At 44.4% G+C, this 72,089-nt stretch overlaps 2 protein-coding genes and 1 pseudogene across 2 annotated transcripts; 2 read left to right on the forward strand and 1 right to left on the reverse strand.

Annotated features, from left to right (window-relative positions):
* On the reverse strand, positions 19,837-20,917 carry LOC110430461 (annotated as a pseudogene).
* LOC8062710 (NRR repressor homolog 1) lies at positions 26,893-27,483 on the forward strand. The gene has a single exon (XM_002439627.1). It carries the CDS (start codon positions 26,893-26,895, stop codon positions 27,481-27,483), a length of 591 nt encoding a protein of 196 aa, XP_002439672.1.
* On the forward strand, positions 30,554-47,151 carry LOC8062711 (protein FAR1-RELATED SEQUENCE 5). Its single transcript, XM_002439628.2, has 4 exons — positions 30,554-31,783; positions 45,413-45,490; positions 45,833-45,967; positions 47,029-47,151. The coding sequence occupies exons 1-4, from the start codon at positions 30,554-30,556 to the stop codon at positions 47,149-47,151; spliced, it is 1,566 nt and encodes a 521-aa protein (XP_002439673.2).

Raw genomic sequence — 72,089 nt, forward strand, 5'->3', positions numbered from 1 at the left:
TTGTTTTTCTATGTTTATATTTTTATACAGGGTATATCAGGATTGACTTTGGGTACATTAAACTCTTCATCATCAGAACCAAAGCAATCAAGAGAAGAAGAAGCTAGCTACCAATTGCTGAAGCTATGGCACAAAAGACCTTGCAAGAATTCTCTGCTGCAAGTCTTGAGAACATTCCAACTGGTCCAAGATTTGCAGTAGAAGAAGGAGTACCTGAGTTTGAGCTCAAGTCAAGCCTCATCAATTTGGTACAAGCTACACAATTCAGTGGAAAGGCACATGAAGATGCTAGTGCACACTTGTAGAATTTTTTAGAGATTGAAAGCACAATCCACATCAATGGAGTTGACAAAGACGTCATACTACTTTGCCTTTTTCCATTCTCACTAGAAGGAAAAGCGAGGAAGTGGTACTACACTCATCAAGATAACATCAACAACTGGACGAACTTGTCAGATGCCTTTCTATCAAAGTTTTTCCCTATAGGCAAAACAACTGCCTTAAGAGGAAATATTGTCAGTTTCCAACAGTAGAAGACAGAAGCCATTTCAGAAGCATGAGAGCGTTTTCAAAGATACATTTTAGATTGTCCTCACCATGGAATGGCCACATGGTTACTTATGCAGACCTTCTACCATGGATTAACCCAGAAGGCTCGTGAGTGCCTAGATGCATCTGCTAAAGGATCATTCTTGGAGCTTACAACTGGAAAAGCAGAGATACTTTTGGATAAGATAGCAGAAAATCAAAGCTGGTTCCAAGATAAAGCTCAACAATGTCATCAAACTAAGGAAATACCAGAAGAAGTAAATGCATTATCAACTAAGATGGAAAATCTGCTCCATTGGATTGACCAGAGGGCCAAGTTCAAAGAAGATCAAAGGGCCATTGAGACAGCATACAAATATCAACCAACTTCGAGTCAACCCAATAGCAAAGGTATGAATTCAGGTAATACTTTCAAGCAACTTTCATTAAAAGAGATAATTGTTCAACAAACCAAAATTAATGATGAAGTTAAACAAAGGCTAGATACAAATGAATCATCTCTAAAAGATATACACAATAAAATGGATTTTCTATTAATTGCCTTTGATGAGCAAAACGCTCTTAATAAAAGGGTAGAGCTTAAATTAATAAAGTTAGCTGCTGCACTGCCTGTTGCTACTAACATTGAGCAGGTAAAGAATATAACTACTAGAGGAGGCAAAGCCACCAGAGATCCCCCATACCCAAAAGAGAAACAAAGAACATCAGCACCAGTGCAACCAGCAGTGATAGAAGAAGAAAGCCCAGTTGAAGCAGAAGATCTGCTACAACCATCAAGAACTGGAGAGATGAGGAAAGATTTCTATGACACCAACTATTTGCCATTTCCCACAAGAAACATAGGACTGCAGTCGGATGAGCAGTTTGGTAAGTTTGTAGAGGTAATTTAGAAATTATATGTCAGCATACCTCTGCTCGATGCCATACAGGTACCTACATATGCGAGGTACATTAGAGATATTCTTAACAAGAAGAGACCACTGCCCACCACTGAGGTTATCAAGCTGACAGAAGAATGTAGTGCGGCCATCCTCAACAAACCACCAAAGAAGAAGGAAGATCCTGGATGTCCCACTATTGACTACTCGATCGGAAACTAACACTTCAACAATGCACTTTGTGATCTTGGAGCAAGTGTCAGTGTGATGCCAGCATCAGTCTACAAAAAGCTTGAGCATACGACCCTAGAACCAACATCAATGTGCCTACAACTAGCGGATCAATCGGTTCGACATCCGTTGGGTATCGCCGAGAACATTCCAGTCAAGATCAGAGATTTCCTGATGCCAGTAGACTTCTTAGTACTGGACATGAGTCCTGACTCAAAAGTGTCCATCATCCTTGGAAGGCCATTTCTGAGCACTGCCATGCCCACATTGATGTCGGAAAAGGAGAAATCAAGTTCAACATAAATGGACAAGAAGAACACTTCACATTCAAACCCAGACCAGAGAGAGACTCTACAGTGAAGGAAGTTCATGAAGAACCACTGGAGACACCATCTCCGGAGGAAGGTAATTCAGAAGATTAAAAGATTTGGAGGTCCAGCTTGGGGGACCTAAAAATCCTAACCCCTCACCGGGAGGTAAATCAGTATTTATCCACATTATTAATTTTCTCATATTTAAATTCTTGCATAATTAAATCTTGCATTAGTCAAACTTATTCATAGCATTATTATAATAATCAAAAGCCCCATATAAATAATATTCATGGTGTGTAACAACCCATATTTATTAATTATTGTGGAGGCACAAAAATATTTTCCATAATCATTTTAATTAAGTTTCAATTCTCATAGATTTTCCTACATTATATTTAATTATAGTAACCTTCTAGAAGCATGACCCACACTCCTTGGGTCCCACATGTCATACACTTCACCTCACATACATCCCATCACATAATTTCATCCACCAATATATTTCCATTCACCAGACATCTTTCCACCGTTCAACCACCACCAACACAATATTATTCTGCATGAGATCAAAGCAAGGAAGCAAGTGGAGGAGGCACACCCAGGATGGACACCAGGGGTGGGCGCCGACCCACCTACCCAGGGCGCCCGCCCTGTTCCTTGCTCAGCCTATATATGGCCACCTCCAGCTCCCCTTCTCTTCACACACACATTTTAGAAACCTTGCAAGCTCGTAGTTCTCGGTTTCCAGAGAATAGCTCTGAGTGTGAGAAGGTTGAGAGTTCTTTTGAGTGAGAGAGTGAGTATCACCTAGTAAGTAGTGATCTCGTTGTCTAAGCGGAAATAAAAGTTGTTTAGGGGGAGGCTCTACCAAAATAGAAACTTGTCTTGAGCGATTAACCCCTGGACTACTGATATTCCGAACAGCTGACCACTAACATTTTCTCTCACATTTTCCACTAGTTGTGTTTTTGCCAACTTTTGTTTGCAGGATGTTTAAGAAGGTGAAGAATGCAGGGAAGGCTCTCAAGCACATTGGTACAAGGAGTTCATCCCGACACTCCTCACAGCCATCAGAGATGAGCGTCGACCCGACGCCCACACAAGCTCCGTCATCTTCATCAAGTCAGCAAGTCAAGGTCCTTCTCAAGATAGGAGATCTTGGATTGAAGACCCGAAGAGAGAAAGAAGTATATCAGCAATTGAAGAACAAAGATTTTATTCACACCCCTACTCTCGATCCAATCTTACTACAAGAAATAGGTATGGACACTGAATTTGACTTAATTTTCCAAATCATAGGTTAGACAAATTTTTGGAATATAACTGAGCTGGGTTCTCGTCTTCTCACCCTCGAATTTCTTCGCACCTTACAATATTATGAGGGGGGAATTGTTTTTCGGATGTTCAAACAGGAGATTATGTTGTCTTGGAGAGAGCTGAGCGACCATCTTGGTTTCTCTTCAAGATGCATCCTCAACATTGACTCCGACCTACCTAATTTTGAGAGACACCAGTTTTGGAGAGAAATATCTAGAGATAATTTTTATAGTCAAGCCCGAACCAGTGACATGGAACACCCCACTCTTAGGATGTTCCACAAATGGCTTGGGTACAATCTTTTCTATCGTGATGATATTAGGAAAGTAAGAGTAGAAGATTTACAACTTTTATATGCTGCTATTAACAAAGTACCTACTTCACCTGTTACACTTTTAGTTTCTCATTAGCTTAGTGTACCAAGTCTACAGGGACCAGTAGGATGTACTTCACTTATCACTCGTCTAGCCTCTAACCTTCATTTACTAGAAAACTCATCGTTGGTCTTCATAGATGAGTTAAGAATTTATCATGGCTATGACACATTTAGACAAGCTCGGATGTTAAAGAAAGAGGGGAATATAATATATATGCTATATGATGATAGAGGCAAGATTCGGTTACCTAACCCGAACCTTGGCCTCTACGTTGTTCAAAACTTTTTGATTGAGATTGCAGCAACACCAGTAAACCAGAGAGCTCCACAGCGAGTGGCATCTGAAAGGATGACCACCCATCGAGAACGCACCTGGTATGGAGCTGATCCCGGACCAGAAGAAGCAGCGCACCTGCATTATTGCGATTACAACCCCCGAGTCCTTCGAGACCCATGGGTTCGAAATGCGCAACCACAAGAGCCAACAGAGGAGACATGGCCGGAGAGCCAAGATCACCAGTGGACAAACCCGCCTTTCCATATGGGCAGGTACTCCACTGATCCATATGGAGCTTCAGGATCCAGACCTCCGCCCCAATTTGATGCAGGACGATACTCCGACGCCTCCTACGCTTTCACGAATGACTACTATCAAGAGGCCGGTGCTTTCTTCACCCGTACAGACAACACTCTCCTCAACATCCAGAACATGCAAGCAGAACATGGACGACTCCTGGAAGAGCAACAAAAATGGAACTAGGACCATGCCGCTGCAGTACAAGAGCTGAGACAAGATACAACAACAATGAACGCCAACATCACAACCATGATGCGGTTCTGGAACCTCGGGTAAGGCCGACATCAACATCCAGCTTGGGGGAGTTCCTCCCCAATTTATCAAGTAAGTTTTTATTTGCTCTTCTTATTTATTCTTTTCTATTTTAGTTTTTTATCTTAAAAGGAAAAACTTAGAAAACCCAATAAATATTTTCTTGCTTTAATTTACTGCATTTTATAAACATGAAAACAAAATAAAAAGAGTGTGTAGATAAATGTGCTTTATTTATCTGCTAAGTTTAATCTCTAGAAAAACAAAAAGACCAAAAAAATGCATGATGAAAATGATGAACAGTTGCTCTGTTACAAGTACCTAGCTTTTATATTAGAGTTCTTCCAGGAATTACTAAAATCTTTGGGAAGCATAAAACTAATGTCTAGGTAAGAGAAAGGCATGATATAAAGTGGAGTTGCTGTTTATCTTGTTCCTACTACACCAAGTTCTAGAGATTTATTTTGAAAACTTACAAATCACATGATGAGTTCCTAGCATAACAAACTACTTACCACAGCCATACTTGCTATAACATCTTTTACTATATTTACATTGAGTTTGATCGAGCTGTGTAGACCCTTAGGAGCTTTTCATGTGGTTAAATTAAGATATTCACTTGCACACATCTACTACACCATCCATCACCATTCATTAAAATTGCTAAAAATATTATCACTCACTGTCCCAAATATTGTTATTCTCTCTCTCTCTCTCTAAAAAGATTCAATGCAGAATAGGCACGGGTTATGCAAAAATATGCGAGGAAAAAAAGGGGCAAGTGCTCGAAACCTCGAAAAAGAAAAAAAAGAGTGAGACGAGAGGTAAAAATGGACAAGTGTCCGGAGTAGAATTAGGGGTACAAAGATGCCCACTTGAGCGGAAAAAATGGACAAGTGTTCGATAGTAGAATTAGGGGTATCTACTACCCACCTGAAAAAAAGAAAAAGAAAAGAAAAAGATAGCCCATGTTCTCCCAAAGCAAAGATCAAAGAGGAGGAGAGATAGCAATATGAGGAGCAATGAGAAGTAAGTTTTATTATCACCATCACTACCATTACTCCACCACACATGCACATCTTGACTTAATTATATGCTGAGTTCCTTTGGATCCATGGCTCGATTAGACAACATATGTATGAGTTGTTTTTCACTCCTATGAGCTCCACTTAAATATTCCATTAGCTATAGGTAAGTGACATTTTGGTAAGGATCCACAAATACTACATATAGAGAGACTTGAGAGAATCAATGCTGGGAACTCTGTGCTTTATTTTGAAAACTTATGAAAAACTCTGGAATAAAGGTGAAGTATAACAGGAGGGATAGTGCTTGACTTAATTATTTTATATTTCAATTACTTAAGACTTAAGTGCAGGTACTAAACTCCATAACACTTCACTCTAATCTGGAAGAATTTTTACATAAAAGCATGTGTGCCTGTCAGGATAGAAAACATCGAAGCAACTCCTGATTCGTCTGAGTTTAGCTATTTGCTCAGGGACGAGCAAAGGGTAAGCTTGGGGGAGTTTGTTGACGGTCCTTAAGTACTAAAATTAATAATCAAATAAACATGGAAAATGATCAATCTGAAACAAACATCTAGAATTAGGGTTTTATCTAACAGAATTCCACGAGCTTTGGTGTTTATCTATTTCTGCAGGGGGTTATCAGAGAATATGGAGAGAAGGCCCACATGTCATGTTTACAACGAGATACTTATGTGCCGCGCAATTTTCTTCAATCTAGAAGAGTCTAGAAGCTACGAGAACGAACGAGAAGAGGATTGGGCTCGGGGGCAGGGCGCCTGCCCACCCCCCTTGGGCGCCCGCCCAGGCCAGGAGTCCAATCAGGACTCTGCTTCGGGGCTAAACTCCACCGACCTAAAGGATCAACCTAAACCACACAATCAATGTCGGTTTGATCCGATGGCTCAAATTCACTTGAAGGGACTATAAAACCAAGGCCTCTCCCCCCTGGAGGAGAGTGGAGAAGAGAAGAAATCATTATTCAGAGGTAGCCATCAAAGTTAGGGTGTAGAGCTTCTCTCCCACAGAGAATTAGAATTAGCTACTCCCTAATCCTTCAAGTTTAGAGGTTTGATTAGATAGCAATTAGAGAAGTAGAGCACTACGCTCTGGATTCGGATCTTCGGTAATAAAGATTGGTAATATTCATATCTTTCTCTAATTCTTTGTTCTAATTGCATTATGTCTCTAATTATTATGTTCTTAGTTTGTTCTAGTTCTATATTTGATATAGTTCTAATTGATAATGAGTTTATGTATAAGTTTGCAAAGCGCTTAGCTCTTGACGCGAGGGAGTTAGGTGATAGATCACATGTGAGCATGGTGCTTAGATGTTATTTATCTACAAATGTATCCTGTTGGCCGGGTCGTGTGGTAGTTCGCGATGGTGACAGCTTCGTTGATTCTTATATAGTCCACCCTCCGTTGATAGGACAGGCAGAACCGGTATTGTGGAGTAAGTCTTGCGATGCTCTGATTTACTTTAGCAATGTTCCTTATACATGAATGAAGAGTCTTTTATGCTATATATGATCTTGTAGATAACTAGAGTAGATTATGACTTAGTAGTTAGTAGATAACTTAGAATCCATTCTCTAGCTAATCCGACATCACCTACATATATGAGGAGTAGTCTATTTTCTAATCGCTGTGTTATTTATCCCTTGAACTTATAATTCATTATCATTATCTTTATGGTTTACCCCCTGCTAAAGTAAGTGACTGTGTGACGAGTTTCTCATTAGTAATCATGTTCTTGCAAGTTTATCTCTAGTCTATGCCTTGATAGATTTTGCCCTTAATTTAATCTCCTTAGATCCGTTGAGCAAAATTATAAATAACGATACCTGGAATACTTATCCTGGTGAAATGCTACAATGAGGTGTTTTATCTGTGTGCTTGTGGATAGAATAGATTAATTTCTAGAGAGCCTTTACATTTCTAAATACCTTTGTACACTCTGGCACCATGCTGGGGATGACAACCTAGTATCTAAGTGGTGTTAGCTAGTGTTAACAACTGGTTTGACTGCATTTAGCTTTTAATAGTGGATAGCATGTTCATAATTATATAACAAATGTCAAGGTAGCATAAATAATCCATTAATCACATGATCAAGTGTAAGCATAATTAATCCATAGCATAAACGATAATCAAATGAACATAACAACCTAATAAGCTCATCGTCGGCGCAGCAAGAACCCCCAAGGCTACTCATAACCGTGAGCATGGCTAGTATACTAGTTTTACACTCTGCAGAGGTTGTACATCTTTACCCATGAGTCATGATTTACCCTTTCGCCCGAGGTAGCTAATCTCTTAACCCCCTTCCTAGGGAGGTCGGCAGGGATCACTATGAAGCCTTTCAAAAGTTCGTCTAACATGTCAGGTCCGTAAGGTTTCCTTTGCGCGCAGATATAGATACTCCCCTTCCGAATGGCACAATGACGCGCAGCCTATACACATAGGGATAGGGGCTCACACTATACCTAAAACGGTTCAGCCCCTCCGCCCTTTCGGGTGACCTCTAACAAGCTAGAAAAAGTCTTCATACTGAGCTAAAGCTAGATCCATTATAGCCCCCATGGTTGCACTGTTGTCCCGGTGATCACTTACAGACAAGATCTCATATAGTTATTTGTCATCATTTAACGTTCATTGCATAGCTATTAATCATCTTACAAGATCATGGATTATATCAAGCACTAGCACATCTACACCAAATGCATATCAAGTAGGTAACAAGGAATCCAGGTAACAATCATCTATGATTGTGCTAAGGTCGACAAGGTGATAGCATGCATATGATATATATGCGTAGTTATAAGTGAATAGGTAACAAGGATGATCCCAAGTTATACTTGCCTTGCTCAAAGCTCTTCTGAGCCTGCTGGTCCACAAAGGCTTGGTCTTGATCACCAACGTACGGCTCACCGTCTATTCCCAAACATCAATCAACAACACGCTATCCAATGGAGACAATCATACACAAAGCAAACAAGATATAATTAGAACATTACACCAACAGTGAGAAATCAAAGATAAAAGTTTATGAAAATATTCTACGCAGCGCTACGATCACACAAACGTAAAGTTCACGAAAATCAGAATTAAAACGTGGAAGATATGAATTTTCTAAGATTTCCTGTAGAGAAATAATTAATTAAATGTTACTGCAGAATTTAAAAGTTTCAAAACAGAGAATAAATACTCCTAACATGTAGAGCTCGTAAATACGAATCTAACAAAATTTGAATGGGCAAAAACGGAGTTAAAACGAATATTTTATGAGCAAAACAAATCCAATGGCAATTCTGTAAATCCTGGAAAGCGCCTTTGAAACTCAGCCGACAGAAAATACGTTTTTAAAACTGGAAAGCGTAAAGCCGAAAATGCGCCAGGGACCGCGGCTTAACTCCTGGAAAATCCCAAGGACTCTTTAGCAAATCTCCCTGGTGAAACGGTATGTTTTAATCCTGGCCGTCGATCTTCGGTTGGACGGCATCGGGCGCGCTGGGAAAAGGGGGTGGCCGGCGGCCGGCCGGACGCAGGCGCCGGTGCGGTGGCGCCATGGCCGCCGCCGTGTGCTTCGACGGCGACATCGAGTTTCTCCATTCAGTGCACCAAATCGAGAAGCGAGACCATGGGAAGATAGAGGAGGAGGTCGCGAGCCCACCTAGGCGCTGAACTCGGGCCGAGAGCGAAGGAGGGCGCGGCTTGCGGCGGCGCACTTCGGCGGGGTCCCGAGCTCCAAGTCGGGCGTCTAGGCTAGGGTTTTTCTGGGTTTCTTTTTGCGGTGCGGTGAAAGAACGGAGTTTGGCCGAGGCTTGAGGCATATATAGGGGTTTAATTCCACGAAAACGGCAAGGAAATCGCGGGGTTCGGATTCGACTCGGGGAGGAAACTTCCCCTGCTCGCGTCACGGCGGGGAAGAAGAAGGAAAGGTGAGAGGGTGTGCTTGACGTGCGGGGCCCGGCTGGCGGTGAGAGAAGGGAACGGCCCAGCTGTCGGCCAGAGAGGGAAGAGAGGGAGCGCCGCTGCCTGGCGAGCTGGGCCGCTCGGCTGCGGGAGAAACGGGGCCGGGGGGTTTGGTTGGGCCTCACGGGGTTGGTTGGGGTTCTTCCCCCTTTTTCTTTTTTTTTCTTTTTCTGATTTCATTCTCCAAAAATATTTTCCAAAACAGTATTTTGTTGAACATAACAAATAAGACAAAAACAGAAACAAACAACACAAAAATAAATGTTATTCTCAGCATGAATGCAAAAGCATGTTGCTAGCCTTATGATGAATTTTATTCTCCACAAAATAAATTTTATTTGCTAGGTTTAAATGCTCACAAAAATACTTAAATAAATCAAATTAAACCCTATTAATTGAAATCCAAGATTTGGGTGTTACATACGCTGTGCCCGAGGACTGCTCCGACCACCGAGCACGTTTACGTTCCCAACCACGCTCGGGGACTTGTCGACTACTCTCTACGCTATGCTTGAAGACTGTGCCGACCACCGAGCATGTTTACGTTCCCAACCATACTCGGAGACTTGTCCACCAGTCCCTACGCCGTGCTCGGGGACTGTACCGACCACCGAGCACGTCTACATTCTCAACCGTGCTCGGAAACTCGTCAATCACTCCCTTCACGGTGCTCGGGGCTTGCTTCGTTCACTATCCAACCACAGCTTGGGGACTGTTCTTCTCAATTACATATAAATTGGACTCATATACAACTGAGGCGTAATTTAATTTTTTTAGACCTTGCTACAAGGCTCATACTTCGCCTTCCAGCAAGCTCGGGGACTACATCGGTACGATGCATCTGGCAATACATTTCAGTATCAGATTTTCTATGTGGTTTTTCCTCTTTAGACCCTGGCACCACGTGCCTACGTCACTTACTACCAGGCTCGGGGACTAAGTGGGCACACTTCACCTAGCGGTGAACTTGCTTGTTTTTGGCAGACTTTACTATGCAGAAAAGTAAAGTGGGCACACTTCATCGGGAAAGAAATATTGTTTCTCAAGAGCACCATGCATTCTTCGAACAACCTGCTTCTTCGATGTTAATGTTGATCAACTGTCTTTTGAGTTGGTCAAAATACCGTTGCAACTATTGGAGCGACTTTCATGCTAATCGAAGATGTCAAGCCTCACTGGTCGAAGAAGCTCAAGACGGCGTGTTACATCACAATACATGGTGCTTGGGGACTAGCTGTGGGGGTATAAATCCCTATACCCTTACAGCTAGACTTGGGCCAGGAGCCTTGGCCCATCGCGAGACAGATTTGAGGCTTGATCCAACTGCTCGGAGTTTCACGCGAGGAAACAAGACGAAGGGATCAAGTAGGATTCTAGTCGGTTAGAATAGGAATTGATATTGTACTATCTATGGCAATTGTAACCGACTAGGATTAGTTTCCAGATCTGTAACCCTGCCCTCTGGACTATATAAGGAGAGGCAAGGGACCCCCCTAGGACAGATTATCTCAACACAATTCAATACAACCAGACGCAGGACGTAGGTATTACGCCCACACGGCGGCCGAACCTGGATAAAAACCTTGTCCGTGTCTTGCGTCACCATCAAGTTCGTAGCTTGTGCACCGTCTATCGATAAACTAATACCGTGGGTATACCCCAAGGTAGACTACCGACTAGCTTTCGTCGGCACATACCATGTAGGACCCACTTGTTACCAACTTTTTTTCTAATCCTTTCTTCTCTCGAGTAATGTTATGTCCGGACTCTTCCGACCAACACTTGCACTATCCTTAGCCCCAACATCCACACGTGCCCCTCCACCCTCGCCTCCACATTCGTGGCTAGCCCCACCTCCTTGCACATTGTTCCATGTCAGTTGTCTGTGTCCACCGTACCCTGCTGCCCTTTCCTCCATGCTATGTGTGGGCTAGTCCCTCAGCCCTGACCTCTTGTAGTCACACCATGATTTATGATCCTAGCATTGGATTTTTAGCATGATATTTAAGATCGTGATTGTAATAGCTTTGGCAACAACTCGTAGATTGGTGCACAAGCAAACTTATAATCCTAAACTTTAGCTCATGAGGAAGAGGGCTTGAGAAACATCGTTCTTTTTGTCCTAGCCCCATTTTATCTCATCACATCATCAAAATTCATGCATGATATTGTCTGAGACGACTTATAAAACCGGTGATGTATACCAATAGACTACATCCGGTCATGAAAATATGTCCTTTAGGATAGATTTGGTTAAGCCTTAAAAACTACAAACATCAATAACTTTTAATTTTTTTTAGTTCTAAGATATTTGTAAATTTCTTTGGAAAATACTTGAAAAGACCTCAAATTTGGAGGATTTTGAGAGCACATTGTAGAAGATATTAACGATAAAAGATAAGTTTTGAAGATCTTATGAAGTCAAATGTGGCGAGTATCTTTGACTAAAGTTAGTACTTACTCCGTCCATACCCAAAATTCTTGACGTTTAGGACATGATTGTGGTAACCAATGAGTGATTAATTAAAGAGTGTTTTTCCTTCTTTACCCTTATTAAATAGGACTGCGGGTACATTATTTTCAAAAAAGCTTTGTAGTTCAGATGGCTAATGTGTGAGGATGCTAGCCTTGAGGTCTCGAGTTCAAAGCCTCAGAGACGCATTTTTTTTGTTGAACGCTTCGATTTCTGCATGGATGAGCGGCACGTCGCATCGACTCTGCTGCGGGTAAAGATGTGCATGCAGCCCGTGGGCCCGAGGCACGGCCTGTGGCACGGCATTTCGGCCTGGTCCGAGCACGGCCCGGCACGGTTGGAAACGGGCGCGTGCCGGCCCGCGGCACGTAGCAGGCCGTGCCTGGGCTGATGCCTCGGCACGGCGGGCAACACGGCACGGCCCGCAAATAACGGTCGGCCCGTTAGCGGCCCGGGCAGTATATAAGCCGAGGGGCGAGGAAGGGGGAGGGGACGCCCTAACCCTAATCTCATTCGACGCTCCCCCTCCCCACCCGCGCCGCTTCTCCGCACCCTGCTCCAAACCCAAATCTCCGCCTACGCCGCCACTCCCCACCGGCCACCGGTCGTCTTCCTGCACTCCAGCGAGTTCTCCACCACCGGATCTATAAGATCCTCGTTGGTCTTCCACTCTTCTCTGTCTCTACCGCTCGTCTGCTCCATTTCTTTGTCGCCGGGCTCTGTCTCAACTCTTCCCCGTCTATCCGCCGCTCTTCTTCTCCATTTCTTCGGCGCCGGGCTCCATCTCGGAGCAGGTAAGCACGATCGCTCGTCTTCTTCTTACCCTTCTTCGACTAAACCCTAGATCCATCTAACCCTAGTTCGTTTCTCTGTTCACAGGTCGTCGGCGTGAAGCTGGTGCCGCTAGAGACGTTGAGGAACGGTGCCGAGTGGTGGCCATGGCGAACAACGATGGTGAGGACGGCTACTCGTACTTGCCAACCTTGGCTGATGAGCTCAGGGATTGCGGGTTGCCCGGAGAAGACGACGACGACATGACCGATGTCGCTGACCTTTTGTTCGGTGCAGTGCCATCGGCTACCTCTGGTGCTGGTCGTGCTTCTCCTGCGACTGGTGCTGGACGTGGCCGCGGTCGTGGCCGTGGCCGTGGCTGTGACAATGCGGCTGGTGCTGGTGCTGCTGGCCGTGGCAGGGGTACTCCTGCAGTGGTAGCGCCCGGCGCTCCTGCAGTTGCAGCGCCCGGCACTCCTGCAGTGGCGGCGCCTAGTGCTCCTGCTTCTTCTACCCCTTCTCTTAGCGACGCTGCTTCTCTTGCATCATCGGCCAGCAACAGTAAGCGTAGATTTCCTGTGTGGGAACACTATGATGAAGTTCATGATACTGTTGATGGTGAGGATCGTTGTTTTGCTGTTTGCAAACTCTGTAAGTCTCGTTTGTCAGCAACTTCTGCTAATGGCACTGGTCACTTAAAACGCCATCATACATCATGCCAAAAGAAATCTGATCATGCTAGTATGATTCAAACTAGGCTTGCTTTAAACCCTGATGGATCTTATAGAAATTAGGAGTATTCACCTAAAGTTGCTAGGATTGAGCTTTGTCGTTTGATAGCTAGACTGGATCTGCCTATTTTCTGTTGCTGATAATAATGCTTGGGATGAGTATATCCAGCGTGCTCACAATCCTAGATATAAGAGAGTGTCTAGATATACCACTTCTAGAGACCTGTCTAAGATTTTTAATGAGAAAATGATGCACCTTAAAAATGAAGTATTTCCTGATGTGAGCTCTGTTTGTTTGACATCTGATATCTGGTCTGGAAATTCTAAGTAAGATTACATAACTGTTGTTGCACACTATATCACTAATGGTTGGGAACTTGAAAATTTGTCATTGGTTTTAAATTGATTGAAGTGACTCATAGTGGTATTAACATTGCTGAAGTTATCTCTTAGAGATTGGGGCCTAATTGACAAAGTGTTTGCTGTTAGCCTTGATAATACTTCTGCTAATACAACTTCTATGAGTGGTTTGACACCTATGCTTGATGGTTACTTGGGCTATGATCTTGGCCCTAGGGATCATGCTAAAAAAATATATCATGTTGTGCATCAGCGCTGTGCTTGCCACATAATTAATTTGATTGTCAAATCTGGCTTGAAAAGGCTTAAAACTTTCATAAAAGTTTTTAGAACTGCAATTAATTTTCTAAATTCATCTAATCATCGTGTTGCTCAATTCAAGAACTACTATCTTGCTAAGGATATCAGGCCTCGTAAATTTTGTTTGGACATGGATGTTAGATGGAACTCCACCTATCTTATGCTTAAACATCTGATGCCATATAGATTTGTCTTTTCTGCTTTCATCAACTCTTAATCTGGATATGCACTTTTGAATGAACAACACTGGTACATTACTGAAAAGGTATTGGAGTTTCTTGAATTGTTCTATGATTCAACTGTTGCACTTTCTGGTGTGTACTACCCCACTAGTCCACTAGTACTGCATCACATTCTTGAGATTGCTACCCACCTGAGAAATTATGAAAATGATAACCAGCTTGGTGATGTTGTTGTGCCAATGAAAACTAAATTTCTTAAGTACTGGAAAAAAATACCCTTGTTATATTCTTTTGCATTTGTTCTGGACCCAAGGGCTAAGATCAGAGGTTTACAAAATGTGCTTGACTTGCTTTCTCAGTGTAACAATATCAGTTACATTGCTTATCTTGCTGAGGTTAAATCTGAGTTGCATGCACTGTATGACAAGTATGAATCTAGATTTGGTGCAGCTAGGCCAGCTAGGACTACACATCCATCTGGCCTGACAGGTAAGAGGAAACAGGCATGGGGCAGGATTTTTGGAGGATCAATTTCTTCTGGAACATCTATTCCAAATGGTTCATCATTTTTATCTATTTCATCTGCTGGCATATCTGAGCTCACTTCTTACCTTGACAGTGACAATGTTGTTGCCTATGATGATGAGTTTGATGTTCTCAACTGGTGGCATGAGCATAAACTGACATTTCCAGTTCTCTGTCTATTGGCTAAAGACATTATGACTGTTCCTGTATCAACTACTTCTTTGGAGTCTACTTTTAGTCTCTCTGGCAGGGTGATTGAGGAGCGACGACGGCGATGGGGCGCCGACACTGTAGAGATGCTGATCTGCACCAAGGACTGGGAGCTTGGCGAGGAGCATGGACAGCACACTGTGGTGGACAAAGAGTTAAAAGACTACATGAACAACCAGTTCCTTGATGAAGATGCCGAAGTAACAGAGGCTTCAAAGACTTAAGATGATTTAGGCAGTGAGATGAGAGACATTAAAAACATTTGAATATTGGCTTGTAATAACTTTGATACTTGAATCTTTGATGATTGAATATTTCCATGAGCTGGCCGTACTCTTTTCCTTTCTAGGGTTTTATCTCACGAGGTGTGTGTTTTACCTAGAAAGGTTTTTAATGAGGCGGCATTGCAGACAGCTCATGGAGATCATTTTGGGTACATCTTGTTTATTTGCTTTATTTGTGTTTCCTGTGATCAAATCTGGTATTTTTAAATTTGACATTCAATCTGCTTTGTCAAATTAGTGGTGTGGGCTGCGGGCTGACCCGAAGGCCTGCTGGGCCGCGTGCCTGGGCCGTTAGCTAGGCATGGTGTCCTGTGTCGGCCCGGCACGGCGGCACGCGGGCCATGCGGGCCCGTGCCTTAACGAGCCGTGCCTAGCACGGGCCCGTGCCGTGTCGGGCCGTGCCAGCCCGTTGCACATCTTTAGCTGCGGGCTACAGTTAATGTGCGTGTGAAGTCTGTGCGAGCAGAGGGCAATGCGGGCTACAGGCTACTGTTAATGTGCGTGTGAAATCTGCGCGAGCAGAGGGCAAATAAGACGTCAGTTTTTGTAAAAGTAGAATAGAAAGCCCAAGACGTCTGTTTTTTAGGTACAGAGAGAGTACTGTGAAGCATATGTGCGTTGGTTTCTGCTAAAAATAAGAGTAGTATATATACATATAGGTTTCGCTCTACATTTTTCAGTTTCGCTCCACATTTTTCAGCTAAACAGGTGCAACTCCACAAACTCTGCTGCAAGAAAAAAGGTGGAGTTGTGAGAGCACCAAAGGCCCTGCTTGGAACTGCTCTACAAACTCTATCGTGGAGTAGCTCCACAAAAAACTGGAGTGAAAGCATCTCTTTAGGTATTCTCGTAATTCCACCTTTTCTTATGGATATGGAGCAACATTTCTTTGGCTAAAAAACATAGAACGGAGTGAGTAGAACCAAATAGATCCAAAAACGGTGCTCCAGAACTAGTCTACAGTAGAGTTTGTGAAGCAAAGTTTATGAAGTAGCGTCAAATAAAGCTTATATATAAAGAGGATAAGCAATAAGTTGACAATAAATAAATGATGAGATTTTACTTGGAACCAGGCCAAGGTGGTACTGGTATTTGTTAGAATCGGATGAAATCCCTCGTACGGCATATTATTTAGAACTTTTTATTAGTTTATTATGATAAATCTACCATTTAATACATTGCACCATAATGAACTGCAAAAATGTACTACTGCATTTGTAAATTAGTAAGAGGGAGGAATCTTGGATAGACAATTCAAACCAAATCTAGCTGCGCGCGCAGGTAGCGATCGAAGAACACCATATAATTGCAGCTGTCGTCGGTCCGGGATGTTCACACGCTCCCATCCCCATCGACGGGGCCATGATTCATGATTTCATCAGAGACTTAATTAGGCCGGCGCACGCGCACAACACGGCCAAAAAATGGGTCGCCGTCATGGACAAAGGCGAGCCGATCGAATCCAAACCAAATGCCATGCATGGACCACCGTACCAGCGCTGGCCGCGCGTTGCCATTGCATTGCATTGCACCGCCGCCGTGTCGCCGTGGGATGCATGTGCTACGCGAGATCCAGCCTCCGGCGCGCCGGACCACCGCGCTGACACCACTGGCCACCGGCCGCTTTTTGTCACGAGTCACGACTTACTCACGTCACCGGCCCGGCGCCATGCCGGGGAGCGAGGACGCCGTCGCACGGCCACCTGCTCCGGGCGGCATGCGGCCCACCGTTCAGCGGCGACCATGCATGGGGCGCGTGACTGGCGGCGCGTGTACGCCGTGACGGCACCACGCTGACGCCATCGCCGCAACGTCATTCCGGCAACTACTCTACTCTAGGCCTGTACTGTACTGGTTGTAGTAGAAATATGAGGCCTTGTTTAGTTGGCAAAAATTTTAGATTTTGGATACTGTAGTACTTTCGTTTGTTTGTGGCAAATATTATCCACTCATAGACTAATTAGGATCAAAAAATTCATCTCGCGATTTAGTGTAATTAGTTTTTATTTTCGTCAAAATTTAATACTCCATGCATGTGCTGTAATATTCGATGTGACGGAGAATCTTGAAATTTTTTAGAAACTAAGACCTTGTTTAGTTTTCAAAAAAAATTTGTAAAATTTTTCGGATTCCCCGTCACATCGAATCTTTAGACGCATGCATGATCTATTAAATATAGATGAAAATAAAAACTAATTACACAGTTTGGTCGAAATTGGCGAGACGAATCTTTTGAGCCTATTTAGTCCATGATTGGATAATTTTTGTCAAATACAAACGAAAGTGCTACAGTGTCGGTTTTGCAAAATTTTTTGAACTAAACAAGGCCTAAACCAGGATGTTCTGTGCTGTGTAGTACTGTGTTTCGTCTCCACGTCGCCATCGCGTCGAGCCATCGACCCGGTGTCTGGCGTAAGCGCACAGCGGCGAGAGCACCTTCGCTGATAATTTGGAGGAAAAAGTCGATGTGACATCTCAAACTATCTATGATAGACTTAGTTTACGTCCCAAACTATAAAACCAAATATTCTATTCTTAAATTTTTCAAAACCGGTCAAATTATCCCCTCGAACGGTTTTGAAGAGCAGTTTTGTCCTTTTTATTTATTTCCGTTGAATCTTTGAAAAAAATAATAAATTATAGAAAAATCATAAAATAGAAAATATAATCTTCTTGGACTCTCCATGAGTAGATCTACACAGTGAACATATAATACGGTATGCTTTAGTAGAAAGTTTTTGCTATAACTTCATATCTATGTTTTTCTGAAATTAATTAGAATAATTCTTATATGCAGCTTCTATGATCCAATTATGATGAAATTTTTGTTGTGATCTAAGTATTATATGGCTGAAGTATAGTAAAAATTTTATATTTATTGGATCACATATAACTTTAGTTATAGATTTATTTAGCTATATTCTTGTTAAATCTATGCTTTATCTATAGCTAAGTTATACGTGATCCAATAAATATGAAAATTTTACCATAGTTCAAGCATACAATAATGAGCCCACCATAAAAATTTCACCATAATTCGACTATAGAAACTTCATATATGGATTATTCTAATTAATTATAGAAAAACATAGATTTAAAGTTACATCAAAAACTTTATACTAAATTATACTATATTATATATTTTTTTGAGAGGTGCTTTCCACGCTTACCACGTGGTAATTATACTATATTATATGTTCACTATGTAGATCTACTCATCGAAAATCAAACAAAATTGGATGTGTATTCTATGATTTTTTATAGATTCGTCAGAAATAAATAAAAAAAGACAAAGACAAAGCCATCCTCCAAAACCGCTCAAGGTAGTTATTTAACTGGTTTTAGAAAAAAAAAATAAAAGATAGAATATTCAGTTTTATAGTTTGGAGTTAAAGTAGCCTACCTAGATAGTTTGGGTGTAGACTTTTTCCATAATTCGGAGGAGTCACCGTTGATACCCTGCTGCCACGGGCAGGATGGGATGATGTAGGCACCGTTACGTCGGATGGGTGTGTGTGTGTGTGTGTCTCACTTTTAGCTGAGGTTACTTTGGATGGAGCAAAGTAAATTCCACCGGAAGATGAGTCCTTGTCACTCTGTGACGAGAGAAAGCGAAAACAAGAAATATCCAAGGGTCACAGTCTCCTTTGAGAAAATCTTTTAATTTACATGCTTTCAATAAAAACAGAGAATAACTCCTTTTTTTTTCCTAAAAAATGTCTCCTTCAGCAGGATCATTTTTACTATTACAGTATTACCGCTGTGTCCTGTCGGTCTCTGTCTTCTCTTTTATTTATTTTTGGATGTTGCATTACGAATTAATTGAAATAGTTATATCTATATATGGTGAATTAGTGAACATCAGCTATTAGAATTTTAATGATGAAACTATGAAAGGTGATACAAGAACATAGTGTAAGTGCAAAGGACCGTGGTGGGTAGCAGCAGCCTAACAGGGGAAGAAGTACGTGGTGCCACTAAAAATTATGGGGAGTAAGAGCATCCCCAACCGTTTTGCATAATTGATTTGGCAAATGAGGGAGTTTGCCAAGTCTCAAAATAATATGGCAAAGGTGAAAAGAGGCAATCTCCAATGGTTTGGCATTAATCACTTCGCACCAATTTCCCAATGCCAAGTGTGAACAGGTTTGGCATATATGCCAATCCTTCCTCTCTTTTTGTCAAGTTAACAAAATTGCAAAGTCTAAATGCCAAACCGTTGGATAAGTGTTTTTAAGACTTTTTGCAAATACATGAATGCAAAGCTTATTTGCAAAACGGTTGGGGATGCTCTAACGAACCCTTGCTAAGAGCAGGCGCAATGTATGCCACCAGAATCAGTAGTACCATGAGTCCAAGGTGCAGGCGGTAGTTGTGAACAACTAGGCGCACAATGTCCATCCTGTTTAAGGTGGGACCCGCAAAGGGAAAAAAATTGGATCTCCAACCTCCTATAACCCTTCTCGCGAGACAGAGAGAGAAGCTTCAGATCTCCAACCTTCACAATCGAATGCCGCTGCCGCCTCGTCGGCTCCTCCTAGGGTGCTTCCGCCTCCTCCTTGGATCGGCGCCGTCGCCAAACCTGTTCCTCATCATCTCTTCTTCCACGGCAGCAGCTTCACCCACTCGTCCTCGATCTAACACCTCCTTCTTGATACCTTGCCAATGTGTCTTGCATTGCACAACTATCCTTTTACAGTTGCTTGGTGCATTGTTGTTCAAGTTTGCAGGTACATATTTCTATTAGTGTTCTAATTTATTGTCATTTCCATTTATGGAATCCACTAAGTTGTTTACCCAAGCACTAAGGAGCCTTATGTTCTCATCTTCTGTCCAGTTCAACCTTACACCTCTCCTTTCTCTCTCTTCTCTTCCCCTAGCCTCTTCTATCCTCTTTTTCTCTTCACCTCCGCTTGAATCTTTGATACTAACAAAGTTTTTCTCTTCATGTGTTGCAGGGCTTGGAGAGGCTGATTTAGATCCATGAAAAGAAGCACATCCAACAGCTTGATTTGATGAGTACCCCTAACTTTCTTGTTGCTGAAAACCTTGAGGATGAAAACCTTGGAAGTTTATTGGTCTAGATTGTAGCCAAATTCCTTGCTACTAAAAACCATGAAAGCCTGGAGGAGAATTGCCATATACTTGATAGTTGGCTGCAAGCCCAAATGGGTGAAACTAGTGGAAATTAGGTGACAGGGATTGGGAGGAATGTATAGGATGTGCTTGCAAGAATGTTGAGGGAATTTGAGGAGGGGAGTCTTGTCTACTACTCCCATAATGCTGGCTTGAGGAGCCTTGGTTCAAAATGTTCATGAAACCTCTATTGGTTGGATCGATCCATCTCGTGTATATAAGTTGGGCAATGCTAAGGTACACCTTTTACCTATTAGGAGGTAATATCTCAAATCAATCTGAGCCATTGATTTTTCACAGTTTAATAAATTACTAAATAAATTAATAAATCTAGAAAAACAAAAATAGAACCCCCCCTATCTCCTTAATGATGGAAAGGAAATTCCGTGTCCCAATCCTCCAAATCACGCAAGATCCGGACCTTCCTCCCGCGGCGCCCGGCCATGCTAATCGCTCCCTTCCATGCGGCACCTGAAAATCCTCGCTCCAACCTGTTCTTCCCCGTGAGTTCATCTCGATCTGATTTCTCCCTGAAATCTCAGAATCATATATCCTTCAATCAAGAAAGAAGATGCTTTCGCAATGTCACCGAGCAAGCCGTGTTAAGGGGACCATGGCTCAGGTTTCCATCAACCTCGAACCAACACACACACACACGCACCAACCAGCTAGCTAGCCGGCCACACATGGTAATCACGTACTATCACATGCAAAATCAAATTTATAAAGTGACATAAAAAATATAGTAATGAAAATATATGAAACACAAAGTTATAAATCAAAAAGATTTACCATATCAATCAAAGATCATGCATGCATCAATTAAATCTAAAAAGAAGATTTTTTTATATTTAAAACTTTACTTATTTACCCTATTTTATAAAATAAAAATTAAATAAATATATATTTCATATATTACCTCCTATGAGGTAATAGAGGATGGTGACCGTCTGATCGAAATAAATGAACGGTCCACAGTCATCTGGGAGTACCACAGCAAAGGCCATATAAGTTTGGTGGTGTGGTGATATGTCCTGAGTTTGCCTCTGTTTTGTAGGTAAAGGAGCACCAACAACAGTAGAAAACCTTACATGAAGGAGGAGCAACAACGGGAAAATGTTGACGAAGAAGTGTCTGCTACAGGAAGGAGCAATAGCTAGAATACAACAGCCAGAAACGACCAACCGCTCTTCAATTTTCTAATGCAAGCATTGTATTGTTTATTTCCTTTCTATCGAAAGCAGTACTACAACCTGGAATTTGTTACTACCTGTCTCCATAGTGTATAGTAAGACTGCACTAAATGCTTCCTACCCGCTTACTACCCCCCGTTGCAGGTGCCCTAAGAATGGCATTGGAGTGTGGACATGGAAGGAGAGTAGGAAATAGGATACCAATGTTGGACACCATGTGAGAGCTGCGGTGCCCAAGTCCAAGTATACCAATCCATGGTCGATCGCTAGCAGATTAATTGTCATTGTGTTGAATGGGTCTGATTGCTCTAGTGCGGTGAAGCTCCTCCAAAGCTCCATAAGCCAAAGAGCCAAGATGCATGGTATCATTCTTGGAGGCTAAAAAATTGGGAGAATAGTTCAAATGAAGTCATCGTGAAGTACTCAAGAAGAGAACATATTAGTATGTTCTAAAACTAGCGAGGCATCACAATGTATGCAACTGTGTGAATTTTGTGGTCTATAGTGTGAAACTGGGTTCTAAATGTCATCCAACTTTTGAAACCAAACAAATTTGGTCCTCTAGCTGGTTTCAGATATGGTTTTTCTATTTTTCTAGAAAATAACAAAATCAATTTATTCTCCAAAATTTCATAGTTAATTTATTTTAACTAAATCAATATGAAACTAGTACCAGTATTGTTCTAAAAAGTTATTTATAAGTGAGTGATCTATTTAGTTATTTGTAACTTTTTATTTCAATTCCTGTTGTTTTATTTCTTATAGTTGTACTTATTGTTTATTTAAATTATCATGTTGGAGTATATCATATCTGGAGATCGACCAACAGGATCTCACATACTATGAATGAATAGAAATATGTGAAAGATACCACCAACCATATTTGTACTGAATGTAGGCATTACATGGATAGCGCTTTACTTTATGTTGAGTACCTAATTGTGTTATAAGTTTGAAACAAGTGTCACAAACATCATGCAATCAACGTGAAGCAGAGCACAAGACAATAATTTTAGAAAAAAGTTTATATAACCCCCCAAACTATTTAGGGTGGAATACTTCATCCCTCAAACTATAAAACCGGATATTCTACCCCCTGAACTTTCAAAACTGGTCAAATAACCCCTAGAGTGGTTTTAGAGGGTGGTTTTGTCTTTTTCTTTTTTATTTATTTCTGCTGAATCTTTGGAGAATCATAATAAATCACAAAAAAAAACATAAAATAAAAAGTTCAATCTTTTTGGACTCCTAATGAGTAGATCTACACAATAAATATATAATATGGTATACTTTATTACAATGTTTTTGTTGTAGCTTTAAATCTATGTTTTTCTATAATTAATAAGAATAATTCATATATGTAGTTCCTAAAATTTTTATGGTGAGCTCATTATTGTATGCTTGAATTATGGTAAAAGTTTTGTACCCATTGGATCAACTATAACTTAGTTATAGATTTATTTACCTTTATTCTTGTTAAATCTATGCTTTATCTATAACTAAGTAATACGTGATTCAATAAGTATGAAATTTTTACCATAGCTCAAGCATACAATAATGAGTCCACCATAAAAATTTTACCACAATTGGACCATAGAAACTACATATATGAATTATTCAAATTAATTATAAAAAACATAGATTTAAAGCTACAACAAAAAACTTTGTACTAAAGTATACAATATTATATATTCACCGTGTAGATCTACTCATCAAGAGTCCAACAAAATTGAATATTTTATTTTATGATTTTTCTGTGATTTATTATGATTTTTCAAAGATTCAGCGGAAATAAATAAAAAGAAAAAGACAAAACCACTCTGTAAAACCACTCTATGGGGTTATTTGACCGGTTTTGAAAGTTCAGGAGGTAGAATATCCGGTTTTATAGTTTGGGGGATTAAGTATTCCACCCTAAATAGTTTGGGGGGTATGTAGACTTTTTTCAATAATTTTAATACTAATCAACAAGCATGTCTACAAGCAATGAAACATTATGAACATAAACAAATGTAATTCAAATAACTTAAAATAGAACATCGACAAATTGATAATGCTTTTAGAAATTAAACTAGTTTTTTAATCATTTTAAACAAAAATCACCTTTGATACCGTTTAGTGGACCTAATTTGTCCGTTCTCTCACCAGTCACCCGTCGAAGAAGAGCATCCGGTTTTGTAGTTCATGATTTTAAATCGGACTGACGTGCTTGAAGGATGGGAAATAGATTAGTGGACCTAATTTGTCTGATCTCACCAGTCACCGGTCCAAGAAGAGCATAGTTCATGATTTTAAATCGAACTGCCGTGCTCGAAGGATGGGAAATATATTTTATCAATCAAAGAGAAATATTTTTTTTTGCAAAACTCAGTTATAGACATAGAAGCTCATATACACAAGCGCACACTTATCCATATGAACACTATACACACCAGTCGAAGAAGAGCATCCGGTTTTGTAGTTTATGATTTTAAATCGGATTGCCTTTTTTTGAAGGATAGAAAATAGATTTTATCAATCAAAGAGAAACATTTCGGATTGCCGTGCTTGAAGGATGGGAAATAGATTTTATCAATCAAAGAGATTTTTTTTTGCGAGACCTAGTTACAGACGTAGATGCTCAAATACACAAGTGCACACTTACCTCTATAAACGTTATACACACCAGTCGAAGAAAAGCATCCGGTTTTGTAGTTAATGATTTTAAATCGGACTGTCGTGCTTGAAGGATGGGAAATAGATTTTATCAATCAAAGAGAAACATTTTTTTGTGAGACTCAGCGCACACTTACCCCCTATGAATGCTATACACACCAGTTGAAGAAGAGCATGCGGTTTTGTAGTTTATGATTTTAAATTGGCATGCCGTGCTTGAAGGATGGGAAATAGATTTTATCAATCAAAGAGAAACATTTTTGCGAGACCAAGTTAGACGTAGACGCTCATATACACAAGCGCACACTTCCCCATATGAACGCTATACACAAGCACAAACCTTCGAAGAACCGAGTTGGAATGGCAAATCTCGAGATTGATGAAGTCACCATAGATGTCTTGTTGTCGACGCGTCGTTAAATCATAGAATAAATTCAGAAAAATGCAAACATCCGTGTCAAGTCGGAGATTTAAACCCAGGTGGGTAGGTTCCACCGTAAGGAACTATGATCACTTGTGGGGTCACCTATTTGAATTCGTATTTTCTGTTACTGCTCCTTCGTTTACTTTTAGCACGTCCGGCTGGGGCACACTAACTGCAGCTGGTGCCATGCATACCTTTCAGCACAGGAGGTTTAGCATGTTCTCTTGGTTGAAAATATTATTATTTGCTAATTTATTATGAGGAAAAATACTGTTGAATGATTGATAAATTTGACGTATAATTATACAACAGTGGAGCAAAAACTGCGTGAGGTCCAAGCGTAGGACATCAGAGAAATAGCTTGATCTGGGAGTGTCTCCATCGGTGAAGGTACTAGCACTAAAATCATCAAAAGGGAGCCATAGCACGGCCATGATAGAACATGTTTTTTTTGAATCATAATGAATTGTACTATACTCCCATGGTTTGTATCCAACTTCTCATGTACTCCCTCCGTCCTAAAAAGAGTATCATTTTTTACTTTAAGATATCTTATTTAATCATCTGTTTTATTTATTTCTTTAGAAAGAATTGGCTGTGGGACATACAGAATAGTTGCTATTTGCCGACAGACACTAGGAAAAATTAGATTGCTCAAAGACACTCCGTTTCTTATCAAATTTGCTGGCGGATACTACGTATAATAAAAAATTATTACAAAATAGATATAAAATCATATAAGTGCTAGAAAATTATACTATAATTTTTTTGACACTTTACATGATGAGAACTATAGTGTAAAAATATTGTTTTGCACTGAAATGACCATTTTGCCCCTCTTCATAAATAGACAAAGATAACCATGATTAATTAGTTAATATATTAGTAAGATACTAAAAATATAAACAATATTTTACACTATAGTTCTCATCATGTAGAGTGTAAAAAAATTTATAGTATAATTTTCTAGCACTTATATGATTTTATATTTATTTTGTAATAATGTTTGATTAGACGTAGTGTCCGCCAGCAAATTTGATAAGAAACAGAGTGTCTTTGAACAATCTAATTTTTTCTAGTGTCCGCTGGCAAATGACCACCATTCTACATGTTCTACAGCCAATTCTCTTTTTTAAAAATATTATAATTTTTATTATGATTTATTTTATCATTAAGTATACTTTAATAATTTTTTTATTTTATAATTTATAATTTTTTTAAAATAAGACGAACAGTCAAACACAATGTTTTGAAAGTCAAAAACGGAGAAAGTATTGATTAGCGCAGTCACTGCGGATTAAAAAGATGTTCGTCCGTTTTTTTTATTTTTTTATTTTCATCCTCGCTCAAGAATGCAAATTGCTAGCCTAGGCCTGGAATCAAAAAGGTAACCGTACGGATGAGCCGCTGTTAATGAATTTATTGGTGACACATGTCCTGTCGAAAGAACTATTCAAATGTTAGGGAGGGCAAAGTTTGAGTGTGACGTCGCATATTTTATACGATGTCGAAAGGAATATTTGATATTAATAAAAAACTAATTACATAACTTAATAAAAAACTAATTACATAACTCGTTTGAAAACTACGAGACGAATTTATTAAACTTAATTAATCTATCATTAGCACATATAGATTATTGTAGCACTTAAGACTAATCATAGACCAATTAGACTTAAAAGATTGGTCTTGTGATTTCCAACCAAACTGTATAATTATTTTATTCTTTTATCTATATTAAATACTCTATGTATATGTCTAAATATTTGATGGCTACTAATATATGGTACTGTACTCTATAATGGTCGAGTCTTTGGTAAATCAGTTGCCTCTTCTCGCACTACTGCAGTCCTGAATTCTAAGAGTGTGTTTGGTTGGGCTGCGGTTTTTAAAAAAGCTGGAAAGGAAACTAGGTATGGGAAAAATAGAAGGCTATGTGTGCGGGTATACAGTTGAGCAGTCGGTAGTGACTAGTGAACCGACACGGCCGCTATTTAACCACTTGCCAACCGCACCAACCAACACAAAGCTTTCCGTTCCACACACTCGCGTCCATTTTCCTTCACAATTCCACGCCCACCACGCTTGCACCAGGCCTGACTGCCTGAGCTCCGGAGGACACGAAGAGGGCCGGCCACTAGCCTAGCGATGGGTGGTGGCGGAGCTGGAGCAGAGACGACGAAGAAGCCTCTACTACGGGCCACCGCCAGCGACAGCCACGACGACGGCGCGGCGGTGCCTCCGCCGGAGCCGCAGCAGAAACAGCAGCAGCCGGCGCCATTGCCCGATGCTGGTGGTGGCAGCGGCGGCGCCGATGGCTCTGCGGCCGCGGTTCGTCATCAGAGCTGCGGCGAGGACGACGACCAAGACGACGAGCAGGTGGAGCGGTTCTACGCGCTCCTCGCCAACATCCGGGCCCTGAGGGGCTTGTACAGCGCCGGGACCGGACCAGCAGCGTCCGGCCGGGGCAAGGGCAGGAAGCGGGCGCGGGAGGCGGAGGCGCCGTGGACGCCGGCGTTCAGGTTGGAGGACTTCGAGTTCGAGGAGGAGGTCAACCAGGGCGCGGCCGCGGCCGACGCGCGGTGCGCTGTGATCAACCAGGGCACCAGTGGCGGCGGCGTTGCTAGTAGGCGGCCCGCCGCGGCCGCCGCGGCCGACGACGGCCACGAGGAGGACGGGGTCGCGGAAGTAGCGCACGGAGGGAATAAGCTCGGTCGCCGCGTCGCAGCGCGCGGGTGACCGCTGTTAACCAAGCTGCTTAGTCGACGATTGAATTGAACAATGTGTTGTATGCTTGGAGTTGGAGGATTCTCATGTTTAACTTCCCTTCAGTAATGTGTCTATTTTTTTAACTCTGATTTACTTACTGATGTAAAATACGTATCATTCTAAGCTGTACCGATATAGCTGTTCATATAAAGCTAAAACTCTCCAAAAACAGCTTCTCAAGACCTCCATCCAGAAATTGACTATTTTTTTGAAAAAAAGAGAGCCAAGATTTATGACACTAAATTAGTATCATTATTAAATATATCATAAACTATAGTTTTATATTATATTTATTTGGTTCTACTTTTTCCTACGAAATCAAATACAATTTTAAAAATTGATTTATTCAGAGAAGGATAAAATTATTCACGGCTTGAAATAACTCTATGTTTTAAAAAAATTATAGAACTAGAAACACCTAGTTCCTAGAACTTATTTTGTTCTTAAACAGTTAAACTAGAGCTATGCCAAATAAAGTCTAATTAGGTTGGAGACAGTTAACATGAGACGGATTGTGCGCTCCAACATCCCACAATGACCTTCCTCTGTGCCTCATCCTCGACCCCGCCGCCGCGGCCCTCCCTTCGCGCCTTGTCCTCGACCCTAACCTCGCTGCCGTTTTTGCTCGTCATTCCCCTCCACACCCCACTGCTAGCCACCATCTAGGGCGTTAGGGTTCACAGAGCTCTGGCGAACCCAAGCACTCGTTGTCGTCGTCATCTGGGGCTCCACCATAGCCATAGTCACCAGCGACACCAAGCTCCAGCCATGGTGCCCCCGTCCGTCCTTGGCCTAGCCACCACTACCACCGCCAGGCTCCATAAACCGACCGACCTTCTTCCCCACCACTTGGCTTACCTTCCTTCCTTGGTTGGCCGGACCCTTCTATAGCCCGCTAGAGTTGGCTTCTTCTCCCTCTCTGACGATCTCCTCCTCACTGAACCCTAGGCACTGTTGTGTTGTCATCTTCGTCTCTGATGCTCACAGATATAGGAGGAGGAGAAGGAGGCCTACCTCACCGTTGGAGGGGAGGGGAGGGGAGGGGATGGAGGAGCTCGGCGGTGCAAGTGGGGGCACGCGGTGGGAGTGGGCGTGTGCACGAGATGGGACAGGGGAGGAGGCAAGCATGACGCGGAGTGGACGACGGGTCGCACATGACCTTGCAAATTAAGTTCTAGACCTCTCTGGGTTTGCTGCCACTACTCAATGATGATATGTTTATCTTTGTATGCCACTATCTTGCTCCCTCAAACACGAGTAAGTACAATGCACTCGCTCTCTTTGGCTTTTTGTTGCAGCTGCTAGTGCGCTTGATGCAGCTCCACAACTGGATACATTATTGTACATGTTGCTGCAAGTGCAAGTTTCGAAATACAAAAGGAAGTTCTTAATTGTATTTATGAAAAAAAGTTATATTTTGTCCCTAAACTATTGCTGAGTCTGGACTTAGTTTGTAAGCTCAAAACACACACACACACTTCACCTCACCTCCCCTATACACTCGAAAAACATCAATAGTGAGGCTCATAATAAGAAAAATGAACTCTAAGGCCAGTCTCAATGTATAGTTTCATGGCACAGTTACCAAGACTATAAACTAAGTAATCGAGCCACATGAGTTTTATGAAGATGAAACTCCTCTCTCATCAGATGAAACTCCTTCATTTAATGACCTTGCCAGTCAGCAATTTTGCTTATGTGGCACCCTATTTAATGTGGATGACACTCTTATGAAACATGCATTAAGATTTGAGACTGGCCTAAGAAAACATAGTAATAAGTAGAAATTGAAAGCGAGTTCAGAGTTTGAGCCCCAAATCATGTATGTTAAATAAATGAACCTACTGGATGTGGACTCAGATTGGGTGCCTTTCCTCTAGCACGACACGTCGTACCTTTCGCCCTTCTATCTACCGTTCAAAGAGAATCCAATGGCTCTCATGAATCGTGAGCACATCTTTTAGCTTTTCCTCTAGAAATGGGCGGGAGCGGGAGCGGCGGCGGCTCATCTGCGCGCGTGTTGCGCCGGTCTCCCGCGTGCTGCGCTGCCCAGCGATAGCCGCGCCGGTCGCCACACCGGTCTCCCACACGTCGCGCCGCTCGCCGGCGGCCGGGTTGATCTCCACACCGCTGCACCGCATGACGACAGCTAGGTTGGTCTCCCCAACGCTGTGCCGCCCACTGCCTGGAGGAGTCGAGCCGTCCTGTAGTCGTCGATCTGAAGAGCCAAGCTGCGTCAGGGCCGAGGAGCATTGAGCAGACCAACATCCAATGTATGCACGCCTTCCTGCAGGGACATCATCGAGAAAGACCATCCTTGTGAGTTGCTTCACTGCCTTGCATCAGATTCAGAATAAAGCCCCTTCTTAAGTTTTCTTTCAGATTGTACAGACCTAATGCTGCTATGAGGCTATGATGATATTGACATGATTTTGATTGGTTCGAAGGATGCAAGTCTAGCTTAGTCTCTCTACTATAACACCATTTATTGTCATGAAACTTCAGTACCAAAATCCATACTAGTCCAGTTACTCTGCATCTATCTGCTAATTATTGTTTACAGTAAATGTTTAGCTTGACAATAAATTTCAAATCTGCAATCATGTGGTAGTAATTGTTTGCTATAAATTTGTTCTTTATGACAGAATTTGTCAAGGACAATTGGGTTAGATATTGAAACACAATGGCAGAACTTGAGAAGGGAATACCTCAAGTTGGTTTGAGGTTAAGAAATCCAGATGAGGCTTGGCAGTTTTGGGTGGCATATGGGGGTCATACAGGCTTTGATGTGAGAAAAAGATATAGGAATTTAAGCAAATTTGATGGCAAGGTGACTTCATGCAGATTTGTTTGTGCCAACGAAGGTCATCGAAGGAAAGTGGAAAGAGAGCATATGACGAAGTGTTTTAGAGCTGAAACAAGAACCGATTGCAAAGCACGAATGACAATTACATTGGACAGGGGGGAAGGAAATTATGAAGTCACTGATGTTGTCCTTGAACATAATCACCTCCTTCACTTGCCTCAAACTCGACACTTGATGGCATCCCAAAGGAAAATTTCAGAACTACAGGCTTTCGAAATCGAGACCGCCGATGATTCTGGAATTAGGCCAAAAGCTGCCCATGAGTTGGCTATCCGTCAAGTTGGAGGGCCATTTAACCTTAGTTATACTTGTCGTGACCGCAAAAATTATTTACAGAGCAAGAGACAAAGGGAGTTAGCTTTTGGGCAGGCTGGTAGTATGTTGAAATATTTTCATGACAAGATCTCTGAAAATCCATCATTTCAATATGCTTTGCAAGTGGATTGTGATGAGCATATAACCAACATATTTTGGGCTGATGCCAAAATGACCCTTGACTACGCATATTTTGGTGATGTTGTGACATTTGACACTACTTTTGGCACAAATAAAGAATATCGATCATTTGTTGTCTTTCTTGGGATCAATCATTTTAGAGAAACTACTATTTTTGGTGCTGCAATTCTCTTTGATGAAACTGAAGGCTCATTTACATGGCTCTTTGAAACCTTTCTAGCAGCTCACAATGGTAAGCAGCCTAAAACTATTTATACAGATCAGGATGCAGCTATGGGAAAAGCAATAAAGAATGTATTCACTGAATCATATCATGGGCTATGCACATTTCACATAATGCAAAATGCCATCAAACACTTATCAGTGAAGGGCCAAGAGGAGGAAGAAGAAGAGGGCGAGGGTGACCAGGAAGATGAAGAACCTCACATTCTATCTGATTTTAGTGCTTGTATGTATGGCTATGAGGACAAGGAGGTATTTGAAGAAACATTTGACAATATGAGAACAAAAGTGCACAAGCAAACTTGGCTAGATAGTATCTATAAGGTGAAAGAAAAGTGGGCTGAATGTTATATGAGAGATGTTTTTAGTTTGGGAGTGAGAAGCACACAGCTAAGTGAGAGTTTCAACAATGCATTGAAGAACCATTTGAAATCAGATTTTGATATTATTCGATATTTGAGGCACTTTGAGAGGGCAGTGGAGGACAAAAGAACTAACGAGCTGGAATCTGAATTTGAGGCTAGGAAGAACATACCAAGAAGGCTAATGTGCACTCCTATGTTGGTGCAAGCAAGTAAAGTATACACCCCAGTTATTTTTGAAGCTTTTCAAAGTGAATATGAAAGATCTATGGCTGCATGTACAAGAATATTAGAAGGAGATAACAAATATGCTGTTGCTATTGGGAGTCTCCATGGTGATCTAAGATTTGAGGAGGAGCGCACAGTAACAAGTGACCCTTTAAACCAGACAGTTTGTTGTAACTGTGGAATGTTCAATAGGGTAGGAATATTATGTGCATATGGTCTCAAAGTTCTTGATTTAATGAATATAAAGATATTGCCGACACATTACATCTTAAAGAGATGGACTAGAGAAGCACGTACTGGAAGTATTCAAGACAGGCAAGGAAGAAGTGTGATAGAAAATCCAAAACTAGAAGCTCAACTTCGATTCAAGTGTCTGTCTCATAAATTTCACAATTTGGCATATAAAGCTGCCACCTCTCCAGAATGTTGCTTGCTGGTTGACCATGCTCTTGATTGCCTTTGCACACAAGTTGAGGATAAACTGAATGTGTCTGGTTGTGCTACGAATCAAAAACCAACAAATGAACAAGAAAATGTTGACCCAAATGTGAACCAAAGAGATGATTTGCTTAGTGCTGCAAAACTAAAGAAAAAGGAGGTACAATAAAAAAATTCGAAGAGAAAGAAAACTTGGATAGATAAGTTACGACACAAGGGAAAGCGCAAGCAAGCGAAATCTGACATACCACCAAAATCTGCCAAACCAAAGAAAAAAGGAACAAAGGTATGTTGTAAACTTACAACTTACATAATGTATGCGTGCTGTTGTCATTCCAATAGAAACTAATTGATTGAATTTTTATTAGCAGCCAAAAAAACAAAAATGATGCTGTACAACACCAAGTTGAATTGGAAAATGATGACAACAACAGAGATGAAATTCTGGAGTCTCAAGATTACAATGTCCTTGGTAGTTTTACTCACCTCATAACAGCTCCAACTTATGTCGAAGAAAACCTTCAGTTCTAGCGTGTATAGGTTGGTTAGATAGCATTTTGGACAGGGCTAATTATAGTCTTTTGAGGTCTAATTATAGTCTTTTGTGGCCTAACTGTGTATCTGAAATGGCCTAAAGAATTTCAGTAGAAGCACATGTGCTGGTTTAGTAATAGCACAACTTGCCAGGATACACAACCTGAAGGTGCTTTTAATCATTTTGAACTTGTGCACTTGTGCTTTGGAAGTGGAGCACACAAATCTCCAGTGTGCTTGATCTGTCTAGTAATTATGTGCTTGTGAAAATGGCTTTGTTTGTGTGCAAGTCTAATATATTTTGTCATCAGTGAAAATTTAGAGCTAAACAAGGACCTCTAAGAAGTGAAATGGCTTTGTTACAAGAAGTGGTTCCTATCCAAAAGCTAATTATATTAACCATGGTGGTGGCATGTGTCGACGAAAGCTAGTCGGCAGTCTACCTTGGGGTATACCCACGGTAGTAGTTTATCGGTAGACGGTGCGCAAACTACGAACTCGATGGTGACGCAAGACACGGACAAGCTTTTTATCCAGGTTCGGCCGCCGAGTTGGCGTAATACCTACGTCCTGCGTCTGGTTGTATTGACTTGTGTCGAGAGAATATCCTGTCCTAGGGGGGGTCCCTTGCCCCTCCTTATATAGTTTGGAGGGCAGGGTTACGGATCTGGAAACTAATCCTAGTCGGTTACAATTGCCATAGATAATTCAATATCAATTCCTATTCTAACCGACTAGAATCCTGCTTGATCTCCACGTCTTGTTTCCTTGCGCGAAACTCCGAGCTGTCGGATCAAGCCTTGAACTCGTCTCGTAGTGGGCCAAGCTTCCTGGCTGAAGTCTAGCCGTAAGGGTATAGGGGTTTATACCCCCACAGCTAGTCCCCGAGCACCATGTATTGTGATGCAACACGCCGTCTTGAGCTTCTTCGATCAGCGAGACTTGGCATCTTCAATAAGTGGGAAGATTGCCCAAACAGTTGCAACGGTTCCTTGACCAACTCGAAAGACAGTTGATCAACATTGACATCGAAGAAGCAGGTTGTTCGAAGAATGCATGGTGCTCTTAAAAAAAATTTCTTTCCTGGTGAAGTGTGCCCACTTTACCTTTTTGAAAGGTAAAAGCATCAAAAAAGCAAGCAAATTCACCGCTAGGTGAAGTGTGCCCACTTAGTCCCCGAGCCTGGTAGTAGGTGACGTAGGCACGTGGTGCCAGGGTCAAAAGAAAATTCCCCAAAGTAGTTTTGAGACTGAGATGCATCGCTAGATGCATCGTACCGATGTAGTCCCCGAGCTTGCTGGAAGGCGAATTATGAGCCTTGTAGCAAGGTCTAAAGTGAATTTACCAGTCCCCGAGCATGTCATGCTCGCCTGCAATTGAAAAGACCAATCGACCAGTCCCCAAGCACTTAGTGTGCTTCTTGGAATTATATGTTGCTATACTGTACGACCAGTCCCCGAGCCTCGAGTGCTCAGTGGTCGGTGCATGCTTTAAAGCTTTGAGCTGATAGACTGAGCGACCAGTCCCCAAGCGTCGATTGCTCGGTGGTCGGTGCAGTCATTGAAGTTCTGAGTTGATAGACTGGGCGACCAGTCCCCGAGCGTCGAGTGCTCGGTGGTCGGTGCAGTCCTTGAAGTTCCGAGCTGATAGACTGGGTGACCAGTCCCCGAGCGTCGAGTGCTCGGTGGTCGGTGCAGTCCCCGGATTGTTGACTCACTGGCGTATGTGTCTTCTTACTTTTGAAAAGATCTTTCTAGTTAAAGTTGACGTGACGAGGTCTCCTGACGATATGTCAGACGGATGCATGAAAAGTTGCACCTGGCAACTGTACAACCGCTCTTTGCATGGTTTGAGAAAAGGAAACCATCAATTGGTACGAAAACTCCGCCGCATTAATTGTCTATAATCATTGTAAACCGAAACGCCGCGTCCGCCGCATGGCCTGCCCACTTCCCGAGAATACAGGAAGTGGGAGAGGTGGAGTCGCGGGTTTATAAGGGCCTAATAGGTCCGCCTGTACCGCTTCGCCTGCCATTGCCTTCAAACCTTCCGCTCTCATCTTCTCCAATCTCCTGCATCTTCCTAACTCCAACCCACATTCGCACCTCTAATGGCGAAGAGCGACTCCAGGAAGAGGGCCGAACTGATGGCCAAGGAGTGGAAGAAGTCTCGCAGCACCACAAAATCTCTTGGTGACCTCGTCGATATGGGGCTTCTGCACGGCGCAGAGCTCGGCGGCTGGAGGGCACCGGAGGGGGAGAGCTACCCCGACCCTCGCGCCGGTGAGATCGTCGTTTTTGAAGATTTCGTTAAGAGAGGCTTTGGTGTTCCTGTTCATCCTTTTCTTCAAGGTCTTCTTTTGTACTATGAGATCGGGATTTGCAATCTGCACCCGAACTCAATTCTCCTTATTTCCACCTTCATCCACCTGTGCGAGGCCTATGTTGGCATAGAGCCGCACTTCAATCTTTTCCGGTATCTTTTCTGCTTGAGAAAGAAGGGAGCAGTTGGAGGCTCCAAGGTTGCAGGTGGAGTATACCTCAACCTTCGTGATGGGATGAAGAATCGCTACCTGCACTGTCCATGGAACACTTCCTTGACCGAATGGTACATGAAGTGGTTCTACATCAGGGAGGAACCGGGCAGCTCCACGTTCTGTGACGTGGGATACATTCCTGAGAAGAGGACGAGCTGGACCGACCGCCCGGAGTTCGACGGTCCAGTGGCGGATCTCATGAAGCTGATCGACTGGTCGCGTCTGGACGGGCTTGGCGTGGTCGGCAACTTCATTTGCCGCCGGGTGATGCCCTGCCAGAAGAGGGTACACTCGGCGTACGAGTATGCCGGAAGCGCAGACCCGACCAGGATGCGGTCGGAGATCTTGGAAAAAACGGAGGTACAACAGCTGTTGAACGAGCTGTTTAACTTCGCGGACGGAGGCTTCATCCGTGGTAGTGATCGGGTGCAAGCCTTCAAGTTAGGACGACCAGCACCAAAGGTATGTAGCAGATTCTGTTTTAGCATTCGTATATCGTCGGCAGTTGACTCATCTCTGTTGCTTTTGCAGATCGGCGGTGTCGACCGGTGCACAGTGTATGTATCACTGGCACCGGGGATGGAAAATCCTGCGGGAGAAGACCCGCCAGAGGAGGACGCTGCTCGGTGTACTCATTACACTAGCAGTGAAGAGGACCAAGCCCGCCCCATCCCGACCTCCGAGGAGAGGGTAGCGGGGAAGAGGCCATTGCCGGCAGATCCTTTGCCGGCGGATCTTCCGGCGGAGAGCAGCCAAGCACCGAAGCGTCGTCGGCTCGTGCGGATCGTTGACGACGACGACGACGACGAGGAGGCTGCGCCGTCGTTGGTCCGACGGCCCCGGGGTCGCCCAGATAATGCGCCGGCCACTACTGATCGAGTGGCCAGCGACGCCCCGGCACCGCAAGTTGTCGAGACGGGGGCGCAGGTGCCGACCGGCCGGGCGAGGAGGAGGTTCACCGCCACCCACCGTCGATCAGACCTGTAAGTGTTCGACTTACGTATTTTTGGGCTCCTCTTTGATTTTTTTTTGAAATTTGACTGTTGTTCCTGTAGTGCGGCGTCGGATGTCGACCCCGGCCAGGTTGCCAGCCAAGGAACGGGCGAGCCTGCCCGCAGTTCTGGGGATGCGGCCCCCCAGACCACAGAGCAGCCAACAGCTGCAGTCGCGCCTGGGAGCACCGAGGGGCTCCCGAGCGCGGCACCGACCACGACAAGCAGCCCGACCAGGGCTGGAGAGGCTCCCCCAACTGACTCCTCAGAGAAGGGAAGATCTCCGACCGCTCCTCCTGCCGGGGGGAGTGAAGTCCCCACGCCGCCCCGAGCAGGAGCCTCCTCTGCTGCGGGCTCCCCAGGTCTGGTCCAAGGGCCAGTAATACCTGGGACCACCACCGGGGGTGACGCAACACAGGAGGAGGAAACCCGGGCGGCCTCCGATGATGAGGTGGAAGAGATCGAGGGTCGTCCCCGTGATGGCCGCCAACACGTGTATGTGTGGCGCCAACGCGGGGATCACTTTATCGGGCACGAGGAGCTCGCCGAGACCGAAGAGGCTGCCAGGGTGGAGCGCGCGGCCAAGCGCCTCGTCGACGAAGTCAAGGTAAGCGGCTTTTTGCACTGCTGCACATTCTTTTGCCTTGTCTTGCATGGTCGTTATATGCTTGCTTTGTAGGACGCAATGAAAACGGCGAAGTACCGGAAACGGTGCTTTGACCAGATAGAAGGCGTCATGGCCGAGAACAAGGCCCTTGCCGCGGAGGTAGACCGGTTGCGGGCGGAGGTCGGGGAGAAGGTGGTCGAGATGAGTGCCGAAAAGGAGCGTCGTCTCGACCTCGCTCGTCGTTTGGCCGACCAGTACCGGCTGCAAGAAGGTTAGTCACACGCTCCGAGCAGCTTCGCGTACTTGTATAGTTTGCTTTGCTGACCAGTTTAGGATTCACGCAGACTTGGAGGAGGAGGTGGCGAGCCTCCAACAAGAGAAGCAGCAGCTCAGCCAAAAGCTCGCCGGTGCGCTGGAGTCCGGGCGGCGAGCAGGAGAGGAGTTGGGTCGAAAAGACCGGGAGCTATCTGGTAATGGTTGCCGCCTTGTTGGTTACTGCCTGCCCCCTTTTTTATGCCGAAAATAACGCTTCGTTTCGTTTGCAGTGCTCAAGGTGAATGCCAAAAAGCACCTGGACGATCTGACCAAGGACCGGGACTCCTGGAAGGTCAACTGTTGCAGGATCTGGAAAGGAGTGTCCCCGGTCCTAGACCTGATCAGTCCCGAGCTCCCGGAGAGCCAGCCCCGCGCGCCGCAGTTGACCCCGGTCGAGAAGGCGCAAAGGGCGTGGGACTGGCTCCAGCAGTTTGTGAAGGACGCCGGGGAGTTTGCCGGCGCACACGTCCTCAGCATGGTGGGCGCCCACTACCCCCTGGTCGACTTGAGCAGGCTGGAGAAGGGGTACCCGAAGGAAGTCGGCCCGCAGGACGCGGACGAGCTTCGGAGTAGTCTGCTGGACTTGTCGTCGACAGTGATCGGCGACATCAATCTGTGCGGAACGGCCACTCCTCCAGACCAGCCGAGCTCAGATAGGTCGGCCAGGGAGTTGTCGGGCGCGTCCGTTGCTGGAGATGGGCGGTCGACGCCTGCGGTCTCGACCAGCCAGGCGCCGGTGGCCCCGACCCCTTCGTCCGGGCGGCAGGGCCAGGCGGGTGATCAGCCCGAGCAGCTAGGCCAATAAAGTAGTCTGTAGGAATAGACTAGTGTCTGCCCGTCAGGGTATTTATTGTAAACTTTGTATGTAAAGTTTGTAATAAAGTTTACTTTTTGTCATGACTGTTGTTTTGAGCGCTGTAAAAATATCTGAGTGACGTGTCACCGTATTTGTCTTGGTTGTCGCTAAGAGCATCCATTGCGGGAGTTTTGCCGAGTGCCGTGTGTGACAAGGTATAGGCAAAAAATAGAGAATTTCATTATCAAAAATTATAAGATACTTACAAAAGAAAGTCATTAAAACTTTATGGATAGAAACGTCGCAGTTTGTCGATGTGCCAAGAGTTAGGCACTCGTGTTCCATCTGGGTATGCCAATCTATAGGACGTAGGTCGTGTGACCTCGGTCACCACGAAGGGTCCTTCCCAGGGAGTGGATAGCTTGTGCATTCCCTCCTGGCTTGTTTTCCATCGAAGCACCAGATCGCCGACCACGAAGGAACGGTCCTTGACGTTCCTGTTGTAGTATCGCCTGACTGCCGCGAGATATTTTGCTGTTCGGAGACATGAAACTAAACGCTTTTCCTCCATGCAATTGATTTCGAGTTCTCTGGCGTTGTCGGCGGTCGCCTGGTCGAAGTGCTCGATTCTAGGGGATCCGAAGTGTATGTCAGACGGCAGGACCGCCTCTGCACCGTATACCATGAAGTAGGGAGACACCCCTGTGTTTCGACTGGTCTGAGTTCGGAGGCCCCAGACCACTGCCGGCAATTCTTTCATCCATCGACCGGGTGCTCTGTCGTTTTCGGTGTACAGCCTTTTCTTTAGGGCATCAACGATCATTCCGTTAGCACGTTCGACTTGACCGTTGGCACGTGGATGTGCCACTGACACATATTTTATGACTATGCCTCTGTCATCGCAGAAATCCCAAAAATTGGTGCCAGTAAACTGAGTGCCCAGGTCGGTGATTATGCTGTTCGGGATGCCGAATCTGTGTATGATTTGATTGAGGAACTCCACAGCCTTCTCGGAGGTTGCCTTGACCAGGGGCATGTACTCAATCCACTTGGAGAACTTGTCGATTAACACGAAGACAAACTTGAAATTGCCCGGGGCTGGTTTAAATGGTCCGATCATGTCAAGCCCCCAGCAAGCAAAGGGCCAAGACGACGGGATGGTTTGAATTTCATGGGCAGGTACGTGGGTCCTCTTAGCGAAAAACTGACATCCTTCGCAATGCCGAACCAGTTTTTCTGCGTCGCCGACCGCGGTTGGCCAATAAAAACCTGCTCGGAAAGCCTTTCCGACCAGCGTTCTAGATGCGGCGTGATTGCCGCAGGATCCGGCGTGTATGTCCTCCAAGAGCTTGATACCATCATCTTGGGGTATGCACTTGAGCAGTACTTCGGAGCTTGCGTTTTTCCGCATGAGTTTTTCGTCGACCAGGATGTAGTTCTTTGATCGTCGGATGAGGCGCTCGTTCTCTGTTTTGTCCTGAAAGCCTGTCCCGTCTGATATGTATTTGATGAACGGGGTACGCCAGTCACGCCCACCGGTTGTCGGAGTGGCGTCATCTATGAGCATTGCCTCGGTGTGTTGCTTGTCGACCAGGGGGGAGCTTACGCTTGGCTCATGGATATCCTGGACGAAAATACCCCGCGGGATCTGGGCCCGAGATGAGCCTAACTTTGACAACGCATCTGCTGCTTGGTTCTTATCCCGGACCACGTGGATGTACTCTATGCCATAGAAGTTAGTTTCCCATTTGCGAATTTCTTTGCAGTAGAGATCCATCTTCTCGTGGGTTGCGTCCCACTCCTTGTTGAGCTGGTTGATGACCAAAGCGGAGTCGTCGTAGACATAGAGGCGCTTGACCCCCAGTTCAACGGCTAGTCGTATGCCATGTAAGCATGCTTCGTATTCGGCGACGTTGTTTGACGCCGGAAAAAGGATCCGAAGGACGTAACGGAGTTTGTCCTTGTTGGGTGATACGAACAATATCCCAGCGCCTGCACCGTTGATGTTCAAGGACCCATCAAAGAACATTGACCAGTGGTCTGAGACATCTGGAACGGAAGGCTCGTTGAGATCCGTCCATTCGGCAATGAAATCGACCAGGGCTTGAGACTTGACAGTGGTGCGACTCTGGAACTCTAGGGAAAATGGACATAATTCCATTGCCCATTTCACGATTCTGCCATTGGCGTCTTTATTGCGCAGGATGTCCCCGAGAGGAGAGCTGGTTGTCACCAGGACTCGATGGCCGTCGAAGTAGTGCTTCAGCTTTCTTGACGTTATCAGGATGGCGTATATAAGCTTCTGTATTTGTGGGTACCTGGCCTTGGACTCGTTTAAGACTTCGCTTATGAAGTAAACGGGTCTCTGGACCTTGAAGACGTGACCTGGTTCATCTCGCTCGACCACTATTGCCGTGGAAACAACCCTGTCGGTTGCGGCAATGTAAAGGAGTAGGTCTTCATTGGGCTGGGGCGCTGTGAGGACAGGCGGTGAAGTGAGGAAGGTCTTAAGCTGAGTGAACGCAGCGTCGGCTTCCTCTGTCCAAGAGAATTTTTCTGACGCTTTCAATAGTTTGAAGAAAGGGAGGCCCTTTTCTCCCAGCCTTGAGATGAAACGACTGAGGGCGGCCATGCATCCGGTTAGCTTCTGAATATCCTTGACGTTCTTCGGTGGTCGCATGTCGAGTACGGCTTTGACTTTTGAAGGGTTTGGTCGTATGCCGTCGCGACTGACGACGTTGCCGAGCAGTAGACTGGAAGGAACGCCGAAAATGCATTTCTTGGGGTTGAGCTTCCACTTGTACCTATTGAGTGCCTTGAAGGTTCGGTCTAAATTGTCGATTAGGGTGCTCGCGTCCCTTGTTTTTACGACCACGTCGTCCACATAGGCCTCGACGAGGTCATCGCGAATCTCGTCGTGGAGGCATTGCTGGATGGCCCTTTGATAAGTGGCCCCGGCGTTTTTAAGTCCGAAAGACATGGTAGTGTAACAGTATGCGCCGAAGGGTGTGATGAAGGATGTTTTGATCTGATCTTCTTCCTTTAACGAGATCTGGTGATAACCAGAGTAGCAATCTAGAAAGGAGAGGAGTTCGCATCCGGCCGTTGAGTCGACCACCTCGTCGATGCGAGGAAGACCAAAAGGATCTTTAGGACAGTGTTTGTTGAGATCGGTGTAATCAACGCACATTCTCCATTCATTATTCTTTTTGCGTACAAGAACCGGATTGGCGAGCCAATCGGGGTGATACACTTCTTTTATGAATCCGGCTGCTAGAAGCCGTGTTATTTCTGTCCTAATAGCCTCCTTTTTGTCACGAGCGAACCGTCGCAGTTTTTGCTTGATTGGTCTTGCGGTCTTCGAGACATTTAAGGAGTGCTCGATCAGGTTTCGTGGGACACCGGGCATGTCTGCGGGTTTCCATGCGAAAACGCTCACGTTGTCCCTTAGAAACCTGACGAGCGCGTCTTCCTATTTTGGATCCAGGTTAGCCCCGATGAGGGCTGTCTTCTCGGGGTTGCCTTCGACCAGCTGCACTTCTTTGTATTCTTTGGATTTTGAGTTCTTTCTGGCTGTCTCCTGCTCAGGTAATCGGAGCTGATCGGGAGGCAGCTGTGCGGCTTGGTTTGCTGTTTCCGCCATGCGGATTGAGAGGTCAATTGCCTCGGTGATCTTGAAGCTTTCTTCTTCGCAGGTGTACGCAGTGTAGACGTTGCCTCTGACGGTTAGGACACCCTTCTCCGTGGGCATCTTAAGGACTAGGTATGAGTAGTGCGGGACTGCCATGAACTTTGTCAGCGATGGGCGGCCCAGTATGGCGTGGTAGGTCCCGTCGAAGTCCGCGACTACGAAGTTGATGAACTCCGTCCGGAAGTGATCGGGTGTGCCGAATTGGACAGGCAATGTTATCTGTCCGAGGGGCACCGAACTTTGACCTGGCAAAACCCCCCAGAATTGGGCGTCGTAAGGTTTTAGTTGCGCCGGTGATATCTTGAGGGCGGGCAGGCTGTTGCGGAAGAGGATGTCGATAGAGCTTCCCCCGTCCACGAGCACGCGCTCGAATCTGATGCTATTGATGCAGGGATCAAGAATCAGTGGGAAACGACCCGGCTCTGGGATAGCGGCCCACTGGTCCTTCCTGCTGAACGAGATCTCCCTGTGGGACCACGCGGGAAATTTCGGATCTGCGATCAGCCCGTCCGTGCTGTCTATGTTGAGGCAGGCTCTCTTTAACAGCTTTCTTTCTCGCTTGGACTCAGTGGAGACCTTGCCCCCGAAAATGGAGTGGACCACGTCGGTGGGGCTGACGTATTGGTGTCGGGGGTCCCTGTCTTGGTCCTCATCCTCATCTTCGTGGTCGTGCCCGTCGCGCTTGTTATTTTTCTTGGCGGAGTCCTCTTGGGCGGCCCGCCGTGTATAGATACTTTTGAGGACGCGGCACTCTTCCATGGTGTGGTTAGACTTTGGGTGTAGCTGGCACGGTCCCTTCAACGTTTTGTTGTAGTCGTCTTGGTAGTCCCGTCGTCCATTGGGACGTTTGACCGTATTTACTTCGTGGTCGTATTCGCGAGGGCGCTTTCCTCTGAAGTCGTTGCGGCTGTCGCGCCGCCGATCCCAACCCTCTCGGTGATCGCGGTTGTCGGAGCGGCGGTGATTTCTGTTGTCGTAGCGACCACGACCGTCATCTCGCCGGGAGGGCTGGTCGGGGCCTCTCGCATCGTCTCGGATTAGTTTTTCTGCGTCATCAGCATCGGCGTAATTTTTAGCCATGGCGAGGAGCTCTGCTACCGTTGATGGGCGCTTACGCAACAGCTTGTTCCTCAGCGCTTCATGGAAACGCAAGCCCTTGATAAAGGCTGATATGGCCTCGTCATGAGAAATTTTCGGGATTTTGAGGCGCATATCCGAGAATCGTCGGATGTAATCGCGCAGAGGTTCATTCTTCCTGTCTCTTATCCTTTCAAGGTCATACTTGTTTCCGGGCTGCTCGCATGTGGCGATGAAGTTGTCGATGAAAGCCTGGCGTAGCTCTTCCCAAGAGTCGAAGGAGTCCTCGGGCAAGCCGAGGAGCCACTGATGACCAGCCTGGTCGAGGACTACGGGGAAGTAGTTAGCCATGACGTGCTCATCTCCTGCCGCTGATCGGACGGCGATTTCATAGAGAGTGATCCAGTTCTCTGGATTTTCCTTGCCGTCGTATTTTTTAAGTTTTTCGAGCTTGAAATTGCGGGGCCACACGACCTGGCGGAGGTGTGAGGAGAACTGTCTTAGGCCTGGAGGACCGTGGGTCGCATCGTACTCGATGCGGCGCAAGTTTTCGTGGACTGCTCTCTCTGCGGCGCGCCTGTTGATGCGGTCCCGGGCATCTTTGGGAGGGATGTTGTGGCGGAGATCCCTGTGTTGATCTTCTTCTTGGCCGCGTATGCCATGAATTTGCTTGCGGCGGCCATCGGCGTCCCGACCACTATCGTCGCGCCGCGAGTCCCCTCGACGGTTGTCGGGGGAGCGGCTGTGGTGACGCCTGCTGGGTGAGACCTGGCTACGATTAGTCTGGTCGGAGGCGGCTTCCGTATAAGAGACGTCCTGGACTCTCTTGAGTAGAGTGGTTGTCTGTCCCATTGCGGCGATCAGGTGTGCTCGGATGCTGGTCCGGACTCCCTGGCATTCGGGGGTGTCAGGAAGCCGATCCAGGTTGGCCATGGCGACAGCCACGTTGGCGCTTGGCGTTTTGTAGACCGGCTGGTCCCCGACCATGTCAAAGGCATCGTTGAGGTTACTTGGTGGCATCTGTTGTTGCTCGTCCGCACGCCGTCGGGCGCGATCGGCGTTACGCTGTTCGCGGAGTTGCCTCTGGTCATCTGTTTCTCCGTCAACAGCCGGTTCGTCGGCGCTGACATTGAACACAATATCCCCTCGCCGGGGGGGGGAATATCGGGAATCGTTCGAAACCCGGAGGGTGTGAAGGAAAATCCAGGTCGTAGCCCTCGTCTTCGGTGTTTATAACCTCGGTGGGAACGGAGCCGGTGCTTGAGTTGGTGCTGGAAACCTGGCCGTCCCGTAGCTCTCGGATTGTCACCATGTTGACATGGTGACGATTGTTCCTTGTCGGCGACCAGCCCGCTTTGCTGAAAACGGATTGGACATGCTGTGAGTAAACAGAGGCCGAGTTGTTCAGGCCGCAAGGATAGTCTTCCTTTTTGAGCTCGACGGATCGTCCTGAGGGGGTTGAGGTTATCGTCAGGGACGTTCCCAGCCGTTCGTGTGTGGCGACACGAGTTGGCCGGCGGGATTTCGAAAAATCCGCTCGAGCAGCTTGGTTGGGCCGGCGCAGAACTCCATCTATTAGTTGGGAGACTTCGAGTAGCTTGGAGTCAGCGCGATCGAGCGCTTGGAGGAGGTCCGAGCAGTCGATCTCCTTTCCCTTGTAGAGTGGGAACGGTGGTCGGGAGCTTGGTGCCGTCATGCGTGTGGTCGGAGACGGCGTGATCTCAGATTGGATCTGGATCTCTTTCGGAACCGTGGTCGCGAAGCCGCCGCTGCACGTCGTCCACGTGACCTGGCCGACGGTGAACGTGAGGCCTTCGGGCACGGTCGCGGAAGCTGGGATCGTGACCATCTTGTTCGCCGGAAAAGTTGCACGCACACCCCCTACCTGGCGCGCCACTGTCGACGAAAGCTAGTCGGCAGTCTACCTTGGGGTATACCCACGGTAGTAGTTTATCGGTAGACGGTGCGCAAACTACGAACTCGATGGTGACGCAAGACACGGACAAGCTTTTTATCCAGGTTCGGCCGCCGAGTTGGCGTAATACCTACGTCCTGCGTCTGGTTGTATTGACTTGTGTCGAGAGAATATCCTGTCCTAGGGGGGGTCCCTTGCCCCTCCTTATATAGTCTGGAGGGCAGGGTTACGGATCTGGAAACTAATCCTAGTCGGTTACAATTGCCATAGATAATTCAATATCAATTCCTATTCTAACCGACTAGAATCCTGCTTGATCTCCACGTCTTGTTTCCTTGCGCGAAACTCCGAGCTGTCGGATCAAGCCTTGAACTCGTCTCGTAGTGGGCCAAGCTTCCTGGCTGAAGTCTAGCCGTAAGGGTATAGGGGTTTATACCCCCACAGCATGCCTGCCCAGTCCATCTCCATGACAGCAAGGACCTCCGGATCGATGTAGTGTTGCAGAGTTAATTCATGGAGTCTGGGCCTGAGCCCCCGAGCTCATCTTTCCTGGTCGGCGTGAGCTCCATCTTCTCCTAGTCGGCACGAGTTCCGGCTCCTCTAGGGAGGCGCGGAAGGGCTGCAGTGGTGCGAGACGGGCGAGCTTGTGGTGACATCCCGAGCTGCGGCGCGAGGCACTCCGTCTCCATGGGAAGCGGGAGGAGCAGCAGCAACGCTTGACGCAGGAGGACAGCAGCAGCGTGAGGCGGAGTAGTGGCACTGCAGGGCGGCGTACAGTGGGGGGAGTTGTGTCCTTGTGGACCAGCCTGTGGGAGAGATGAAATTTTTGTTTAAGCCGATAGATTCTATTTGAACGGTGGATAGGAAGCCGAAAGGTACGCCGTGCCGTGCCACAGGAAAGGCACCCAATCTGAGTCCACTGGATGTAAAGTTAAGCTTCAGGTAAGTCGGTGTAAAGTTATTAACAAACACATGTGGCATGTTTGTTTGTGCTGCAAACGTGGAGTAGGCCTTATTTAGTTTTTAAAAAATTACAAAATAAATACTGTAGCATTTATATTTGTATTTGATAAATACTGTCCAACCATGGACTAATTATATTAGGCTCAAAAGATTCGTCTCACAAATTACATATAAACTATATAATTAGTTATTTTTTAATCTATATTTAATGTTTTATGCATGTGCTCAAAGATTCGATGCGACGAAAAATCTAAAATTTTGTAAAAATTTTTAAGAACTAAACAAGACCTAAAGTCCCAGCTGTAACAACGTGGGAGCCAGTCCGCCATATTTGGAATTGGATGCATGGGGGCAGCAACTATCAGGTGGCGCGCCGAGAGCTTGGGCCTCTGGCCGGCGGCCGGCGATGATGCCTGCAGCTTTGCACGCTGCAACACCAACACCACGCCGGGCGTAGTACGTCATCTGGGGCCTCTTGCTGTGACGTCACCTTCTTTGCCGTCAGCACGGCTGGAAAAGGGAAAAAGGCTGGAAAAGGGGAAAAGGTTGACGATATCATGTCCTCCTCCTTTTTTGTGTTCCACACACACACGATGACACGACAGAAGTTGGAGTTTGTGTTTCGTCGTTGGCGCTTGCGTCATCCGTGGAGCTAAGGCTGACGTGACGTAACCAAGTCCAACGAGGAGGACGTCCGTGGGCCGTGTGCCGCGGCCGCGGCCGCGGATTGAGCTGTGGCCCATTGATGCTGTCAGGGTCAAGGTCTAATTTTACTGCATTGTAATTAGGGAACATATCTAGTGCAAACCACAACCTCTGTGAAAACCTATGCAAACCATAGAAAAAAAGTTGTTTAAATTCATCAAAAAAACTACACATGTAGATGATTTGATAATACACAACATTGTAAAATATCTTGTCCAAACTCAACTTTGTTTGTGAGATATAAAAATAACAAATTTCAAGCCGGAAAGGTGTCCACAGAATTTGCTAGAAATTTGTTATTTTTATATCTCACAAATGAATTCGAGTTTGGATAAGATATTTTACAAGGTTGTGTATCATCATATCATCTACATGTGTGATTTTTTTGGTGAATTTAGATGACTTTTTTGCCATGGTTTGCACAGGTTTTCACGGAGGTTGTGGTTTGCACTAGATATGTTCCCTTGTAATTATGCTACTCTTATCTACTTATTACTTATAGTATTAATTAGCGCGCACGATTGTTGAGACCAGTCCACGACGCACTGCTGCTGGGTGATCCATCCGATCACCGAATAGGCAAATACGACCTTGTTTAGTTTCGAAAAGTGAAAACTTTTCGGAACTGTAGCACTTTCGTTTGTTTGTGACAAATATTATCCAATCATGTACTAACTAGGATCAAAAGATTTGTCTCGTGATTTCCAGCTAAACTGTGTAATTAGTTTTTGTTTTCGTCTATATTTAATATTTCATGCATGTGCCACAAGATTCGATGTGACTGGGAATCTTGAAAATTTTTTGGTTTTCAGGGTGAACTAAACAAGGGCTTGGATTTGTTGATGCCGTCTCTCGCTGCCTGTGGGCGCTGCACTCTGCCTACGTACTCATCACAGTTCATCAGCATAATAATGCTCTTCTTCAATGTCTGCTGACTGACTGACTGACTGACTGGAATCACATCATCATCAACGGTCCTTATAAATCATGGATCCTCTGCAGCCAGCAGGCAGGCAGGCACACGCGTCCAGCATTGTTGTTTATTAGGATCAGCCAACCTACGAGTAGTGATCATCCTCCTGAGTTCTCTTCTCATGGACGGCCGCAAGAAGGCTGCTGCACGGCCCGCGCCAGCCGCCGAAGCCAAGCGGCAGCCAGCGGCGCGGGCTGCTCTGGAGACGCCGTCGTTAGCCGACGACGACGACGCTGCGGCCCAGGCCAAGCAGGTCGATGATGGTCAGCCCGACGTGGCGTCAGTGGACGAGAGCCACGGCGCCGAGGTGGAGGAGGACAATCGCGGCGACGACGAAGACGACGAGCAGGTGGAGAGGTTCTACGCGCTGCTGGCCAACATCCGGGCAATGAGGGGCCTGGCGCTGCCACTCAACATGGCCTCTTCTTCCTCCTACTACGGCGGCGGCCGCGGCGAGAACGACGACACCCACACCGACACAGAAACACAACCCGCCGGCGCCGGGGACTCTGCGAGGACGAAGCGGCTGCGGCCGCGGAGCGCGGAACCGCCGCCGTGGAGGCCGGTGTTCACGATGGAGGACTTCGAGGAGCCGGCCCCTCCTCCTCCTCCGTCGTCGTGCAATATCAGGAAGCGGACGAGGGACGCCGCGGCCGGGCCACAACGTCGATGACCATGGGCACGGCGGCGAGAGGAGCGGAGGATCAGCGCGTCCGCCAGTCGCCGTCGTCGTCGCGTCGGCGTCGATGCCGCACGCGGCGGTACTACGGTTCCCACAGTCCGACAGCACGACCTGCAGCAGAGATTGACCGTTCGTCCGAGCCTCTTTTTTTCGCCTACCCTTTCTTTCTTTCTTGCCGGTGCTGCATGGTTTGCGAAAAAACAAGCGAAATTGTGACGTGCTTTCGTTCTCATCTTTTGGTTGCTGGTACTGTACCGTGCCTGTGTGAAGCCACCACCGACACGGCGACTCCGGAGCCGTGACCACGCAGAGGCATACCGGCCGGTGGTGGGGCTGTTAACGCGTGCAGTACAATAATAATTTCATGTCATGTACGTGCGTCATCTTTTCAGTTGTTCCCCGCTAGTTAAACTTTGGAATCTGTCACGAGAAAAGCCATGCTGCAGTTGCTCTCAAGCATCCTTTGATACTTTCTTTTACTTTTCTTTTTACTGGGATTCTCTGTTGTTATTTATGTCAGCTGCAAGCAAAGCACCAAAAGAAAAAGAGACTACCATACGTATACTTTGCTGCCTAGAATCGTATACCATGCGTAAAATGAATGCTACTGTTCGTTAATACTATTCCCTCCATCCAAATCTAAAGATGATTTAAAGCATGCATGTATGACTTTCAAAGGTTCTAATTTCTTGCTATCATCAATTATCCTTAGCTATACGGAGACTGGATGATTCCAATGCCATGGGGTGGATTGGAGTTCAAATTAAACTAAATTTCATCTGAATCCACCTCAACACTTATGTATTGGGGTAAATCCGACAAAATTTAAACAATGCCGCAAGAGGTAAAATCCTCCTAGTTGCACTATTATTTTCCCTAGCTAACCGAACTAGAGTTTTTTGTCTGTCTACCCTCAACTGCCATTGCCCGGCCACAACCAGCGTTGGCCATGCCATAGCCACCGCTAGCTAGCCACTTAGAATACTTATTAATCTACAGAGTGTTTTTAGAACATTGGAGATATTCTAAGACTTCTATATTACCTACTCATGCATCTATTTACTAATGAAACAAACAAAATTATAACAAAAACCACTTCACAAATACAGAAAATGTAAACACTAGTACACAGAGGTTCTAAGCCGGCGGGGGTAAAACATTTCTACAGGCGGTTTTAGTTATAATGCGCCTGTGTTGAAAATTTGTACGGCTAGAATTGAAAACCGCCTGTATAAAAGGCTCAGTACAGGCGGTTATTGTAAGAAAACCGCCTGTGTAAATGGTCCATTTACACAGGCGGTCATGTTATGTGAACCGCCTGTGTTAATAGATTTACACAGGCGGTTCACATAACCGAACCGCCTGTGTAAATGGACCATTTACACAGGCGGTTCAGTTATGCGAACCGCCTGTGTTAATGGATTTACACAGGCAGTTCACATAACAAACCGCCTGTGATTTATCTTCCTATAAATACCACCAGCCCCTTCTTCCTCCTCGGGCAGAACTATAGCTCGCAGCCACCTTCCATTGCAGCCCATCTTGGAGGTCCAGATTTTTTAAAATACAAGGGGGAGGTTTTGATCTTCATTTCTTGGAAGGAGGTGGCTAAGAAAGGTTAGTTGATGCCTCTAATGCCTCTTTTTGTGCCCTCTTGCTCAATTTAAGCTACTTTTTGGATCTACGGTTTCACCATGAGAGAGAGAGTTGTAAGTGCAATCAAGCCTATTGTGGGTTTTGGCGTTGATGACCACCGAATTAGGGAACTAATGAGATTTGCTGAGATGACAAGCAGGGAATATAGCAAAGAGGTTGTTGAATACCATGGAGGATCCCCCAATTCTAAAGGAAGGTTTTCCTAGCTCCAAAGGAGGTTTAATTCATTTTCGGTTTGAATTTGAGTATAGGAAAAGCCGTACTATAAAGAGGGACTCCAAGTTTGTTGATCAAATTGTGAACCAAAGGCTCAAAAGCTCATCAACATCCTCAGATCCAAGCCTAGCCAGCATATCTTTTACTCTACACTTTGGTGTTTTCAGGCTGGTTCAGGCAAGGGCGGCACTGCCGCCCTACCCTGTGACAGTTGGGGAGCTGGGTATAAATACCCATTCAGACCGATTCAAACGGTCACCTCCTCGTCTTCCTCGCTCCCAACCGTTGCAAACAGACTAGAGCTCACCTCTCTCTCCCTCCATTGTTGCTCCTCAAGCCCCCAAGCCAATCCTTATTTCCAACCATCAAAACTTGAGGGAAAAGGCAGCAAACTTCGATTGGAGAGCAGATCCATTGATTCCCAGCGTCAAAAAGAGCTTTTGGTTCACGTTTCGCCGGCAGCCTTGAGTTTGTTACTCTTGGAGCTTGCTCCTAGCCGGCTAGGCGTCGCCCTAGAGCTTGCCAACGTGTGTGGCAGCCAAGGGAAGGTTTGTAAGGTTACCCTTGCAGCTAATACATTCTTCACTCTTTGCAAGGGGTAAAATCCTTGCTTTGAGAACGAGGAGAAGGTAAGCCTGTGTGGCTAAATCGGTCCTGGTGTGGGCGCCTCAACAACTTGGAGTAGGCCAAGCCTTGTTGTGGCAACAGCTGAACCACAGTAAAAATCGTATGTCTTCTGTGCTTTCACTTGTGTATGAGATTGTGTTAGGGTTTGAGGCCGATCTACTTGGTGGAGAGGCTCCAGCGGATTCTAGCTACATACTTGTGCTCTACTATCTTGCAAGAAGCTTAGAAATTTAGTCGATCTAAATTTCCCTGGGTAAAATTTGAATCAATTCAGTTAAGCTTCTGTCTGTTTTTCTGTTGAGGCCGGCAGTGCCGCCCTGGGAGGGCCTCACTGCCGCCCTTGCCTGTGTGACTGATAAACTTTGCTGAAAAAGTTTGAACAGGCCTATTCACCCCCCTCTAGGCCACTTCCTGTACGTCCAGAGATCCTACAAGTGGTATCAGAGCTGAGTTGCTTCGTATACGCTTCACCGCGTGAAGTATGGAAGTTGCGGGAAGCTCGGGGGCGAAGGGTAAGTCCATTCCAGCTGCACAAGCTGAGGATGTGCTGGTTGAGAGTGATAGCAGTGAGCTATCAGTCTCAACAGCCAGCAACTCCACCCTCAAGCCTGATGATGGTGTGACTACCAACCCCGAGAGAAGGCAAAGGAGGCAAGCAAGAAGAGAAGCTAAAGCAAAAAGAAAAGAAGATGAAAAGCTAGCTACCAAGAAGAAGAGAAAAGAAGAAAGAAAAGCCAAAAGAGAAGAGCGAGCCAAAAGAAGGGCAGCAAAGAAAGAAGAAGAGAAGAAGAAAGAAAAGGAGGTGTATGATGCATCATCAAGTGAGCTATCACCTAGTACGGATGATGGTGATGATGATGAATCATATAACCGCTCCAAGAAGGACAAGAAGGGCAAATCAACGAAGGAGGACAACAGCAGCAAAAAGAAATACTCCGCTGTATCCTTTAACTATTCTTATTTGTCTAACCGAGACAAGAAGTGTCTTGTCAACGTGCCTGCTGGCAAGTTGCCTCATTTCGATGGGACCGACTTTGCTAAGTGGAAGCATTTGATGAGTCGCTATCCTCGAGCTCTTCACCCTGGTCTTTGGGATGTTGTTTGTGATGGATTTCAGGAACCTGCAGATCCAGAGAATCCAACAAATGAAGAAATGATTGTTGTCCACTTCCATAACCAAGCCACAAGCATTCTCCTTAGTGCTCTCAATGGAAATGAGTACAACCGGGTGATAAATGTGAATGTGGCCAAGCAGATTTGGGATACTTTGGTTTTAGCTCATGAAGGTGTTGATAAAGTGAGGAAGGCCAAAATTGATTTGATGATGGCCATGCTCAATAGGTTTGTGACTGTTGGTGATGAAGGGCCACAAGAAATGTTTGATAGGTTGATGGTGCTGGTTGGAAAAATTAGAGGCTATGGTGGTGACCTTGATGATCATAAAGTTGTGAAAGTAATGTTGGAAGCATACTCACCAAGGAATGAGACCGTGGTCACTCTCATTAGAGACAAGAAGAATTTCGAGCACTTCATCCCAAGTGATGTGCTTGGAAGATTGTTGACATTTGACATGCAAAGAGAAGAGGCTAATGAGAGAAGAAAGCTTGGCGAGCTGCAAGCCAAGTTAGAAGGCATGAAGGTCAATGATATAGCACTCAAGGCAAAGCAATCAAACAAGCAAGTGGCTGCAGCAAATCCAAGAGCAGCAAGCAAGTATCAACAAGTCAGCCCAAGAGAGCAAAGCAAGTTCAAGAATGTGATCCATCTTCATCCTCTAGTGATAGTGATGGTGATGATGGTGATTATGAGAAGATAGATGATATTACCCTCTTCATAAGCAAGCATAGACGGGGGCTGAAGCAACATGGATTCATGTTCACTCCAAGGAAGTTCCAAAACAAGAAGAAGAGATTGTGCTTTAACTGTGGCAGCACCGAGCATCTTGTTGCAGAATGTCCAGAGGCAAAGAAAAAGAAGGCACAAAGGCATGACAACAAGAGAAACTACAAGAGGGCTGGAGAAGCACACATCGGGCATGAATGGGACTCAAGGTGGCTACCATGGCTGTCCTCAAGTGAACATCTTCACCAAGGCTCTTCGACAACATGACCGATGATGAGCAAGATGGCAGCCCCCACATTTGTCTTATGGCAAAGGGTGGGAAGGTACAAACCAAATCCAAATCTTCTCCAATCCCCAAAGAAATCTCTAGTAGTGAACTAAGTGACTCCTCTAGTGATGATGACTCTAGTGATGATGAATTTAATGAAATGACTAAAAAGTGTGATCATAAAACTAAAGTCTACATCTCTAGGCTAATGAAGGAAGTACTAGATCTCAATAATGAAATTGATTTAAGAAATGATGACATCAAGGCGCAAGCTGAGAAAAATCTGGCTCAAATTAAAGAAATTGACTCATTGGAGAGTGAGGTGGCTGCACTAAAGAAAAGTATAAAGAAAGAAAAAGAAAGCCACACTCTCACAAAGAAGGAAGTAGATGCACTCAAGCAAAAGTACTATGGCTTAGATGAAAAGCATAAAGGACTTGAGCAACAATACAATCTTCTTTGGGAGAGTACCTCACAGTCCTCTAAGTCAAATGAGACTAGTACTCCCTCCACTAAAGGTTGTGGAAAATGCTATAATCTTGAATTAAACATGTATTCCACTAATCTTGCAAACATGGAGGCTATGAAAAAGGAGATCACGAGGCTCACACATCTGTTGAACACCAAGTGTGAGAACAAACTACAAGGTAAAGAAGTTCAGCAAAATAGGCCAAACTACAAGGATGGGAGAAATCCCAAAGTCAAGGATGGACTTGGCCACACAAAAGGAGGAAAGACCAATGGAAGAAACCTAGTGAATGGCGTTGAGTGTGTTAAGTTCACGAGCAAAGGTAAGGTTGGTGCAGAGCAGCCTGCACAGAAGGGGGCACAAAAGCAGCCCCGAGCCCACTGGCCAGCCAAGGGCGGCAGTGAGGCCCTGAAGGGCAGCAGTGCCGCCCTCCCCAGACAAGGGAAGGCTACCAACCTCAAACCTGAGCCTGTGAAAGCACAAAAGAAGGTATGCCAGCCTCAGGGGGAGTCCCAGCAACCCAGAAAGCAGAACAGGGGGACTCCAAAGAAAAGTTTCTATCAACCAAAGGCAAAGACACAAAGCCCAATTGTGAATACTTCCTTTGTGTTAAAAAATAACAGCAAAGGGGAAGTGATTGCCAAATATGTTGGCAAGGGCAGAAATGTGTATCTTAACACTTCCATTTGAGTTCCTAAAGTTTTTGTGACTAACATGCAAGGCCCCAAGAAAGATTGGGGACCTAAACCAAGGAACTAAACTTGTTTTGCAGGCATACTCCTCCGGTGGGTGAAGTTGGGTGCTTGACAGCGGCTGTACAAATCATATGACCGGAGAGAAGAGTATGTTCTCAACATCTTCCCCAACTACAAATTCAAAAGAATCTATCATATTTGGTGATAACTCCAAGAGGGAAGTTGTCGGTCTTGGTAAGGTTGCTATCACAACAAATTCTTCCATTTCAAATGTCTTGCATGTGGATCCGTTAGGATACAACCTGTTATCAGTTTCACAATTGTGTGAGGCTGGTTACAATTGTCTCTTTATGGAGAAAGGTGTGGAAGTCTTTAAGAGGGAGGATTCCTCTGTTGTCTTTACGGGTCGCTTGAAGGGCAAGCTTTACCTAGTTGATTTCAACAAAAGTAAGGCCAAGCTTGAGACTTGTTTAATGGCAAAATCTAGCATGGGCTGGTTATGGCATCGCCGTCTAGCACATGTTGGCATGAGGAACTTGGCCAAACTCCAAAAGGACAACCACATCATTGGACTAACAAATGTTGAATTTGAGAAAGACAGGATATGTGGTGCTTGCCAAGCCGGGAAACAAGTAGGTGTACCACACCCACCAAAGAGTATCATGACGACCACTCAACCATTGGAGTTGATACATATGGACCTCTTTGGACCGGTCGCCTACCTAAGCATCGGGGATAACAAATATGGATTAGTTATTATTGATGATTATTCTCGCTTCACTTGGGTATTCTTTGTCTTTGAGAAATCTCAGGTACAAGAGAAAGTAAAGATCTTTGTGAGAAGAGCACAAAGAGAGTTTGGGCTGCCCATCAAGAAAATAAGAAGTGATAATGGCAGCGAGTTTAAAAACACCCAAGTTGAAGAATTTCTTGATGATGAAGGCATCAAGCATGAGTTTTCAACTCCATACACCCCGCAGCAAAATGGTGTAGTAGAGAGGAAGAATAGAACACTCATTGACATGGCAAGAACAATGCTTGATGAGTATAAGACTTCGGACCTATTTTGGTGTGAAGCAATCAACACCGCTTGCCATGCAATCAACCGTCTCTACCTACACAAGAAACTCAAGAAGACTTCATATGAGCTGCTAACCAGTAACAAACCAAAGGTGTCATACTTTAGAGTGTTTGGGTGCAAGTGTTTCATACTCAATAAAAGGCCCTAAACCTCTAAGTTTGCACCTAAAGTTGATGAAGGCATTCTTCTTAGTTATGGATCAAATGAGCATGCCTACCGCATCTACAACAAAACCTCTGGTAGAGTTGAAGTTGCTGTAGATGTCTCATTTGATGAGTCTAACGGCTCTCAAGTAGAGCATATTGATGAAAGTGTTGCAGGAAAGGAGGATCCACCATGTGAGGCAATCAAGCAATTGGCTCTTGTTGACATAAGGCCACAAGAAGAAAAAGCCACTGCTCAGGAGGATCCCCAAGATGCTGCTGACAAGTCTTCCGCTGATGCACTCGATGCAAATGTGTCAGCCACACCTGCTGCTCAGCAACAGGGCGGCAGTGAGGCTGTCCAGGGCGGCAGTGCCGCCCCTCCCTCAGCAGCAGCAACCTCCTCAACACCTCAAGGGCTGGATCTTGCACTTGTTTTTGAGCTTGAAGCTGATGAAGAGTTAGATGAAGAACAAGACGGTGTTGAGCATCCAAGACTACGCCAAACAATTCAAAGAGATCATCCTGCCGACAACATCCTTGGAAGTCTTCGAAAGGGAGTGTTGACACGTTCACATTTAGCAAGTTTCTGTCAACATTTCTCTTTTGTGTCTTCCATTGAACCAGATAAGGTAGAGAAGACGTTGGCGGATGAGGACTGGGTCTTGGCCATGCAAGAAGAGCTCAACAACTTCGAGAGAAACCAAGTGTGGACTCTCGTTGAAAGGCCCAATACCAATGTGATTGGCACCAAATGGGTCTTTCGCAACAAGCAAGATGAGAACGGCGTGGTGACAAGGAACAAGGCAAGATTGGTGGCTCAAGGTTACACTCAAGTAGAGGGCTTGGACTTTGAAGAGACCTTTGCACCAGTGGCAAGGCTTGAAGCAATTCGAATGCTTTTAGCCTTTGCTGCCCATCATGACTTCAAGCTGTTCCAAATGGATGTCAAAAGTGCATTCCTCAACAGCTCTATACAAGAGTTGGTGTATGTTGAGCAGCCACCAGGTTTTGAAGATCCCAAGTTTCCAAACCATGTCTATAAACTCCAAAAGGCGCTCTATGGGCTTAAGCAAGCACCAAGAGCATGGTATGAATGTTTCAAGGATTTCTTGCTCAAGAAAGGCTTTGAAATAGGCAAAGCTGATTCTACTCTTTTCACTCGTAAAATTGGTAATGATATATTTGTGTGCCAAATATATGTCGATGACATAATATTTGGTAGTAGTAATCAAGTGTTTTGCGAGGAATTTAGTAGGATCGTGACAAAGAGATTTGAGATGTCCATGATGGGTGAGCTGAAGTACTTCCTCGGGTTTCAAATCAAGCAATTGAATGAAGGGACTTTCATAAGTCAAACCAAGTACACCCTTGATATGCTAAAGAAGTTTGACATGGAGAAAGCAAAGCCTATCAATACTTCCATGCCAACTAATGGACATCTTGATCTTGATGATAAAGGGAAGGCCGTGGACATCAAGGTATACCGCTCCATGATCGGCTCTTTACTTTATCTGTGCGCATCTAGGCCTGATATTATGCTTAGTGTGCGCATGTGTGCTAGATTTCAAGCTAATCCGAAAGAATGCCACTTAGTGGCTGTTAAGAGAGTCTTGAGATATTTAGTACACACACCTAACCTTGGCTTGTGGTATCCTAAGGGCTCCAAGTTCAATCTACTTGGCTATTCAGATTCTGATTATGCCGGTTGCAAAGTAGATAGAAAAAGTACTTCGGGGACATGTCAATTCCTTGGACGGTCCTTAGTGTCCTGGAGTTCTAAAAAGCAAAATTGTGTAGCCCTTTCCACAGTTGAGGCCGAGTATATTGCAGCCGGTGCATGCTGCGCTCAATTACTTTGGATGAGGCAAACCCTTCGTGATTTCGGATGTCAATTCACCAAAATCCCACTTTTGTATGACAATGAAAGTGCCATAAAGCTTGCAAACAACCCTATAAGCCACTCAAGAACAAAGCACATAAACGTCCGACATCATTTCTTGAGAGACCACGAAGCCAAAGGAGATATCGAAATTCGCCATGTGAGCACCGAAAAGCAACTAGCCGATATCTTCACTAAGCCTCTAGATGAGTCAAGGTTTTGTGCTTTGCGTAGTGAGCTAAATATACTTGATTCTCGTAACGTGGTTTGAATTCAAGCACACAACTTGTTTGAATTCATAGTATGTATAGGCAAAAATCTATGAAAAGCTCAATTATGTCTTTCAAAACCTCTTAAAAATTTGTCTCAAATATCATGACTACAGTTTGATTGTTTCCTTGTGTCTAGTCATGGTGTTTGGGTTGTATGTGTTCATGTCTAAAGCAATGTAGAGAAGTTAAATTCTTATAATCCCTCTGCTGTCAAGGAGGGTGGTAGTGCCGCCCTTTAGGGCTGGCAGTGCCGCCCTAAGCGGTTCAGGCTAAAACGCCTTGGACAGAATCTCTTGGGCCCACTTTTATTTTCTTTCTATAGTCGTGCCCGTGATCTCTCTCCTCTCTCTTCCTCATTGCGCCGCAACACTCCCTCTCTGCCTCTCTCTCTCTCCCCCTCACGCACGGCTCCAGGGAAGTACTTCCCATCGGCCCCCTCTCTGCTGTGAGGAAGAAGGAGAAAGGGGAAGGCCTCCTTTGGTCATCTCCAGTGGTGCATTGGGGTTTGCTGCTCCCTCTCCAAGGAGAGGCATTCTTCTCTCATCCCCTCAATCCAAGGAAGCAAAGCAAGATGGACCGAGGAAAGAGGAAAATATCCACCAAGCAACAAGTTCGCAGAGGCAGGGGGAGAGGCAGCAGCTCTGGAGTTTTCTTTGGAGATGATAGAGTAGCAAGGCAGCAGTATATTCAGCAGGAAGAAATGTTGCAGCAAGCAGGTTTCACCATCTCTCCTAGATGTTGTCCTAGCACTCCCCTGCACATTGTAGAGTTTGATGACAGCTACATGAGGGACAGCACTGATGAGTTTGAACTCAAGGCACCAAATGACACAGTGGATCATCCCTTAGTCAATTATGTAGCAAGCTGGAAAGCTGTGGAGGAAGCTAGAGAGATGGATCCGTATGCTCACAGCAAGATAAGTGGTGTTGATTATCGTTTCTAGAATGTTTTTCATTCAAATTTCTATGCCACTGCTATTCTACCAGCTAGAAGGGGAAAGATTTGTGAGATGCATTTCATTGACTTTGATGCTATGCAAGCAAAAGAGGAGCCTGATTTTGATGCTGCAATTAAAGTATGTGATAAGTTTGAGCTGTCCACTCTCATGTCCTTTAAATATGACTGGAATAGAGAGATACTTGCCCAGTTTCATGCTACCTACTTCTGGAACAGAGATAATGATGAGGTGCATTGGATGACAGATGGCACACATTATAGGATTGATTTCCTCACTTTCTGCAGGATATTGGGTTTTGGAAATGACCATAGAGCCTACTCTCGAATTCACAATGAGAGAAGGTTTGAGCCACATGAGGTGAGTTTTATGTGGGAAGATCCAACCCAAGTGAACAACAGGAGGACTGGGTTGAAGAGTTTCTATTATGTGATGAACAACCTTATCAGAATGACACTCAACCCAAAAGACAATGCCACTGATTTAAATGGCCATATTACTAATGTGCTGTCCAGATTTCCAGAAGGGGACAAATTTAATATTCCAAGGTTCATATGGGTAGAGCTGGCATGTGCTATGGATGATGGGAGGAGGGCACTTCCTTATGCTCATTATCTGATGTTTATGATTGAGAGAGTGACTGGAGTCAGATATCCTAAGGATTGTAGCCACACTGTGTATAACATCAAGAAAACTAAAGGTGGTAAAACATCCCCACCTCCTGTAGTAGAGAGCTCATACCATAGTGAGGGAGGCCACAGTGTACCACAGAGGAGAGGTGGAAGGAAGAAGAAGCGCTTTCAGAAGTTGGCAGAATGGGTGAAGGCTATTTTTGGCACTTGCTCTTACATGGCACAAAATCAGTATGATGACATGATGGAGAGCAGGCATGCAATAAATGCAGCTAGAGAGGTTTAGGGTCTACCTCCTCTTCCACCCGTTGCTCCACCTCCTCAGTTTCCAGACCTTCCTGAAAGTGCATCTAGCCCTTTGTGGGTTTTGGTGAATTGAATGACAACATGATTAAAGGTCTAATAAGTTTGCTAAGTGTTGAACAGGATATTGAGTCTATTGCACATACTTGTGGATTGTGTATTAACAAGTATGCTCAAGGCTCAACAAGCAGGCAAACTTGATGATATGCCACATAGTGTTGAAATGAAGTCCAAATTGTGTATTGTTGTATTAAAGGATTATGAAAACAATCTAAGTCAAGCAAAAGATAACAATGCAAATAAAAACTATGAAATGGCCTCTATGTTGTGGGATATTATAGCATCATGAGAAAGCAAGCATACTTGGAAAATGGCAAATGGTAAAAGAGGCATGAGTTGATGTTCTTGGATTGGTCTCTATAATGGCTTGCTTTTCATGAACAAGAAGAACCTGATAGTGAACTAGGTTTGATCAAGATAGAAGTATGAAGATCAAGATTGAAGTGAGTATTGAGTGTCAAGCCAAAATAGAGAGGATATAAGGAACTGTGAATTGGCTTGACCATATTGATGCTGATCCATATATGTCTCTTTGTGAGTCAAACTGAAGCTTGATTGATCTCAATATTTATAGCTAGAAGATATTCAAGCAAGGATCACAATATTGAAGAAATGATTATTCAATGGATACTTAATGTGATATGACTTGAGTATGGCTTGATAAGGTAAGATAGCAAGGAAAGGGCTTCGAGGGACTAAGCGGAGGTGAAGGGATAAGCGACGGCTTAAGGACCGAGGTACCATGGCTAAGGTGAAGAAGAGAGTACTTGCATTGAGTCGAGGAACTAATCAAGCTATGAGGAGTCATATTGTGTTGAGGATCAAATCTTTAGTAGAAGTGACTTGAAGCCATGGAGGTGAACTCATATGTGTTGAAATGGGTCAAGTCACATGCTCAAGGTGTGTTTGCTCAAGAAAAGGAGACAAAGTTGATTGCAACCCTTTATGGAGTAATATTGAGAAGAAATGGCATATGAAGACATTGAAGACTCAAGTGATCAAATTAGTTATATTCTCTTGTTCTTGAGTATAGGTATGCCGTACTATCAAGGGGGATGCAATACGAATGATAGACAAGTCTCAAGTGCTCAAACTAACCGAACCCAAGTGCTAACATGAGAGAAAACACTTAGCACTGCACCTGCACAAGTTGATCTTGGAGCTTGTTCTCTGCAGATTTAGATAGCCCTCGAAATAAGCTTTCCGAAAAATCCAAGATCACTGCAATCGGAGTTCGGAGTAAAAAGTTATGGCTTTTTCCGTAAGGTGACCTGTGCTGTTTTTACGAGGGCGGCAGTGTCGCCCCTGTACAGTCACAACGGCTAGTTTTCGAATCCTAACGGCTAGTTTGAGTGGAATGAGTATATATACCCATCCCACTGCTTCTGGTCGTGCTGCTGATGCTCCAGACCTTCCCAACCTTTGCAAAGCCTCTCCCCAACCCTCTCTTTGTGAGAGTGAAGTGCTTAGTGCACAATTTAGTGTTGGGGCTATGTGATTAAGTGTTAGAGAGCAGATTAGAGCAATCCTAACCTTGAGCACTTGCTGGGCTTCGTCGATCTTCATTTTGCATTTGTTACTCTTGGAGGTGAAGCCTCCTAGACGGCTAGGCGTCGTCCGGCGAGCTCCCGTGCTTGTGGTGAGCAGCGGGACAGTTTGTAAGACTCTCTTGCAGCTAGTGAAATCACCCCTCACCTCAAGAGTTCATTCTCTTCATTTGAGAACGAGGGCAAGGCAAGCCTTGGTGGCGAGCCAATCCTTTTGTGGATACCTCAACAACGTGGACTTAGGGAAGCCTTGGTGGCGAGCTGAACCACGGGATAAACACCGTGTCTTATTGTGCTTGTTTTACATTCTTGCAAGTTCATATTGTTGTTGAGGTGCTTGTAAGGTTTGTGGGCGATCTACTTGGTGGTACTTGTTCTACTGCGTATAACTACTATTCAGTGACTAACATACTTGCAGGAAGCTGTGAAATTTACCTGATCTAAATTTCCTTGGTTGGATTTTGAATTGTACTAAGTTCCTCCTGCGCAGGCCGGCAGTGCCGCCCTCCAAGGCCGGCAGTGCCGCCCTCTAATCTGATAGAGTTTTGAGTTGAAACTTTGCAGATTTGTCATTGGATACCTCTAGTACTTCTTCACCAAGTTTGGGCTCATTTGGACACACGGTTGCAGGAAGGCAGTGCCGCCCTCAAAGGGAGGCAGTGCCGCCCTGAGTTTTAATTTCAGTTTGAGCTAAATTTTTGCAGGCCTATTCACCCCCCCCCCCCCTCTAGGCCTCCTCGGCGACATCAAGGTCCTTTCACTTCCTCACCTATCTGACATAGAGTCTGATGAAGAACATGGTAGCTATGAGGAGCACCAGGGGTATGATGATGATCCAGATCTTCAGGAGACACTAGGCAGTGTCTATCGGCAGTTCAGGGATGAGACTAGATAGCGGTGGGCCAGCACTTCAGCGGCTGCTCCTCGACGTTCCACGCGTGCATCTCGCTTCACAGCTACTACTCATAGGGCTGGTCGTGCTGTGGTTTCCAGTGACGATGATGAGTGAGTTGCTCTCTCTTCTTTCTCTCTTCTTTTCTCTTTTTGGTATTTGATGCCAAAGGGGGAGAAAATTAGAGAAATTAGAGGGGTCAATTCTTTTCGACTGGACTTCGTTGCTGCAGCTGCAAAGAAGATGAATGCAAAGATGATCTTCATGTTCAGATCCGATGAGAGTCGCTGTTAGTTGTTAGTTTGTGAGCATGAGTGCTTCTTCAAAACTATTTTTAAGTTGTAATATTGCTACTTACTTGTCTCTATTTGCTTCGGATGTGAACATGTACCTGTGAACTGCTTGTCAGGCTTAATTATTAGTTTAAATTCTATTGGTTAACCTGTTTGTGTGGTGCAATGCTTTTTGAAATTTCTGTCAGCTTGCTGGTGTAGCAAGGGCGGGAGTGCCGCCCTACCAGGGCGGCAGTGAGGCCCTCTACTACAGCAGCATGCTGTCCTGCTTGTATAAACTGTCATATGCATACATGGTTATTTTGTGACACAGTTTGTTGCACCCCACAGAGGTCATGGACATAGGGGGAGGTCCTCCATCACTTGCTAAATGTATGAAGCTTGAATTTCATGTCAAGTTTGAGTATTCAAAACTCCAATCATACATTTAGGGGGAGCTCCTATGCCCATGACCATTTAAATCTCAGTTATGATTATTATCTTTTGTAGGCTCTAATTTGGTTGTCATCAATCACCAAAAAGGGGGAGATTGTAAGTGCAATCAAGCCTATTGTGGGTTTTGGCGTTGATGACCACCGAATTAGGGAACTAATGAGATTTGCTGAGATGACAAGCAGGGAATATTGCAAAGAGGTTGTTGAATACCATGGAGGATCCCCCAATTCTAAAGGAAGGTTTTCCTAGCTCCAAAGGAGGTTTAATTCATTTTCGGTTTGAATTTGAGTATAGGAAAAGCCGTACTATAAAGAGGGACTCCAAGTTTGTTGATCAAATTGTGAACCAAAGGCACAAAAGCTCATCAACATCCTCAGACCCAAGCCTAGCCAGCATATCTTTTACTCTACACTTTGGTGTTTTCAGGCTGGTTCAGGCAAGGGCGTCACTGCCGCCCTACCCTGTGACAGTTGGGGAGCTGGGTATAAATACCCATTCAGACCGATTCAAACGGTCGCCTCCTCGTCTTCCTCGCTCCCAACCGTTGCAAACAGACTAGAGCTCACCTCTCTCTCCCTCCATTGTTGCTCCTCAAGCCCCCAAGCCAATCCTTGTTTCCAACCATCAAAACTTGAGGGAAAAGGCAGCAAACTTCAATTGGAGAGCAGATCCATTGATTCCCTGTGTTAAAAAGAGCTTTTGGTTCACGTTTGGCCGGCAGCCTTGAGTTTGTTACTCTTGGAGCTTGCTCCTAGCCGGCTAGGCATCACCCTAGAGCTTGCCAACGTGTGTGGCAGCCAAGGGAAGGTTTGTAAGGTTACCCTTGCAGCTAATACATTCTTCACTCTTTGCAAGGGGTAAAATCCTTGCTTTGAGAACGAGGAGAAGGTAAGCCTGTGTGGCTAAGCCGGTCCTGGTGTGGGCGCCTCAACAACGTGGAGTAGGCCAAGCCTTGTTGTGGCAACAGCTGAACCACGGTAAAAATCGTGTGTCTTGTGTGCTTTCACTTGTGTATGAGATTGTGTTAGGGTTTGAGGCCGATCTACTTGGTGGAGAGGCTCCAGCGGATTCTAGCTACATACTTGTGCTCTACTATCTTGCAGGAAGCTTAGAAATTTAGTCGATCTAAATTTCCCTGGGTAAAATTTGAATCAATTCAGTTAAGCTTCTGTCTATTTTTCTGTTGAGGCCGGCAGTGCCGCCCTAGGGGGGCCTCACTGCCGCCCTTGCCTGTGTGACTGATAAACTTTGCTGAAAAAGTTTGAACAGGCCTATTCACCCCCCTCTAGGCCACTTCCTATACGTCTAGAGATCCTACAAGAGTAGAATAGCTAGGTATGGTCTATTTTTCTCAAATAAAGTTGCTTAAGATGGATATATGATGTCTCTCCTATCTTCTTTTTTATGTTTCCTTCTCTAATTTGTTAATCCAAGAAATATATATGTAGTAGTTTCCATGAATGGTGTTTCCATGCTTGGGAAGGGAGAGAAAGATATGTTTTCTTTTTAGTTTTTTAAATTATATGGTTTAGGATGTTATTTTTTATGTAAATTTGATTTAATTATGCGATAAGCATTTTTTATATATGAGGTTGCTTCATATGTTGCCTCTCCTCTCACCATTTCCATGTTTCCTTCTCAAATTTTTTAGTGATATAATATATTTAGTTTCAATCAACAGTGTTTTTGTACCTTGTCAAATTTATTTTAGTGATATAAAGATATATATTTATGGTTTTTCTTTATTTTTTATACTTGTTTTACTTTTTCAATTTGATTTAATTGTTAGGTGTTCTTTTATTTTTGATAACAAATATTCGTAGACAATATTTCAATTAATTTACTAACTTTTCAACAGGTCAAAATACAAGGGTGGAGGTTTTGATCTTCATTTCATGGAAGGAGGTGGAGGTGGCTAAGAAAGGTAAGTTTTCTTTTTAGTTTTTTAAATTATATTGTTTAGGATGTTATTTTTTATGTAAATTTGATTTAATTACGCGATAAGCATTTTTGTGCCCTCTTGTTTAAGATGTTGCCTCTCCTCTCACCATTTCCATGATTTCTTTTTCAATTTGATTTAATTGTTAGGTCTTCTTTTATTTTTAATAACAAATATTTGTAGACAATATTTCAATTAATTTACTAACTTTTCAACAGGTCATGATGGAGAGGTCCTTATGGATGTATAACTTATCAAGACTAGATCCATCATATATACCTGAGGTGCATAGGTTTGTTGATGCCGCTAAGAACCATGCTTTGAGAACAAAGACGAAGCATATATATTGTCCATGCCACGACTGCAGAAATATTCTTCTATTTGAAGATACTGAAGTAATCATTTCTCATCTAGTCTGCCGAGAATTTATGAAGGATTACTTGATTTGGACAAAGCATGGAGAGGGTAGCTCAGCGCCTTATACAGTTGGGGACCCAGCACACATCGACACCGATGGTCCAGGCATGCCTGCTGATCAGTTTTTCCACGACACACCCTAGAGTGAACATGTTGTGCCAAATGTTACCGCTGGTGGATCTGCTGGGGGAAATGATGGTGCAAGAACTCATGTCTTACCAAATGATACGGCTGCGGAAGATGCTGAATTCTTGGAGGCAATGTTGCGTCGTCATACTGAACCATCAATGTTATTAATGAAAGGGATGGAGGCCTTGAAAAAGGCAGCAGAAGAGCCTTTGTATGATGAGTCTAAAGGTTGTACCAAAGAGTACACAACATTACGAGCTGTGCTAAAACTGTTGATGGCAAAAGCCAGGTATGGTTTGTCCGATGCTGGATTCGATGCGTTCTTAAGTATTATCGGCGATATGCTTCCAAAGGAGAACAAAGTTTCTGCTAACACGTACTATGCAAAGAAGCTGATCAGTCCGCTGACTATGGGTGTCGAGAAGATCCATGCGTGTAGAAATCATTGTATCCTGTACCGAGGTGATGATTACAAGGACTTGGATAGTTGTCCAAAGTGTGGTGCAAGTCGGTACAAGACAAACAAAGACTATCGAGAGGATTGTGCTGCCTCCGTGTGTAAAGCAGGGAAGAAGCGAAAGAAGGCCCAAAAGAACACCCAACAGAGTTCAAAACCCATGAGCAAAGATAAAGAAGAGGTTGACTATTATGCGCAGAAAAAGATTCCTGCTTTAGTGATGTGGTACCTTCCAGTGGTAGATCGATTGAGGAGTTTGTTTGCTAACCCTGAGGATGCAAAACTTATGAGTTGGCATGCTTCTGATGAGCACAAAAATGATGGCAAGCTTCGCCATCCAGCCGATGGAAAGCAGTGGCAAGATTTCAATGACAACCACCAAGACTTTGCCAGCGAACCAAGGAATGTTAGGTTCGCACTGTGTACAGATGAAATGAATCCATTTGCTAAGAGGAGCAGCAAGCATAGCACATGGTCGGTGATTCTCACCATCTACAACCTCCCTCCATGGTTGATGCAGAAGCGAAAATACCTTTTGCTAACCTTACTTATCTCTAGACCAGTTCAACCTGGAGTTGACATGGATGTTTTCCTGGAGCCATTGATGGAGGAAATGAAAATGTTATGGGAAAAAGGTGTTCAAATGTTGGACGAGTATCGCAAAGATTCATTCACGCTAAGAGCAATTATTTTTGTTACTATCAACGATTACCCTGCTCTCTTTATTTTATCATGGCAATTCAAGGGAAAGGTTGGTTGCGTGGTGTGCATAGATGGAACCCATTACGTGTCCCTTAATGCATCTAAGAAGATAGTGTACATGAGGCACAGACGCTTCTTATCGAAAGGACACAAGTACCGCCTGAAAAAGATGGATAAGTACTTTGACTATAATGATGAAAGGAACTCAGATGCACCATTAGGTAATAGCATAGGCCATAGAGTTTTCAAAATAGTGAGCAACATTAAATTTGTGTTTGGAAAGAAGACAAAGGATGGAAAATTAAGAAAGGATGTCAAATCAACTCCAGGGGCAACATTCAAGAAGAAGTCTATTTTCTTCGAGTATTTGCCATACTGGAAAGACTTGGATATACGACACGCGATCGATGGTATGCAGGTCCAGAAGAATGTGTTCGAAAGTCTAATTGGCACATTGCTAGACATCAAGACCAAGAAAAAGGAAGGACTCAATTCATGCTTTGAAATGGTGCAGTTAGGCATAAAAAAAGAGCTTCATCCTGTTCTTCAAGAAAATGGGAAGTACCATCTCCCAGCAGCAAGCTACAACCTCAACATAGATGAGAAACATGCGATGTGTGAGTGGTTGAAGAAATTGAAAGTCCCATCTGGATTCTGCTCTAGCATACGGAGTTTTGTGTCAATGAAAGACCTAGCACTCACCAACTACAACTCACATGATTGTCATGTCATGCTGACTACTTTCCTCCCTATTGCAATAAGGGCTATAAATCCAATATTCTTAAAGATGGCAGTCACAGGGTTGTGCTACTTTTTCAACAAGATCACACAAAAGGTAATTGACCGTGATGAGTTAGAATTCCTTCAGGAATTCGCAGTGGAAACAGTGTCACAGTTTGAGATGTGTTTCCCCCCATCATTCTTTGATATCATGGAGCACCTTGTGGTGCACTTGGTTCCACAAATACAGGCACTGGGTCCCATGTACCTGCATGAAATGTGGACTTACGAGCATTTTATGTCAATACTAAATGGCTATGTATCAACTCGTGCTCGTCCCGAGGCGTCCATGATAGAGGGGTATTGTACCGAAGAGGCGATTGAGTCCGGAGGACCATTCTGCAATAATGTCCTAAAAGACCAGGTTGCAATAGGTTTGCCTCCGTCAAGACATGAGGGTAGGCTACATGGATGTGGGAGGATTGGACGAAAATCATTCATCCCACCAGATTACAATACAGTACTTGAGGCACATCACAACATCTTACATCAGCTCTCGATAATGGAGCATTTGATTGAACAACACATCGATGAGCTTCGAGAACATAATCCTAGGCAAACAGAGGATTGGGTAATGAAGGAACATAAGAAACAGTTGTACACATGGCTAAGGGAGCAGGACATTGCATATGGGGAAACAATTGAGAAACAAAACCATCAAGGCTTTGGCATCTGGACCATCACGCCAAGTCATAACATGGCAAACCTATGACATAAGTGGATTCACATTTCATACCAAGTCCAAGGACCAAAAGAGCATGACACAAAATAGTGGTGTTCGATGCGAGGCCGTAGATGACAAAACTGGTGATATTATTACATACTTTGGCTTCATCGAGGACATATGGGAACTAGACTATGGTACATTTCAGATCCCTGTGTTTCAATGTCATTGGGTTGCAGATAAACATGTCACAGTGGATAATTATGGGGTTAGAGTTCTTGATCTAAGTAAGGTGGGATATAAAGATGACCCATGGATCCTTGCTAATCGTGCTGCACAGGTTTTCTATGCTGAGCAGATCCTTTCTAAGAATGAGAAGAAAAGTACCGACAAACCGAAGCATGTAGTTTTTCCAGGAAAGCAACAAGCAGTTGGAGTTGACAGTGTATCGAATCTAGAGGATTTTAACCAGTTTAGTGATATGTCCCTCTTTGTGGACCATCCTATGAAGATAAAAAATATTGAGCGAAGCATCCCACAGAGTTCTTTGCCATGGGTGCGCCCTGATGGACAAGGGAGAATAGTAGCGGCCTAGATTGTATCTGTGATTCATCATGTAAACGCTTTGTCAAATGCAAAAATGTCCTATGTATGAAATATATATCTTGATGAGTGGAACAAACTTTGTATTCATGACTTTTCGAGTTGGGGACGTCTCGGGTTTCGAAAACGTGTGTGTAGCTGTGGAAATTTGAAATTTTAAAATTTGAGTGGTCCAAACTCTCTCAAATGAAAAGTTGACCCTTACACACAATGTGTATCTTGATGAGCTGGACAAACTTTGTATTCATGACTTTTGTATCTGAGACTACAAAGGGTCCGGTCAAAGTGACTTTTCAGAAAAAAATCTAAGATTTGACTTGGTCAAACTAGATCAAACTAGGCACTAAATGACCTCAAATGAAAAACTTTTGAATACATGGGCGTTAGAGCTCCTCAAGATACACATTCCATACATACGATATTTTGGCATTTGGGAAAGGATTGGTAAACTCTAGTCACAAAGTGTTGAATGTGACACAAACTTCATGAAACTATATGTGAGACTTGTGGATTTAGAACTACACTTTTGAAACGCTTTGTCAAATGCAAAAATGTCCTATGTATGAAATGTATATCTTGATGAGTGGAACAATCTTTGTATTCATGACTTTTCGAGTTGGGGATGTCTCGGATTTCGAAAACGTGTGTGTAGTTGTGGAAATGTGAAATTTCAAAATTTGACTAGGTCAAACTAGGTCCAACTAGACACTAAAAGTCCTCAAATGAAAAAGTTTTGGATAGAGTGAAGTTAGAGCTCATCAAGCTCTACCTTTCATACAATATGCAATATGCATTTGAAATGTAAAATAATATAAAAATAATATATAGGTGTGAAATATCATTATACAAATAATATATAAACAATATAATTATGTTACAAATATAGAATATAGAAAAAATTATGTTAAAATATTATTATATTATAATATCAATATGCAATTAAAAGACAGTTACCAAAAATATAGAAAACAAAAATAATAAAAAAATTATAAAAATCTTTGTACAGGCGGTTGGCATTGACCACCGCCTGTACAAATGGGGGCCATATAAAGGCCGCGCGCAGACCCCCGAAATTTTCTAAGTCTCAAGGCGCGCCAGAAGTTCGAATCGACGCCGGCAGGCTGCTGAAATTTTTCATCGAGCATCCGGATCCGTCGCCCGTCGTTCTCCGTCGAGCATCTGTCGCCCGTCGTCGTTCCCGTCGAGGTAAGCTTGCCGCGGGAGCGCACAGGGTCGGGGAGAGGGAGGCACCGCGCGCGCGGCCGCTGCTCGCCGCCGGCGGCGCGGCCAGAGGCGACTGGACGGCTGTCGTCGGGGGCAGGGCTGCGGCTGCGGCTGCGGCTCCACGCGAGGAAGCCTCGGGAGCTGCGCGCAGCCGCCTCGGGGGAGTGTCGGGGCTCCTCAACCGAGGCGGCGGCGGCGACGTGTTTGCTGCGGCCGGTGGAGAGGGCGTGGGGGAGAGGGAGGGGGAGGGGCAGGGGCCGGTGGGCCGCCTGCCCAGCTGGACCGGCCCACCAGCGGCCAGTTTTTTATTTTTCTTATTTTTTATTTTTCTTATATGATGTTTATGATGTATAATTGTTCTAAATAATTATTAATTATCCTAAATAAATGTATATGATGTATTATTAATTATTATTTATCCTAAATAAATGTATATGATGTATTATTAATTATTAAATGTATTATTTTATGATGTATAATTTACAATGCAATTATATATTTATATATGTATAAAAATAAGAAACAATTAATATTTACTTTTAGTTTAAGTGTCTATGTATATACATTATGCATATGCTAAATAATTATTATTTCTTTTTTATAATGCAATTATTTGTATAGATTATCACGATGACTTCTCCAACCCTAAACTCTAAATCCTAAACCCTAAATGTCTATGTATATACATTATGCATATGCTAAGTAATTATTATTTCTTTTTTATGATGCAATTATTTGTATAGATTATCACGATGACTTCTCCAACTCTAAACCCTAAACCCTAAATGTCTATGTATATACATTATGCATATGCTAAGTAATTATTATTTCTTTTTTATAATGCAATTATTTGTATAGATTATCACGATGACTTCTCCGACCGTAAACCCTAAACCCTAAACCCTAAATGCCTATGTATATACATTATGCATATGCTAAGTAATTATTATTTCTTTTTTATAATGCAATTATCTGTATAGATTATCACGATGACTTCTCCAACTCTAAACCCTAAACCCTAAATGTCTATGTATATACATTATGCATATGCTAAGTAATTATTATTTCTTTTTTATAATGCAATTATTTGTATAGATTATCACGATGACTTCTCCAACCGTAAACCCTAAACCCTAAATGTCTATGTATATACATTATGCATATGCTAAGTAATTATTATTTCTTTTTTATAATGCAATTATTTATAATGTAATTATTTACAAAACAGTTATGCATATGCTAAGTAATTATTTGAATAGATTATCACGATGGCTTCTCCAACCCCAAACCAAGCGTCAGGGTCTGACCGCATCGACCAAGCACCGGCAAAAGGTTCGGACCACACAGAGAAGGTGCAAGTATCACACAGCACTGAGCAAGCACAAGGGTCGGACCACACAGAGAATGCAAAAGAACGTGAATCAAGTCTAGCGACATTCCAGATCCTCGCATAGAGAGGAACGCTCGTCGTGAATTAGAATGTGACCCTGATTACATTCCAGAAGTAGATGAGGTGATGAATTACTCATCCATAATTAAATCTTTCTAACTTTTATGTCCCTCAGTATATGTACAAGAATGATTTATGTGTTTAACTTTTAACATGAACAGGAGGTGTTATCTCAGTTTTATGAGCTGAAAGAGATCCTATCCCAGGAAGAATTCACACATGAAGGTGCACCTAAACCGACGACGGAGACAACCACCGAGAAAACCACCGAGAAGACTGATGATATAAAAAGGAAATGAGGTGACAGAGGATTGAATCAGTTTCCAAAAGTCACATTTAGAATTACAGATGTGAGCCCGACAGGACAACCCCTAGCTCCTCCAGAGGCCTTACCTAAGTGGCGTAACGCACTTGGATTCTTAGTTAGGGACCATCTTGACATCACAGTCAGGGAGTGGGCAAATGTGGACCAAAATGAAATCACAAGAATGTGGGACAAGCTACTTACAAGGTTTGTTTTACCTCAGGGTTCAGAAGACCTAGTAAAGGAGTACACATTGAAGCAGTGGGGAATCATGTTTAGGAATTACAAGTCCGAGTTGAATTCTAAGTGGGCAAAGAAAGGGTTGGACTCGACAAAAAGGTATAAAATCACTGTTGGTCAGTAGGCGGTGTTTCTAGAGCAGAGAAGTACCGAGGAGTTCAAAGCTTTGAGCAAATCTAAATCCAAGCTCGCAAAAAGGAACAAGTACCACCATCATCTAGGCACAGGTGGTTACCAGCGCAAGTTTGCCCAATAGGAGCAAGAGGATGAAGCACAGAGGGCTAAGGGTCTGCCAGCGCTCCTTGACCAACTTGGTTGCAGGGGCTCGAGCTGGATTCGTGCTTGTGTCGGCAAAGGAAGCCAAGTTTGGCTTATCATTTTCTGACCCAATGGTCGAAGAGGCAGCGAAGAATATTTTCGCTGTGGCAGCTAAGCAGCAAGCGGGCGAATTTAAGCCTCAAAGGGAGAAAGATGTCCTTACTGTTGCTCTGGGTAACCCAGAGCATCCTGGTCGTGTACGAGGCATCTCATCAAAAGAAGGATGGAAAGGAGGCTTCGGACCAGAGTGGGTAGAAATGTATAGGAAACGGGATCGCTACAAGGAAGAAATGTCTAATTATTTTAAGGAGGAGGCTAAGAGAGAAGTCGAAGAGGTGATGTCTAAAATCCTCTCCAATCCTCCTCCTGAGTTGATGCAGCGATTGGCGACCGCAATGTCTAGCCAATTAAGTGGCCAGCAGCCTCCTCAAATGCAGCTAGTCGTCGCCCCGACAACAACAGAACAAGCTTCGGTCGTCCCAAGTAGTATTGCCTCTACCGGAGACAAGGTCTGCTATCCAGTTGATGAGATCGATAGTCCTGTGCCTTGCTCCCTAGTCATAAGGTATGGTTTTAACAATAACCGTACAAGGGAAGTAGCCACAGGACTTGCGATCCTGGGGCGTCAATTCCATGGTAGTGAGATCCCTGAGGACTACTGCAGGGTGGAAGTGTTGACAGTTGTCCAAGGATATGAGGACGACATGCTAGACATTCCCAGTC

Source organism: Sorghum bicolor, chromosome 9 (genome assembly GCF_000003195.3).
Source record: "Sorghum bicolor cultivar BTx623 chromosome 9, Sorghum_bicolor_NCBIv3, whole genome shotgun sequence".
NCBI lineage: Eukaryota > Viridiplantae > Streptophyta > Magnoliopsida > Poales > Poaceae > Sorghum > Sorghum bicolor.

What these genes read in the sequence shown, in the direction of transcription:
- LOC8062711 (XM_002439628.2), top strand. Translation starts at nt 30,554, where the DNA reads ATGGCATCCCAAAGGAAAATTTCAGAACTACAGGCTTTCGAAATCGAG. An exon ending in GATTTGAGGAGGAGCGCACA is followed by an intron (nt 31,784 to 45,412) that starts GTAACAAGTGAC and finishes AACGGTGGATAG; the next exon opens with GAAGCCGAAAGGTACGCCGT. An exon ending in CCAACACCACGCCGGGCGTA is followed by an intron (nt 45,968 to 47,028) that starts GTACGTCATCTG and finishes TTTGGTTTTCAG; the next exon opens with GGTGAACTAAACAAGGGCTT.
- LOC8062710 (XM_002439627.1), top strand. Translation starts at nt 26,893, where the DNA reads ATGGGTGGTGGCGGAGCTGGAGCAGAGACGACGAAGAAGCCTCTACTA.